At 35.0% G+C, this 72,089-nt stretch overlaps 4 protein-coding genes across 7 annotated transcripts; 2 read left to right on the top strand and 2 right to left on the bottom strand.

Moving 5' to 3' along the window:
* Positions 1–6,176: 6,176 nt before the first annotated feature.
* On the bottom strand, positions 6,177–17,518 carry LOC140149010 (uncharacterized). Its single transcript, XM_072171146.1, has 5 exons — positions 17,503–17,518; positions 13,172–13,443; positions 11,942–12,314; positions 9,956–11,378; positions 6,177–8,473 (listed from the first exon to the last, which is right to left on the bottom strand). Exons 2-5 carry the CDS (start codon positions 13,370–13,372, stop codon positions 7,693–7,695), a joined length of 2,778 nt encoding a protein of 925 aa, XP_072027247.1. The 5' UTR covers positions 13,373–13,443; positions 17,503–17,518; the 3' UTR covers positions 6,177–7,692.
* Positions 17,519–28,830: 11,312 nt separating this feature from the next.
* Positions 28,831–35,203, top strand: LOC140149006 (RING finger protein 24-like). 2 transcript variants are annotated; one of them, XM_072171141.1, is made up of 6 exons: positions 28,831–28,974; positions 31,952–32,083; positions 32,633–32,681; positions 32,941–32,973; positions 33,956–34,035; positions 35,067–35,203. In XM_072171141.1, the coding sequence occupies exons 2-6, from the start codon at positions 31,974–31,976 to the stop codon at positions 35,179–35,181; spliced, it is 387 nt and encodes a 128-aa protein (XP_072027242.1). In that variant the 5' UTR covers positions 28,831–28,974; positions 31,952–31,973; the 3' UTR covers positions 35,182–35,203. The 2 variants fall into 2 exon arrangements, with proteins under 2 accessions (XP_072027242.1, XP_072027241.1); XM_072171140.1 differs by having other exon boundaries at positions 31,948–32,083.
* Positions 35,204–35,271: 68 nt separating this feature from the next.
* Positions 35,272–43,845, top strand: LOC140149007 (RING finger protein 122-like). 2 transcript variants are annotated; one of them, XM_072171142.1, is made up of 6 exons: positions 35,272–35,386; positions 36,141–36,195; positions 37,025–37,068; positions 38,096–38,128; positions 38,506–38,585; positions 39,258–43,845. In XM_072171142.1, the coding sequence occupies exons 2-6, from the start codon at positions 36,147–36,149 to the stop codon at positions 39,382–39,384; spliced, it is 333 nt and encodes a 110-aa protein (XP_072027243.1). In that variant the 5' UTR covers positions 35,272–35,386; positions 36,141–36,146; the 3' UTR covers positions 39,385–43,845. The 2 variants fall into 2 exon arrangements, with proteins under 2 accessions (XP_072027243.1, XP_072027244.1); XM_072171143.1 differs by having other exon boundaries at positions 35,304–35,390.
* A 210-nt stretch (positions 43,846–44,055) lies between these two features.
* LOC140149009 (V-type proton ATPase subunit e 2-like) lies at positions 44,056–55,257 on the bottom strand. Of its 2 annotated transcripts, XM_072171144.1 has the most exons (5): positions 55,104–55,257; positions 53,133–53,180; positions 51,969–52,059; positions 50,319–50,356; positions 44,056–47,315 (listed from the first exon to the last, which is right to left on the bottom strand). In XM_072171144.1, the coding sequence occupies exons 1-4, from the start codon at positions 55,199–55,201 to the stop codon at positions 50,324–50,326; spliced, it is 270 nt and encodes an 89-aa protein (XP_072027245.1). In that variant the 5' UTR covers positions 55,202–55,257; the 3' UTR covers positions 44,056–47,315; positions 50,319–50,323. The 2 variants fall into 2 exon arrangements, with proteins under 2 accessions (XP_072027245.1, XP_072027246.1); XM_072171145.1 differs by lacking the exon at positions 50,319–50,356 and having other exon boundaries at positions 55,104–55,256.
* Positions 55,258–72,089: the final 16,832 nt, after the last annotated feature.

Genomic DNA, 72,089 nt, shown 5'->3' with positions numbered 1-72,089 from the left:
AAAAATTTGGTCCACCTGGGGCTATTTAGTAAATACAATACTGTACAATAAATACAAAAGATATGACTATAGAAGCACTTCTATAACCTATTTTGGTTATGATTTTCTTAAGTTACAAATACCAAAATATCTCTATCCAAATACAATATTAACACAGTATGTCATATGACATTATTTTCTCATCTAAAACCTGGTACAATAAATCATGCAAATGAAGAGAAATTTAATTGGAATAAAATATGACGATCAACAAGGAGAGATCACTGTACTGCATGTTACCTATATGTATCTCAATTACATTAAGGGGTGGGGTGGGGGTGTTTATGTTGACAAGCAAGAACACTATTTTCTTCACCATGTATAATATAAAGCTGTCTAGTGTCTAGAGCACCTGCAGAAAATGAACATTTAAAAAGTATTTGTAAACTCTCAGGGCTACTTTTTTACCTGTTGTATTCCAAAATATACCTTAGGTCAGCCTGCCAAGTTCTGCGAAATAGACAAACTATAACTTATAAGCTTGGCTAGTTATAAATATATCTTACAATGTACATACAACTTCAAACCAAACCTGCAATTTTCAAAAGCAAGGTATAATAATTGCTCGCATTGGCTCTTTCTACAAATTAGTAAATCTCACTTTTTTGAAAAATATACTTAAGGTATAGTTCACTGAAACAGGTCATTTAGTAGAAGAAAACCCTTCACAATAAAACAAAACTTAATATATGTATACTTGTAAAGGTACTTGTAGTTCATCAACATTTACCAAAACAATAGGCAACATTTACAGTAAAAGACATTCTGTATTGTTCCTGAATCCTGATAAATGCCCAGGGTTGTATAATTTCTCGAGAGAAGATCTATCATGAACATACAATTATGTCTTTCTCTAGTGATCTTCTTTCACCTTCCACAAAATAGGCCTACAATACAAGTTACAACACTGGTTTTCTCCTGACATCAAAAATCCAAGTGGGTAAATGTGACAATACCAATGAGGTAGAACCAAAGATTACCGACTCCCCATGTTTGCATGTCGCTCATAGAGGACAAAAATAGTGAACCTCCAGATAATTTTGCTATGTGCCCAACAAACTTGCCGACAATCCAAAATGGCATAATTTAACATCGCATTACACAATGGGCAATTTTGAGTCGGTACTCTTGGGTATATTCTTTTTGGACAATATAGAAATACAAAGTAATTTAGATGCACAAATAGATGTAAATTTTAGACATTTAATGACAAGTTTGAAATTAAAAAATGAATTTTGAACTATTTAAAGAGTAGTCTATAGTTTTAGAGCCTCCAAAATTAAGTTGACTAAAATACTGAACACAAAAGTAAAATATTGATTTGACACAGTGATTTCAAACTTTTTCATAAAGATATAAAAATGTCAAAAATTAATATTTCATAGAAATGGTACAATAATACAGCACATGTTCTCAATGCCTTTAAAAGCTTGAACAATATTTTGATACAGTAATATTCTGTGACTGTTACAATAAAGGTCATCTCATAATATCACAATGTTTTTGTAAGATGCAATTAATATGGCATACTCCAACAACAAATTAATATTTGGTGTACCCAGGGAAGAAAGCAATTTATTCACTTACAATCAAATGAACATGAATTTTGTGTAACATTAACCAGTTAAATATTCAAATTATAGCACCTCCTACATGTATAGACGTGTAACCTTCAGCTATTCCATGTAACACTCCCAGCATTATGTGATCCCATCAAGGAGAATACATAAGATGTAGTGATAAACAATATGCATGTATATATATGGTCAAAATAAGAATATTTTTTACGAAAAGAAAATACGTCCATTGAATAAATTATATAAATAAGTTCAAATTCAAGACAGACAATATTAAAGTAATTCTGTTTGATTGCATCATGCATAACCAACCATTCCATTTCTAACCCGATGACATGTTAAATATGGCTATTTTCCATTCCCTTGAAATACAATACCGGCACTCCAGAAAAAGAAATACATTCATGGGCTATTTCATTATAAATGACAACATTGAGTCCCAAAAGGGGTCAAAATTCAAACTGATTTATTTCATGCAAATTCATTATCATTTCAAAGTTCAGATGGTGTGTCAATAATTCTCAAAATATTAGAGCGTCAAACCCTCAGGAACCATTAAAAAAATTAAATTGAATTTTTGCTGTGTAAAACATAGCTGCCGTCTGGAGGGACATTTTTTAAACAATTTAATACACAACTTTGAAAGAGTATATGTAACCAACATTGGGTTCATACTTATTCATATTTAGTCTGTAATAATTGTTGTATGTTCCTTTACACTTCAGTGTCTTAAATATGCCAGTTTCAATATAAAACAATTAGTAAATTGATACTAATCCAGATAAATGGTGCAAAATTACTACATATTTTAAGGATAAACTTTATCTTCACATGAAAAATTCATGAAATAGTCATTTTGTCCTGCCCAATAGCTACACTGATGCATAAGTGAGTATTCTCGTCAATCTGTTGTACTAGTCATGGAAAACCTAAAATAAAAGACCCTCCTGTGTCATTTGTTCTGGATAGGACACATTTTTTAACACATAATAAAGCATACTTTAACTTTAGAAATAGCTGCATCAATATTATTGCATCAATATTATTGCATAAAAGATCCCCAGCATTTAAAATCCACTACAAACAGGGTTAATATTCTGGTTAAATTAGGAATATTGCAATTTTTAGCTAACCGAAGTTCAATGCAGAATAATATCATATGTGTTCTCAACAACTGGACAATAATTTGAACACTAAAGTGGTTTGTAAGCATAATTTGCAATAAAATGCAAAAATTTCTTGTGGGTTTGGCTCTTTGAAATTTTTATTTTTTAGTTTGTTTACCAATTCATGGAAATGACATAATTGTGCTGGAGAGGACATTTGTTAAATTGCAAACAGAATCGTGGATACAGGCTTGCAAAAATGCAACAAATACCAAATCATGTGCCACCTTGGTAGAAGGAAGACCACTCTTCCTCTACAAATTTCACATTCTATGATATAATCCTTCTTATTTCAACAATTAGTAATTAACTTCAGTTCTGGAGAGGACAAATTTTTAACGTGGAACTGTGGTATCAAGAACAAGTGGTCTACTGTATGTAAAATAAATGAATTCCTCAATCAGTGCCCTGTCCCATCAATTGGTAATATAACACAGATTATACAGGTAGGGTAAGGGTTTATATTTCCTCTTTAATGTTAACAAAATGGAGGCATGAATTGAGAGGACACTCATTTTTTTTATTTAATGCAAAATGCCAATTTTGAAATAATCTACAGAATTTTAACATTTTTGCACCAATTTTCACCATTCAACTTGCATGATGTTCCACACATATCATATTTTCATTGCAACAAGCACATTGCCATAGAATGTACCTAATTTTTCAAAGAATTAATTCAGAATACATGGGCAAAATGAAATGGGACTCCAAAATTGGGTTAAAAATGTACCTTTTGGCAATTTTTTACAAAAAATAGACAGAATTCTGTAAAAATGCTCATGTAGCTTGTAGTTTGTGGCATACTTAGAATTAAGTTAATAACACTGCATTATCACCCTAATTATATCAACCAGATATGATAAAAGCCATTTTTGTGAACGTGTCATTTATAATGAAATAGCCCTCATATTCGCCATACATGTAGAAGTGATAATGTAACAGGATTAACTACCATAGCAATAGATGAATACAATTTTTAATATATTGCCCGGCACTACAAGCACCGTGCACTCATCACCTGTGTACACCACATTTCGCCATACTGCATTCTAGAAACGATTGCTGTTAGAATAAGAAAAATTTTAATGCTAATTTATTGCACATTCTAGGGAAGCGTGGTAACCTTTTTAAAATAACCGAGTGAGAGGGTTTTCAAGAAAATATTTTTCCTGTCAAAACTGAAGCATCCTCTGTATAAAAGAAAATATGAATATTAAGGGATCCAAAATGAGCGTTTATTGTGTTTCGACAGTATTTTTTTGTGGGACATGAGAGCACCTCAGACCTATCGAATTGCATTCTGAATACGAAGCATGTCTTTCTGATATCAAATAATTTTCTTTTTTTTTAAATCACAATATAATACAAATTTTATGACAAATTATAAAAATTTGATATTTTTCAAATTTTTGATATATAACAGTCCTCGAAGTAAATTATATAAATCTAATGATAGATTCTTAAAGTGTATGTAGCTGGGAGGAAAAGCCGACGGTCAATTGAAAATGTTGACCTTTCATATTGAAGATATGGATTTTTTTCCCAAAAGACCTTTTTTGGTGTTTTGGGAAAAAAATCCATATCTTCAATATCTGAAAGGTCAAAATTTTCAATTGATCGTCAAACTTTTCATCCCACCTACATGCACTTTAAGTATAAATCATCAGATTTATAAAGTTTACTTCAAGTACTGTTAAATATCAAAAATATCAATTTTAATGATTTGCCATAAAATGTGTATTAAATTGCTAATTTCAAAAATCAAAATTATTTGATATCAGAATGACATTCTTCATATTCAGAATGCAATTCGATATTTCTGATGTGCTCTAATGTCTCAAAATAAATACTGTCCAAACGTTCATACCCCACCCCTTAACTGCACATCATATATAACGATTCGTGATACCCAATTGTAGCACATTTGATGTCGTTTAAGAGGCAGAGAATTTTATTTCAATTTTATATACGCCAAAATATTTTTTTAATTGAGCAAGAATAAGGATAGAAAAAGCGTTGAAAATTCTATGTGAATATTACATTAGACCCAACCAAAGATTACTGTTTCGTTTTTATGGTAATCTAATCTTTTATTTCCTGAAAAAACATTAAGGGTCTAATGTCGATTATTCACATACTTGATCAAAACATCGAACGTTTATACAAGAAAAATGGTAGGTTCCTCTATAGTATTTTACTGACCATGGAAATGTACTGACACACGAGCATGTGTCAAAATCGATATAATGTATTGTCCATATAGACGCCCATTTATCATGTTTATTGTTGGATTTTTTTGTATATGCCTTTTTGAAGATACTAATCATTCTATAGAATTATGAAACATGTCTTTATCCTTGTTCTTTGACATCTGACAATGTATAGGTACCATAAGAACGTTGAAGCGCAGAGGCGATATATTCAATTAATATGTTATATGTTTTAATGAATCCAAGTGTGTGAAAATATTGGATCCAAGATAAAATTGGATGCTTTGCGCCCAATATTTACTGGTCTCGCTTGTCCAATATTTTAAAACTCATAGCTCGAACAATAAACATGGGCTCAATCGATCCAATTTTATATCAAATTTGTATTCATCTATTGCTATATGGTAGTTAATCCGATCGTTACAATATTACATCAATTCTACGGCGAATAGTGCATACTGAAAAAATGAGATACCACCATGATACATATATTGACATACTTTAGGAGAGCACAAAGAGTGGTTTAAAACATGTCATGAAGACAAGACGATTAATTTAAAGTGTATATTTCAGACAATTAGCAAAATTTTGACACAGGGCATTGACACAGGGCATATTCATACAGTACATACAAATATAAGTTTCACTTGTGAACTTGTGACAAAATATTTCTATTAATGCTGTAGTTAGATATTTTGAGTATGTGATTTAATAAACAAATCAATCAATCAAATGTAAGTAAAATCTGAACAATTAACAATGCCATATTATATAATATGACTTTAAATTTGTCAAATGTACTGACTCAATATAAAAAGAATCTTATAAAAAAGTCAAAATGTAAAGTATTAAGGTTTTTGAATTTGCTTCTATTTTTTCTGTGTTGTTAGAGCATTAAAGATTCCTAGTAACTATTAAAACTGATAACATTTGAAGCTCAGAAATTGAATCCTTTCAGTAGCCTAACGTCACAACTTGTCTCCGATACCATGTAATTTGTGCTCAGCAATAAATTTGCTTGTGGTTATATAAAATACCTCCTACTACATGTACATGAAGTTAGCAACCTGTGTCCAACTATACTCTGATTAAGCAATTGTGAAAATGGCCTTTCCAAAGTCTGGTATTAGGCTATCCAATAACATACGAAAGTGCCTGCTGAATTATGAAATATATGGATTTCTTGGAGGGCCCTTTATGCTTCATACATTTGTAAGACCAGGAGGGCCCACAACAATTTTGCTTATTTTGAAGCCTGCACATCACAAACCTTGTGTATAATTTGAAACATCACATGAAACTTTTTGTGCACAAGCAACCATGAAAAGTTAAGTAATTTTCATAATAAAAAGAAACAATCAACAACAATAAAGGCATTATTGATAATAACTCTACCACAATCAGATGGACAGGTTAACTTTAAACCAACATGTACATGTTATACCCAGAAAACGCACCACTAGCTATAATCAGCAATGGATCTGTCAAGTTGTGAAATACAATTTGTCTTGATTTAATGTCAAATTCAAAAGCTCATCCACAGCAATCATCTAATAAATTATAATATTTAATCACACCCACTCCTCCATGTCCGACCAAGTTTAGCATACATTGTACACATGTACCTATTACATGTGATTATACCATACCGTAAACGTTCGCCTAATGGCGCACCTGGGCTCCTTTGCCTTGGGGTAAATTTCATGTGCAAATAGCGAGCTCCCTCCTCTGAAATTTAAGGTTCTGTACCCTTGTTTGCTGGTGGGAATTTTACAGGAGGGCACTTTTAGGTTGTGCCTAAAATTTCACTTATGTCAAGGGAGCCCATAGCGCCATTAGGAGAACATTTACGGTAGAACTATCAGAGGATGAGGCATGAATTAGCAAAGATAAAACTGCAACACTCATTCTGCATCTGGCAATGCATTTGTTTCCAACACCCAATCATATACGGATACCACTAACTGGTTAAAAGCATGAGCAATAGGAATATTTTATGCATTAACACAGCTTCATTGAAACCATCACAAATTCATATTTCATGATTTTTTTTATTTAGAAAACTTAATTTATATCAAATCAGATGACAAACATGATTGTAGATTTCACCACAGTTAGATAGCTAAATTTCATATTCACCTATAAAACAAGTCGTCAAGACTTTACATTCAGCAGAAAATGTCAATATTGCTTGAAAACACAATAAAAGCCAGGATTTGTGAACGCAATAGCACCAAACAACTCTATCCTGTGCCTTGTGTTGCTTTGAGTTTGGTAATGACATCAAAATGTGCCTCTGTATGTGAGAGTGTTCTGATTGTCCTGCCTTTACATGCAAGCGCATTATGCTCCAATTCCGAGAATAGCACATACGTTTCAAGGTTATGCAACCAAAACATGCTATAACGTCAAGTGCTACCAAACTCAAAGCAACACAAGGTGTCATTCTATTAGGTCTGAAGGACAAAGGTTCATTGTTTTTAAGACCACCAATTCATATAAGACTGCATTAATTGCAAAATAAAAGCAGTAATTCTTGAGCCAACTACATATTTCAAAATAGAAGCTGTCAATACAATATAAATTGATAGCGCTGTCATGGATATAGTCACCTGTTATGATATTGACAGCCATTCCTCATACAATTTTGTATAATCATTGCATGCAAGCAAAAGACCTTCAGCTTGACTCTCCTACCTACATAGACATAAATGTCACTGCATGATGATCTTGTACTTGGGTGGTAGTAATTCCTTGTGGTGCTGGCGACTGCACCTGAAGGTTCTGAGGAAGAGGTGACCCAACATGGATAGGTTGAACCAATCCTGATCCCAAATGAGCTGGTGGGGGTGATGTGTAGTGGACTCTTTGTGTTGTTATAGCAAGCGGTTGGCTTGATACAGTTCCATCTGGGTTAGGGTAAATTTGTACCTGCAACTGATGTAAAGGTATTTTAATTTCATTTCTCTGTTGCAAGTGTTGAGCTGTCATGATTGGGGCAGGTGTTGTTTGATGGGGTGGAGGTGTATCTGCTCCTGCTAATGTTACTGACACAGGAATTGCCTGTTGTTGATTTGCCAAACCTTGAAGCCCCATTAGGGCTGAAGCCATGTGAGCTGGTGGTGGAACTGGAGATGCCATGTGTGTCCTTCCCTGTGGCGAGTCTTCTGGATGTTGGGATGTTGGCACTGTGTTTGTATCTGAATTAGGGTAGATCTTCACTTGGATTGGGTGCAATGGGACTTGAATGAGATCTCTCTGTGCTTGTTGCATTGTCATTACTGGTGTTGGTGTGGATGTGTTGATGGGAAGAGATGTTGCTGTACCAGCTATTGTAACTGCTGCAGCCAGACTTGCCTGCTGTTGTGGTGTGCCCAAGCCTTGGAGACCCATTAGAGCTGCAATATGCTGCAAGGTTGGTGTTGGATCATGAGTAGCTACATTGGCTGCTGTCACTGTGTCTTGACTCGTACGATCACTACTGTACACAAGAATAAAACAAACATTCATAGGAACTTATTGTGCTGTAATATAGGCTGCAATAATTTACTAAAACTGATTTTGAAATGATTGATCAAGTTTTGCTTGCCAATTAGTCACAAATATTTGTTACCACCTGTCAAAAGTATCTACTTTACTTTATTCAGCTAATAATTACTGAAGCTTATTCGGTTTTGTTGTTACTGTGTGCATCAATAAAGTCCCAACTTACACTTGCGTAAATTCGCTTAACTGCCGAGTGCAACTACAATGTGGCGTTGGTGCTGCGCTCAACTCTGTGATTCTATCTAAAGTCTGCACAAAAAGAAACTCAGCTGTTATAAATACGCCTATAGCTTCAGAACTAATAATTGTTTTCACAATATTTCAATATAGAGAGAATGATGGGTTATTTACACATTTTGATACCCCATTTGTCAATGCCGTTCAATATTGACAACACAGCAGAGCTTTTAAAGAAAAATACCCGAATTTTAAAGTTGCAGTTTACAGCCATCAATGGTTATTACACAAGCATTGTGGCACGTAAAACCAGCCATTATCTTCGCGCTGACTTCAAATCAATACAAATAGCTGTAACTTTTAAATTCGGGTATTTTTCTTTCAAAACACTGCTGTGTTGTTAATATTGAACCAAATTGAACAAATGGGGTATCAAAATGCGCCGTAAATAAATCCTCCTCCTTTTATGTTGAAATATTGTGAAAACAATTATTAGTTCTGAAGCTATAGGCGTATTTATAACAGCTGAGTTTCTTTTTGTGCAGACTTTATATTATTACACAATGTTATGAGTCTCATTTTTTGCCAATTATAAGCCGAACAAAGTACAGAACAGGGGTTCTCAACAGGCCCGCCAACCACTGATATTCAGCCCTTGCTGACCAACTCCTAAAGTGTAAACTAAAGGAAAACGTAAGAAAACTTTGGTGTATTTGGCCATCACGCATGTATGTTTTAAATGTGTTTAGCCCTCTTGTTGCGTTTAAACAATTTAAGTTGAAAACTCCTGTGCTTAATCTCGATCAAACTGTCATAAAATACAAACAATGTGTACAACCTGCAAATGTGCATTTTCTTTTGCTCTAAATTTCTGACAAAGCAATGTTTGTCCTTTCCTTTTACCTACAGGATGAAAGTGGCCAAAATATGACACTGGAAGATGAGTCACACAGGCATGAAATGAAAGAAGTATTGGTTATTCCTTCATGTAATTTTACACAAAATTAGGGATAGGGTTAGGGCTAAGGTTAGGGTTAGAATTAGGGTTAGGATTAGGGTTATGATTAGGATTAGGCTTAGCCTTAGGGTTAGGATTAGCTTACACAAAATAATAACATGAAGGATCGATAAGTATTCCTTTCCATCTCTTTCATATCCCATGATTCTCTCGTATATATTTGAAGTAGGTACTGGTAAACAATGGTGTGGAAAACTTAGTCTTATCTTTTACACTCACCTCCAGTGATTCTTTTCATGCATCTTGAGACTGCTAAGATGTCTGAATGATGCCCCACAAACATTACATTTGTACGGTTGTTCCCCACTGTGAATCCTCTGGTGACTGCGTAAGTTTTCTTTACGATTAAACTGTGCCCCACAAGTCTCGCACTGAAATGGTTTGGCATTCGTATGAATCATCATGTGTCTGTTCAAGTGTCCGGTACGCTTGAATGCTGCACCGCATTTGTCACATGTGTGGGGTTTACGGTCGTTGTGAATTAGTGTGTGTGTTTTCAAGTCATTTGGAGATTTAAAGTTTGCCTGGCAGAGTTCACACGTAAACGGTTTCTCTGTACTATGGACCCTGTTGTGACTTCTCAAATCACTCTTGCGTTTAAACATGGCACCACATGCTTCACATTGGAATGGCCTGTGGTCTGAGTGTGTGATTTCATGGGATTTGAGATACACGAAAACTGAAAATTTCTTGCTGCAGAATTTGCACTGATAAGGAGTTTCTTTGCTATGATTGGTTAGCACATGTCTCTTCAGATTGATGGACTGGATGAAGCGTTGGTCGCATAAATCACACTTATATGGCTTTTCTCCAGTGTGCGTTCTAACATGAATCTTGAGGGCGCTGCTGTACCCACATTGCTTCCCACAATAGGTGCACTGATATCGTTTAGGTCCTTTCTGCTGTAAATTACGGTTCTGATGCACTATCTGGTGGCTTTCTAATTCATGTGGTAGCCTAAAATATCTATTACATTTGGTACACTTGTGATGTTGCTCGGTTGTGTGATTCCTCAGATCTCGTAATTTTGCAAATGGTATCTCACATATCTTACAGAAATAGTCCTTTTTCATTTTAGGGATAGCAAGTGCTCCCTTTTTTATACGTAGAGCTCTTTGAATTTTTAAATTCCTTCTTGGGCGAAGATTCAACTCTGAAGTTTTAGGTCGACCCCTTGTTGGTCTGCCCCTCAATCTTGTGACAATTGGGCTCTTAAGAGCTGCTTTTGTCTCTACTTTTAGTGTTCTATCACCACTTCCCATGCTTGTTATTGGGCTGCCTTTATTTTGCAGTCTAAGAACAGGTTTAGGAAGAGTGGATGCGGGTGGAAGCTGGGTAAAGAGAGCTTTCTCCTCAGCCTCTGGTTCTTCCTCAGAACTATCTGAATCAGGACCGCCAAGATCATCATCATCATCTGTTCCTGTGCTTGCTGACTGCTCTTCAAGTTTTGCAGCAACTGAGACATCTAATTTAGCTGCTGCAGCTGCTACATCCATCTTAGTTGTAGCTTCCAGAATGGCTTGTGCCTGAGCTGCAACCAAAGACTGCTGAGAGGGCATGAGAGGAGCAGCCATCTGTGCTGCTGATGCCATTGGTAACTGAGCTTGTTGAGCTGTCTGTGCTGCAAACCTGGCTGTCAATGCTGAAAAGATAAAGTCAAGTTTCTTTTTAATACTGTAACAGTTTTAAGAAATTACACCTCAACATTTTTGCACTGTTTGATTTTTGTTCCTTTCATGATGTGTATTTGAAGAACCGATTACCTCTTGGACTTGAATCTAATCTTCTTATGAATTGTAATTTTGAAGCCTGATAAAAGGATACCAAGCAATGAGAGATATATGCAGTATTAAATACTTTTGTTTTTACATATGTGACATGATCAAGGGGAATGAGTCACATGTCGACCCTGGTCGAAAGTAAGTTTTACATACGTTTTTAAAGAGGACATTTAGAGCTTTCAGAAACTGAAATTCCCATGTTGATATGACTTTTCTTTGCGAAGTTACATCAATTTATCAATCACTGAAAACAATATAAACCAAAAGAATTTTAACACTTTCTTTGCCAATATCTCAAAATCAATATTAGCGACATCCGACTCATTTCCCTTGATCGTGTCACATATATGCTATTTGGAAGATTCTGTAGAATTGTCTGTATAATCAGTCAAGAACAACACAAGTATTTAACAATTTTACATACCTTCAAAATCCTCCTTGCCATCAGGCATAAACTGTCCTCCTTTCTTGTAGGTCTGTGACAATTCAATCAGTCTCTCACACATCAAGCGATTAGCTTGCCGTTTGATTTCAGTCAGGTTATAAGCCTCGGCTATAGAGATAATATCCACACAATTATCACCGGTCAGCTGTGATTTCAAGAACTCGCAGCAAGCCTCAAGCATAGTGGCACTTTTCAGTATGACGGCCGTGTTGAGCACTGTATCCACATCTTGCATGGTGATGGCCATACGAGCCATGTATGCAAATTCAATGAAGAGCTGGAAACCAGGAACCTTGATGTTGATGAGGTCTATGCTTTGCCTAGCATTAACCTGTTGTGTAGTAAAGATTTCCTGAAATGAACAAATGGGAAAATAAATAAACAATTTAATAATAACAATTTGTTTATAACTGTATAAATCTGAGACGGTCATATTTTTGCAAACTACACGAATAGCGATTATATCGCAAAATCAACAACACGCGAACATGAAATTTCATCATTTAGTAAGGCATGAACAGGCCCGTACATAGGATTTCATTTGGGCTGGTGCTGATTTTGAAAAAGTGGACTTTTTTCCAAGGGGGGGGGGCGATTATGTGAAAAGTGGACTTTCTTCCCAAAATTTAGACCTTTTTTGTCCCAAAAAGCGTAAAAAACCTGCTACGCTCGCAAATTCTAAAATTTTGGGGACTACAAAACACGATGCCTTGTTGCGCGCGTGTACCTCAATGGTACAACAAAGATTTTCTTTCCTTTTAAATTGCGGAAACGAGTGAAATAAAATCCATAAATAGAGCAGTTGGAGTTAACAAATCTGGATTTTCTTTCCTTGTATAATTATAAAAAACATAACAAGGTAAATATATTTCAAAAAAGCTCAATTTCGCGAAAGAAACAATGTCTTGAGCACACAGCCACGTTAAGGTGTGTAAATAACAAAGGTTTGTAAATACAAATAATACGCAAATAAGCTCATTAATATTCATAAATATGCAAATTACATGACACAAAACTATACAGCACATCAGGCCAGCATAATTATACTATCACAAGTTTGAAGTTGATCAATGATTGCGTTTAAGCTGCAGTTTCAAAGCCACTATAAAAGGCCTTTTATAGTGGCTTTGAAACTGAGTGCACCTCCTAAGTTAATTTTTTGTGGCCTATATAGGCCCTGTAACGTGTTCTACATCGCATTTTTTTTACCTTGAAGTAGTCGCTGCATGACACCAACACCCCTTTGTGCGCATAGAACACCTGTCCTTCAACCACCACCGAGCAGTCACACAGATTAGCAAACTGACGACACTCATTGAGGGTGAAGAGCACCTGCTGGCTGTGATTGACAAAGTCAAATAAATAGCTGCCATCTTCACGGCGAGTCATCTGCAGGGAGCTGGCAGCCATTGTGAAGCTGAGCCGCTGGCTACGGCTGCCACATTGATATATTTATTATGATGCCATGTCAAGTAATGCACCTGTTCAAACAAATTTAAAAACCTGAATAGTTATAAAAGTATACATAAAGTTGCGTTTCTTCTTTCATTAAAAAGAGTGCTCGATCCTGTGAAGGAGAGCGTGTACATAACATTAAAAGAAACAAATTATAAAAATAGTTATAAAAGTATATATTTAGTAATTTTATGACTATGATGAGGCCTATAATATTATTATACCGTTTTCATTCCAATAAGCGCCCAGGGCGCTTAACAAAGTCATTTTGGGTAGGCACTTATTTTTTACCTGGTTTACCTTTAGAATATTTCATGAGGGGCGTTTATAAATTGGAGATGAATTTACGTATGTTATAAAAGGGTCCTGAGACGTTCTAGTAGCTTTTCTGATGTAGAAAATGTATTGCAAGTTTACACAGAATGTGTTAGTCCTCCAGCTATTTCACTGTATCAACATCTATCTGTCACTTCAACATTAATGGTACCCTTTAACAAATTGAATATAGGCCTACCCTGGGTGCTTACTGGAATGAATACGGTACAAAATGTACAACATTTCACCCCCTCCCTGTTTGAAAATTTGACCATCAGCCTCAAAAAACAAAAGTTATACAACATTGATTGTGAAAATGAGTCCCAGGGCAGGGGTAGCGCTAACTTGCGCATGGGGTCATAGGCGCAATCTTGTAGCTTTTGGCGCACAAAATTAACATTTAGAGGTTGCAAAAGGGTCATTTGAACCCTATATTTCTATTGTTTTGGATCCATAGTTTCAAAAAATTTCAAATTTTTGACCCCTTGATTGAAAACCTAGCACTACCCCTGTCCCAGGGTTTGATTTACAAAAAAAATTGTGGTATAATTTATGGCCACCATCAGTCCATCACAGACAAACAGCGATTTAGTCAGGAAGCAGGGGGATTGGAAGTTCCTTGGACATTTACTGTTTCAGCACTTAAGCATCTCATTGAACACTTAAAAAAAGCTTTTAGAAGGTTAAAAAACTTTGAAAATTTGCCTGAATATATACTGCTCATGGGGGATCTGGTAGAATCTATTGGTCCCGAGGTGACCTGGAGACCATAGGCTTACTATTTTCCCCCAGACTGTAGGTCCAGGTGGGCCCATGGTCTCAGACTCCAGTTCACAAAGGGGACCAATAAATTCTCACCAGATCCTGAATTTACAGCAGTAAAAATTTGTTTTATATTCTTATAAATATATTCTTTGTTCATTGTTTGGTTTATAGAATATTAAAAAACATACATAAGACCTTTAACATAGACATAGGCATAGCCCTAGGCATACAGATAGGCTAGGCCTAGTCAAGTCTAGGCTGGCCTTGCTCATCAATTTAATTTTAAGGTTTAGTTAGGTATGCCCAACATTGCTTATTATAGAGGGCCTCATTCAACTCCTACAAGTTTTTGTGACCACAGAAATGGCTTAACTGTGTAATTCCCATAAGAAAATACAACAATTTGAAATTTGGACACCAGAAACTTTACGTAGAAAGTCAAAAAGTGTTGTTTGGTATACCTTGATACAGAAGTTATCATACATTACAGCGGTGATAGTAATTTTTTTCATATAAAAAAACTCTTTTCTGTAAAATGGATCGCTGCGCTGTGCTGAAAAATGTTGCATGTACTTGCTTTTTTGTATAGTAATTCAATGTAAGCAATGTACCGTGAATGATGGTCACAGAATTTGGAAAAATACATTTGCCCATAACTTCGCAAGATGACCTGAACACGTTGTCCATGTGGCAGGACATGTGGCAGATGAGCTTCAATGCTGACAAGTGTTTGGTTCTTAACCTCACATATGCAAAAAACCCTAAACAACATCAATATAGTATACATTACATGTAGGTAACAAAATCTTACAAAATACATCATCTCACTCATATCTCGTGTAGAAATAACATCTGTTCTCAAGTGGGAGAATCATAGCCAATCCAAAGTGGCTAAGGCCAATAGGGCCCTGGGATTTATTAGGCGTAACCTATATTCTTGTCCAAAGGACCTGAAAGCTACAGCGTACCAGACCTTAGTCCGACCACACTTGGAATACTCTTCTACCATATGGGATCCCCATACCCAAGATCTGAAAGACCAAAAGATACAAAGAAGGGCAGCGAGATTTGTTACAATGACTTCAAGACGCACAAGTAGTGTTACAGCCATGTTGGACGCCCTTCAATGGGATACACTTGAAAACAGAAGAAAAGCAGCGCGACTATCAATGTTCCACAAAATCATGGTCAGGCTGCCATTCCGGCAGGAAAATTCTTACAACCGGTCACACACCTATCCAGAAACAACCACAGCCAAGCATACATTGTACAAGCTGAAGACATCTAATAAGGACTGCCATAAATTCTCCTTTTTCCCGCAGACCATAAAGGATTGGAACTCTCTACCAGCAACCAAATCATAAAAGACATAAGCAGTTCAAAGAAGCAACAATAACACTACGCAAGCAACAAAAGGACTAAAATACCCTCGCGCACATCACAGATTCTTCTCGCTTGGCTCTTAGGGATCTAAATTGAGCGTTTATTGCGTTTCGACAGTATTTTTTGTGGGACATGAGAGCACCTCATACCTATCGAATTGCATTCTGAATACTGAAACATGTCTTTCTGATATCAAATAATTTTCATTTTTGAAAATCACAATATAATACAAATTTTATGACAAATTATAAAAATTTGATATTTTTCAAATTTTGATATATAACAGTCCTCGAAGTAAATTATATAAATCTAATGATATATTCTTAAAGTGTATGTAGCAGGGAGGAAAAGCCGACGATCAATTGAAAATTTTGACCTTTCATATGAAGATATGGATTTTTTCCCAAAAAAATCCATATCTTCAATACGAAAGGTCAAAATTTTCAATTGATCGTCGGCTTTTCATCCCACCTACATACACTTTAAGTATAAATCATCAGATTTATAAAGTTTACTTCAGTACTGTTAAATATCAAAAATATCAATTTTAATGATTTGCCATAAAGCGTGTAATACATTGCGTAATTTCAAAAATCAAAATTATTTGATATCAGAATAACATTCTTCGTATTCAGAATGCAATTCGATATGTCTGATGTGCTCCAATGTCCCAAAATAAATACTGTCCAAACGTTCATACCCCACCCCTTAAGAGCGTTGAGAATATTGTTCCAGATCCAGATCCTTCGCTAATTTTTGTCCTACAGACATGGTTGACCCCTTATTTTTTAAGTTAAATAATCACCTTTCTTTAGAAACAAAATAATTTCAATGTGAAATATCCTACATGTACTTGAAAATTTGATGATCATACCTAGCTTTAATAGTATCACCGACCCGTATTTGATCAGAGACGTCCGTCACTACTACGACTACGAGTGCCCCCAAACTGATACGGCATCATACGCACATGACATGCATGACACATCATGATAATTAAATTTTTAAATTATTGCACCTTCTTTGCAAGCCACCTTTACAACCATGCAACTACAAGTAAGCTTATTTTTCTCTGCATCATCATTCCACTTTGCAAAACTACATTTCATGATACAGACAAATTAAATGCAGCAAATTGCCAGCTAGATGATGGGAATCATCATCATCATCAATCATAAACAATAAAACATTTTGATCATTCAATCATGATCATGGAAATGGGCCAAAATTTTGTAACTTTATCAATTATTTTAGGCAGCGTATAAACCCACTGTTTTTGTATGACAATAAATACCATCTGACATGACAGGTAAATCTGATCTAAACACAACCATAGCTAAATCAAGCATGAACCTGCTGCACCCAGTGTAACTCATGCAAGTAGTACCCTGGATTCGCAGGGACGCACTGGGTTTTTAACCCCCAATGTGGACTTACCCGACGAAACTTGCCGTCTTTGATTCACAATTGCTACTTAATTACAACATGAAATCGCTTCATCTTTTGTCAAAAGTGTCACTAATATACCACTGATGGAATTGTGATAACAGAATTACATAAGGATAAACATAAATACGCAAAATTGATAGAAATCGACGGCGTCAAATATGACACTCACTCACCAGATTCCAACGAGATCCCTGGACTAAGCAATAAAATGAAAATATTTAGATTATTTTTCAATAATATGAGATAAAATTCGATGAATTTTGCTTTAATAATATTATATACATACCAATGTTTATTATTTTCACAATATGAATATTTTAGAATTACTTTTTACTTATTATTTTCAGTGTGAAATAACTTATATGAACAAGGATAATTGAAAGGTCAAATATGGACTATAATAAAATAAAGTTCTGTTGTGCACATACTTTTCCCGTTCGTACTCCTTAATTCAGTAGCATTTTTATTTAACCCTAAAGTAAAAGAAAACTGTAATTATGAGCCTCCGGGGGTTAAAATCAAATCTCCAAACGGCATGCCAAAAAATACTTGCCCCTCCCGGTCTGCCAAAAATTGCCCGTAGGCGTAGATCCGGGGGGCGGGGGCCGGGGGGGGGTAAATCCAGGTGGTGGCCGCATTGCATTCTCTAAATTCAGTAAATTTTAATCGTCAACCGTGTAATTGAATGGGATTATTTTGAAATATCACAAACAAATAGGCCTATGTTGATACAAGCTAAAACCGTTGGGGTTCGATAATGAACCCCACAAAACTAACCGAGTATATTGGAAAATGCCATCGGCCGGGCGGTTTCACAAGTTGCCGGCTCGATCATGTCATCCGCCGCCTGGGTAAATCCATGATATGGTCTATGCAATCATCCCCCCAAATGTTGACGGCTGTATGTGGGTTTCTGATCAAATTTACCTCATATTTGCATAGGGCCTGCACTTTGGCTCGTTTTTTGCAGGTTTACATGGTCCAATAATCACAAGATGACTGACATGTGGTAACAAAGGAAGCAGTCACTGCAATTTGATTATGTCCCATATGATTGGCCATTCAAGACACCCCTGTGAATATACTATAGCGGCCTTTTCAAAATATAATACCTGTTTGCTTGACTGTATTGACAATACCCGGGAACAATACACACAGTATATGCATTGGACAAACTTTTTACAATAAGCATGATAAGTGATGATGTGACCTCCAGATAAATACATCGTTCGTCTCGCACACTGACAACATTTGATTGAATGGACTGTAGGCTACTGCGCCGTGATTACGGTGAAGGACACCGGTTCAAATCCTTTGTTTGGAGCCAATCGATAAAAGCATGCAGGGCTTCTATACCCATGTACAGTTTATCCCTACATAACCTATGTCTTGAATACGCTGGCAAAGTTATGTAATAATCGGATTAATACTATATAGCAGTAGGTAAAAACAAGTTTTGAATAATCCGCGCTATAAAGTCCCATTCAGTGATCCCAGCGAAAGTGAAAAAAAATCAAATTGTTACGTTTATAAATTTTTTGATGAAAACAAATGGCAAAAAAAACAAAACAGGAAAACGACAGTATTGACGAAGTTGAAGCCCCATTCAAATACATGTAGCTAATTTATATACTGTCAGTACCGGTATATAAATTACAGACTCACGTAAATGCATTATTTTTTGTCTTAGACACACGGTTTTTGGCTGAACCACTGCACTAGCAAGCTATGTTAGCACATCTATGACAATGACGAAAGGTACAAAATCAGCCATAGGCCTTTAGATAGCAGAAGACACAAAAGTGGTGTTTTATGACCTTTGACATTCTTTTGTGGCGAGTGACATGGTCTTTCAATTCACGCCGAGTGTCCTTGACAGGTTTGACTATGCTTCAGTGGTCATGAAAGAATTCAAAAGATAACCTCTGCCCCAATAATCCCAAGCAATTGTCTGAAACTGCTCCTCGGATCATAAGAACTCAGTCCTCAAATGACAGTCATAATAATGTCCAAAATTTTGATGATTTTTACGATCGTCGGGATGAAAAAAAATCAAAAAATCACTGAATGGGCCTTCATTTGAATTTGGATTTGGAAGATACCTTCTCTTAAATAACAGTATTGCGAACCACCAGCATACATAACTCGATGTAGAGAGTCTTTCCTATTCAGAGGAAATATTGCAATTACACACCTTATTGCCTTTTAACAATAACCATTGACACTAGCACATATCAGAGAAGATGTAAGAAAAGGATGGAGAACAGAATTATATCCTTGAGATAATCCTGTAGGTAATCCTGTTGCACCTATCATAGTCCTTTATTCTCAAGTGGTGGGTTAACCAACAGTTAACAATGAGAGGAAATTCCTGAACCTAGTTCAGTTGGGGATGATTTGAAGTGACCGCCAATTATGACCATTTGATATTTAATACCAGCAATGTGAAAAAAAAAAGAAATAATGTAGTGCCAAAATAATGTACCCTTTTACGGAAGGAGCAAAGTTTAACAAGTTATAACTCCGCTACTGAAGTACGAATGTCAGCGGCGAATGTCAGGTTATTATTTCCCAGTCTTTAAAAAAATTGCAGGCAGAGGTGGGAATCGATCTCGGTACCTCCCGGTTAAACAGCACTGTGAAAGACCACTAGACCAACTAAATATCTGTTGTGAGATGTGTGACAGTAATCTTTGATATTGCTTAATGGAACAAATCGCGGAATTAAGTCAGTAATAAAAGAAATAGATTCTTATATAGCGGTCAAATTAGATAAAAGGGGAAATATTTGTCCCTGCTCGAAAGAAAATATAGGTTAGAAAATTATCAAATAAATTTAAATTACAAATTGAGATTTTATATTTCTTTCTTTCACGAGGCGACATTATCACAGACAAACACTGTATAAGCTAAAAACTCGACGCTCATCACTAGATGCTGTCATTTAGCTCAATGGTAGAGCATCAGACTGCTGATATCAATATCGTTGGTTCGAGTCCTCCTGCCAGCAATGGTTATATTTATGATTTTAATGCTACGCTAAAATTTGTTCAATTTTTTTCGTTTATTTATTTATTTATTTATTTATTTATTTATTTATTTATTTATTTATTTATTTATTTATTTATTTGTTTTTGTTTATTTATGTAAATAATTTGATATATTTGAAAGAGGTATTTGAGCAATTTTATAATCCTATGGGGTCATTTTGAACCCCCACCCTCCCAACTTGCCAAACGCACAACACCTATGAGTTTGCATCATACATGTCATCATTAGTCACGATTATGCACTTTCAGTTTCCCACGCGTTTGAACGGGAATTGGATTGCGTACTTTTTCGATGTCTAGTGAGCAAATGTTTTCATTATTTTGAGAAAATGATGTCAAATTTTCTATTCTATATTGTTTGGTAATAATGTCTTTTGCCAATAGTATGTTTAAAGTTGTAATTTTGTGTTTTTGATCGCAAAGATCGGATATTTTCGTTCCCGATTCGAATTCTGAACCCTTCGCAAGGGTGCCGATTTCGGCAGAACTTTGACGATAATTTTGCCTTTTTGGACACTTAAATGCTTTCGATCCTTAATTTTGTTTCAACGGGGGTTAGGGTTAGGGTTAGGGTTAGGGTTAGGGTTAGGGTTAGGGTAAGGGTTAGGGTTAGGGATTAGGGTTAGGGTTAGGATTATATTCGTATTTATTATACTAGTAATAGTATATTGTGTGTATGCAGTTTATTCCGTAATCAATAAGTATCATAAACAAACAACTTTCTGGCACAACGAATCATAGCACAGTCGTGTAGGCATTAGACTATGGATACAAAGGTTGTGGGTTCGAACCCCAGGTAAACCGTTATAGAATTTTAATTCTATCGATTTCTTTTTATTTTATTAAGTAAGAGGAAATAATAATGGTAATAAACTCGTGTTATATCTAGCCTCATAGGCCTATTAATTACATGTATGTACTATGTGTTATCGCATTGTGGCCCATTATGGTTGCAGAAAGAAATAACGCACGCCGGCAACTAGACTACTATACAAAAAAATAGTATCAAATCTTTCCTGCTCAATCAATATAATACTTGCAAATAGATCATAGTTTACTAATCTAATCCTGTAATATAGACCTGTTATATCACCTGTATTTGCATGTAGAGTCTATACATGGTTTGTTATGGTAGGGATTAGTGTCCGATCTCTGTAATGTAATGTAAATGAAGCATATTGATATGCAGGAAGAATCGATCAGGGCGCTATCTATTAGGGAAAGATAAACACTATTCAAAATATCAATAGACAAGAAGAAAGGGATGTAGAGATTTGTAATTGAGTCATGCATGATTTATCAGAAGGTTCTTTCCAATTCCCAAACGTAATGTTCAGTTCCCTCTCCTTACCCTGGCAATATAAATCAAAGAACAATAAAGAAAGAAAACAAGAAAAGAAAATTAACCAAATTAAAGGATCTGGAATGAGCGTTTTGAGCGTTTCGATAGTATTTTTGTGGGACATGAGAGCACATCAGACATATCGAATTGCATTCTGAATACGAAGAATGTCTTTCTGATATCAAATAAATTTCATTGTTTGAAATTCACGATATAATACAAATTTTATGACAAATTATTAAAATTTGATATTTTTCACATTTTTGATAAATAACAGTCCTCGAAGTAAATATCATCAATCTAATGTTATATTCTTAAACAGTCCCTGGCATGATACCATACATGTATAGGCCTATGTATAGTAAATTTGTCTGCTTTATCTGTTTTGTGCTGTTTAAGCAAATAGTTAAACATAATTTCCATAAAATGTAAGCTTTTACTGTCAGCTAGATATGTCCCCTTTTAATTTTGAGCAGAACAAGTGAGGTAAAGCAAAAAAAATTGAAATTTACTACTACTAGCGCCAATGAATGTTATACGATTGTAAAACGGTACGATCCTCTGGGTGTGTGTGTGCGTATGTGTGTCCTGCACGCGTATTTTTTTTCTGCAACTATAACGGGACGCAATACGATACCGGTACCGGTATGTTATAAGAATCAAACTTACAAGAAAGATGGCTCTTGTCAAATCCTACAATTCTGTCAGAGAAAATATGCATATTTGCATTAAATTTTTAATTAATTGACATAATTGATTAATTAATAAATATTTTATTTAATGATTTACCATAATTCCAAATATGTCAAATTAAAGCTAATGAAATGCTTTATAAATTGGTCAGAGCGCATTTTGCAGAATGCATTTAGTACTTTTAGTTACATGATTCCAAACATTCTATTCCAATTTTTTGCTATACACGCATAGGAGCTGTACTTTTAAAATCCGCGCCTAATCAATAATAATAGTCTTTCACTCCATTGTCAAAGTACTGTGCTCCCTGTAGCTGTAGCATTATGGAGTGACCAGGTCCTAGAGTGTGATGGTTGTGTAGCAGATGACAGTGCTCATTCAAGCCTGTCAAGGTCAGTTAGTAGCCACTTGCTGAATGGATGGCCATGATCAGCTATCAAAGAGATGCCTTGTGCAGCTGCCAATCACAGTAGAGGTTTGATAACATTTTGTTAAAAACCCAAATGTGATATAAGGACAAAGCTGTGCATGTTGGTACTTAATTGTTTGGATTCTTACGTTGAAATTCCCTTGTATTAGTACACTATGTGTAGTGTATAGTGGTCATAAATTATATAGCTCTTAAATTTTGGGCATTTTTGCTCTGTTGCACTGTACCATTATGGAATTTGAGCAAATCAATTACCGACACAAGCAGGTATACAGTGTATTATTTTATTTTTATTTCGTATCTCAGGAGCACAGCTCACTTGGTAAGGCATCAGAATTTGGTACACTAGCGCTTCGAACTTTAAATCGGAAGGTGGTGAGTTCGAGCCTTATCACGGTCACATTAATTTTATAAACCAAATATTGTTCGAACTTTTCATATTTGTTTTTCTTTTATTGTTTCTTTTCTTTGTCTTTTTTTTTATTTTTCTTTATTTTTCTTTGATCCATATTGCCAGTGTAAGGAGAGGAGGGAACTAACGGCCCATTCAGTGATTTTTTTTCATCCGGACGATCGTAAAAATCATCAAAATTCAGATTTTGTACAAGACTGCGGAACTCAGTCTTCAATGATATAGTCAGTAATAATCTTTTATGTGACTATCATCATTTGACGACTGAGTTCTTATGATACATCATCCGAAGAACAGTTTCAGACAATTGCTTGGGATTGTTGGGGCAGAGGTTATCTTTTGAATTCTTTCATGACCACCGAAGCAGAGTTAAACCTGTCAAGGACACTCGGCGTGAATTGAACTGACCATGTCACTCGCCACAAAAGAATGTCAAAGGTCATAAAACATCAACTTGGTGTCTTCTGCTAGTGGTTCAGCCCTAAGCCGTGTAGGCCTATTTAAGACAAAAATAATGCATTTACGTGAATCTGTAATTGATATACTGACAGTATATATAAATTAGCTACATGTATTTGAATGGGGCTTCAACTTCGTCAATACTGCCGTTTTCTTGGGTTTTGTGCCAATTTTTTTCATTAAATTTTTTTATAAAAGTAACAATTTGATGTTTTTATCACTTTCGCTGGGATCACTGAATGGGGCTTTGCAACGCGATATATTCAAAACTTGTATTCACCTACTGTTATAGCATTAATCCGATTATTACACAACCTCGCCAGCGTATTCAAGACATCCAATGCAAATAATCACCTAGATTATGACGTATCATACCGTAAATATGGCGGAGTACTCAAATTCATTCAACAAAAGCATGATTACAAGCTATTGCAATCTACCGCGACAGCTCGTCTCACACACATAACAAATGCACAAATACGATCAAATAGGTTGACGACAACGTTTGATTGAATGCACTGCATTGTGCCATGATTACGGTGAAGGACACCGGTTCAATTCCTTTGTATGGAGCCAATCAATAATTTCACGCACATCCTCTATTATTGCCCAATTATTGCCCGGGATGATTGCACACTGTAAAAGAGCTATTGTTATAATGTTTGATGAAATCGTGTTTAACTACCGTATTTGCTTAAGAACGGCACAATACAGATAAAGCAGACAGATTGACTACATGTGGTACATGTATATACATATTAATATAGGGAATGTGTGTGAGTCGAGTATTACCTAATTATAATAGGGGCGTATCCAAAAATGAATTCACGCCCCTTTCAAATGTCGAGCCAAAGTGCAGGCCCTATGTGGCCATATTGCGGCGTAGCCAAGGGGGGGCGGGGGAAACTGCTCCCACTGAGAAGTCTTTTCCCCTCTTTCCCCCTGTAGGTTGCTTTTTTGCACTTTTTAGCCCACAGACCATTTTAGTAAAGTTGCCAGTGAACATGGTGAAAGTTGCCCTGCTCCCCCTTTGCCCACCCTTTGAAAAAGTGCTGGGAGTACAGCAACGCCACTAGCTACGGGACGCCCTTTTTAGGGTATAGCCTATATGGTAATACTGTGCCAAAAATCGCTTCCCCCCCTTTCGACCTGCCAAAATTGCTTGATCCCCCCCTTTTGACCTGCCAAAAAATGCTTGCCCCACACCCCTTTTGGCCTGCCAAAAAATCTTCCCCCTCCTATAATTTACCACCCTGGGGGTAGGCCTACACATTGCACCACCACCACCCCTAAAAAGGAATTTTTTAGCCAGCCAAAAGGAGAGGGGCAATTCTTGGCGGTAACTGGACATTTCATCCCCTCGCATTTTCAACCCCTGGACATTTCATCCCCTGGACATTTCATCCCCTCATGTTAAAACGCTATTGTAGCGTTATTTGAGCGTGACAGTAAAAAGATTGCATATGAATATAATAATTGTTTAGGATCTTTAGAAGGAAATAATAGAAGGAAATTAATCTTTATTTAAAATTAGTCTTATTTATCCAATGTATGCACCGTGTTCTGTATGAGCTATCACCAGCTGATCACACATATAAAAATCGATCGATGTTGAATGGCAATAGTGCAATGAATTTACCTATTGAACAGTGCGTGTAGGCCCTCTACACGGATGATTCTATTTAAATTCAGTATTACACCTATTATTATTATTAAAAGTATTATTATTTTGTTATTTTAACGGGTAGGCCTATCGTCATCATTATATTATTATTAATATTTTTATTATTATTATTTATATTATTATACTTTTTTTGGCTGTTGTTGATATTAGCCTGGACTATTTAACTTAGCTAAAGTGTATTTCTTCTCTTTCTTCCTGTTATTTATGTATTTATTGTGTATTGTTTATGTATCTATAGGCTGTTTATTTATTTATAATTATTATAATTTATGTATTTATTATTTATTTTGTTTGTTTATTTATTTATTATTATTTACTTAGTTGTTCATCTAACAAAATTAGTAGGCCTACATTTTTATGGGAACCATGTATCTGTTAATGTTATGCCATGATGATTATTAATAAGATAGTGATAAAAGATAATAGCATCAAATATGTCTGCATATAGGCCCAAGGGAAGGTTCATGGCAATATTTTTGTATTGTCCACTTGATGAGGTGATTAGATTTAGTGAAATGTCATGTTATACAATAGGAACAATAGCCGTCAGCCGAATGGTTACAGGAAGTTGAACTCTTTCATTCAGTGGAATCTATACATATAACTATATTGCCAGTTTTAGTTGCCCAATTGGGCGACTTTTGACTTTCGTCCCGCGACAAACAAAGTGCTCCCGCGATTTCGCGACATTTTGGCTACTTTGAAAATCTCACCCGCGAAATCCATTAAATATTGGGCGATTTTTGAAAAGCCGACTTCATAATTGTTAAATTGGATATTCTGTCATAGTCAATGGTTCTTCAATGGTCCTTCAAAAGAAAACCTCCAAACAACTAATTCAAATAACAAGAAAACATTCTGTGGTCAGTGTGCATCCAAGTATGACAATGGGAAACAAATTAAAGTCGATACACTGATATAAGGGCTTAATCCCCATGATTATCCTTAGAATATTCCCATATCAATTCTCACAAGTGGCTTAAGACGACAAAAGTGCCAAGCGGGGGGCCAAGTTTCTCTTTTCTTGTAGGTTCACTTGGGTTTATTAAAAATAACATAACAACATGTCGTTCCATGGCTCTTGGGAGTGGGGCAGTGGCTGAAAATAGGTTAGTCTACATTACCAGTCGTTATCTTTTTTTTGTTTGAAAATCCAACTAATTTTACAAAAATGCATGATGTAGGCCTACGAAAGAGGTTGTTTTGGGGTTAATCAAAAATATCACTAATAGAAAATAGCTTAGACTACATTACCAGTCGTTATCCACGGACCCGGGAGGGTGTTCTGGGTTGATTGATTGAAAGTTGACTGAACTTAAAACTCATGGTTATAAAAAAATTGTATAGAAAGGAATGGTAGGCCTATACTATTTTTGATTTTGATCAGCAAGAAAGTATACAAAGTGCTCCTGCGATTTCGCGACATTTTCGCTACTTTAAAAATCTTACCATGATCTGAGTTGCGCTTTTCTAGCTTTTTCTAACCGCGCGTTTACGAGTATTATGCTGATACTGTGTATAGAACCTCCGGGCATGGAATTGCAGCTCGGTGATATAGGGTCTTTTGGTGAAGTTTTCAATAGTCCTTCCCCGGTAGTTCCTCATTCTTAAGTTTCTCTTGCTTTCTTCTCTCTTTCAATATGACTAGTGTGCAGAAAGCTGAATGTCAAGAGGCGGGGTCAAGAGCTGGAGACAAGGTCATAATGTATATAGGCCTACGATTGTATTTCAGTAGGGCCTACTTTTTCAACCCTGATCATGCTGATATTTTGGCATATTATTTGCAATGTTTAAACATGTCTAAGCTTACATTGGAATCACTCAAATTCAGTTTGTAAGACATTGGAGCTACCTATAAGTAAAAGGTAAATGGAACAATTTTGTATAATAATATGTTTAGTAGCCCTAGGCCTATGTCACTTGATCGATAATGCAAAGTATCCTTTTAAAAAAATGGTCTTGGGAGCAAAAAATGGCTTTTTGGGTGAAAACAAGAATAAATTGGATCTTTGGAGGTGGTGAAGGGGATCTTTGGAGGAAAGCAAGAAAAATAAATGGGCAAAAACAGGAGGAAAAGAAAAAATATAATGCAGATATTCATTATCAGTTGAACTGATGGAATTCCAGTATTTTGCGTATAGTACTCCTTAGTCTTTACCGTTTAGTATTAATTTAATTCTCCTACAAGTATAAGTTCTAACTATCCTTGTACTTTACTACTTTTAGAACCTTTTAATCGCACCTTATCAGTGGTTATATTACAGATTCCCGAATGATAGTTATGTAGATTCCATTGATTAATCAACTTCCTGTAACCATTCGGCTATTGTTCCTATTGTATAACATGACATTGCGCTAATCACCTCATCAAGTGGACAATACAAAAATATTGCCATGATCCTTCCATATGCAAACATATTTTTGATATAAAATAAACAGATAAATAGTATTTAAAATGTACTAATTTTGTTAGATGAACAACTTTAAGTAAATAATAAATAAATAAATAAATAAATAAATAAATAAATAAATAAATAAATAAATAAATAAATAAATAAATAAATAAATAAATAAATAAATAAATAAATAAATAAATAAATAAATAAATTAATTAATTAATTAATTAACAAACAAACAATAATAAATACATAAATAACAGGAAAAAAGAGAATACACTTAACATAACATAACAATAATAAATAGTCTGAACTATCAACAAAAAAACCCACAGTAAATAATAATAATAATAATGATAATAATAATAATATGCCTAATAATATTAACAATAATAGTAATATAATGATATCAATACTCACAGTAATAACAAAAGATATGCGCGTATGCACTGTTCAATTTAGGTAAATTCATTGAATGTATAAACTATTATTCAACTATTAGTATTAGTCCATTATAGGCCCTGCTGCCATTCAACATTGATTGATTATTTATACGTGTGATCAGCTGGTGATAGCTCATACAGAAGACGGTGCATATTAAATAAGATGATTAATTTCCTTATAATTATTAGTTCCTTCTAAGTTCAAGATTCTAAACAATTATTATATTCATATGCATTCTTGATTCACTGTCATGACTGTCACGCTCAAAGAAGGGGATGAAATGTCCAGGGGATGAAGTGTCCAGGGGTTGAAGTGTCCAGGGGATGAAGTGTCCAGGGGATGAAGTGTCCAGTATTCCTTTTGGCAAGCCGAGAACGGGGCAATCGATTTTTTTTGTTTTGTTTTGTTTTGTTTTGTTATTGTTTTTTTATCTTGTTTTGTTTTGCTATGTTGTTTTTTATGAGAGTTGGGTTTTTTGATTTTTCGGTGTTTTTTTGGGGTTTTTTGGGGGAAAAATTCATCTTTTTTTCTACCGGCAACAAACAATTTTATCTGTCTTGAACTTTGACCTCGGACCCTGACCTCCTCAAAAGTTCAATACCAGTATTTTGTAAACACGGCCTGCATGAAGTTTACATAAAAATCAGTCATTGCATAAAAGTGATATTTCGCAGTAGATTTTTATTTTGACGACAAATGTATATTTCTAATCTTACAACCAACAATTTATGTAGGGTGAGTATTTGGGAGTTTTATCCGATTTGATGGCACCTTTACTTTGGCTCGAACCTATAAAAAAAAAAAAAAATGATGATCATTAAATTATTTGGACTAAGAGTTAATTTTCAGCCTCACTGACTTTTGTCACGTCATGCGTGTCACACGGTGTCATCGCCCCGATATCTCCATGGTAGAAATCGCCATGGTAGGTTGAATCCACAGCCACGAAAGGTCATTTTATTCCGACCTTATGAGACACATATATAATATATATACTGTAATTAAATTATGACCTGAGTGACCTGACTAAGCCTAGGCTACTGACAATAGCCGGGGTAATTGATTTCTCGCTGTGTGAGTAAGCTTGTATACGACATTGCGGTCAATGGTCATACATACTGCCTCCACTCTGAGACGAATATACCTATGCGCGCTGTAGTCACTCCATACAGGACCAACGCAATATAAAATTAGCGATTTTGGTCAGATTTTGAGTTCAAGACTCACGGCCGTTTCTCAAAGCGCAAACTAGCGACTATCATATCTGTTCAACACATATTTTCAAGTGTATGAGACCAGATCTGGTTTCTTGAGACGAAATCATTTACGGGAGATATTCATCATTTTCTAACCCGATATCCGAAGATTTTCGTCTGATATCAAAATCGTGCATAGCAATTCATGTGTATCGATCCCGTGTATTCATTTTAGTGTCTCTGCTGCACCAAATAATTATTAGCCAGGCGATGTCGGTGTGCGTCAGTCATTTTCAAGTTTTTGTTGTTTCATTTTAATTATATCTGGTCCAGGGTACACATAAAATACCACTTTTTCTCATAAATACCACTTCCTACCATTTCTCACGTGAAGATAGACTTAAACAAAACATATTAAATTTGGTGCATGTTCATAAATTTTGAGCACATTTGAGGATGTAAAAGACCAGACTTGTGACTGTTATCGTCGCCGTGTTTTGAATTCTTCCTATAAATAGATGCCGTCAGTGTGACATCATCACATGATGTGAGTTCACGGTGCCCGTGTAACGTGAGGAAGGAACAACTAGGGCCATGATGTTTCGGGCTAGGCTGTAGGCACAATGTCATTGCATATGATATGAATAAAAACTTCTTCCTGAAGTTTATTATTGTCTCAAAAATATGAGGAAATAGATAGTACATGTAAGGTAGATTTGTCGATCAACCTAGTAATAATAATAAATGGCTTAGCCTATTAATTACTTACAAAAAAGGGCATTTCGTGATCCACAGCATCATCCCCTCCCCCCCACTTTTCTCGAAAAAAGTTGAGATTTTTATATCACTGGAAACCTCTGGCTGCATAATGTTCATGTACAAAAATTTCTTGCAGATTAATTCGTTTCTAAAGCAAAGATATTGTGAAATTTGAATTTCGTTCTGGTATACCAGAACGAAATTACATCACTGTCTATGGAGCAGTGTAATACACATAATCATGTATAACTCGCAAACGCAAAATCAGAATCAACTGAAATTTTGGGAATAAGTATTTTTCTCTACTGACAAAAGAGATGTATTCCACAAGTTAATGAAAAATGCGGCTGGAAATTTGATTAATTATGGGTTTATTACTCAGAAAATCAAAATTGCAAATGAGAACCATGTAAAAATGACTTGGGCAATTAGCGTAGCAGGCTGACGATATATATTCCGACAAAGATCCAGAGAGAATCAGTCATGTTCTTCGTGATAATTTGGAGAGCTGCAATAAATAAATGGCTTGTAGAAAATAATCTCTCTCTGAACACGGGCAAAGCTGAATTGATTCTCTTTGGATCAAAGCACAAGGTTAATAATGTTTCTGATTTTTCTATCATCCTTATTAACAATGGTCAAAGAATTAAATCTAAGCATACTGTTGTTTATCTTGGTCTAGAATAGAACTTAATCAGTTTCTTGATGGTGAGGAAATTGAAATTCCTCTACAGACAAGCAAATGTTTTTAATCAGAAAGTGAAGAAAATGGTCTGTTCTGTTCTTTATTTGTTCCTGTTATACCTGCATGTTGGCTTTCCTCAACGCAAACTTTTAGACTAGGGTTTATTGATTTTATTTTCATAGGTGACTGCACACCCAGCACTCTTTGTATACTCATCTCCTGCAATCCACTCATAAACTATTGTCCAATGTCATCATAAACTTTTGTCCAATGTCATCATCCACTTCAGATACTTGACTGAAGTACCAAGTATAGCAATTACTTGCGTTGGAGTCACTCAACCGTGTCCCTCATTTGGAGATATTTGAGTAGATTCTATTCTAAATGTTTGCGTTGCTCAGAGCCAGCATGTGCATCATCCGCATGCGAAACATGGGCGGGTATATTATTATCCTGTGGTTTCTTCTCCTCCTTTTCCTTCTTTTCCGTCATCAAACACATCATTCTGTCAAGGCTAGCACTAAAATTACAAAGGCCCCAGGGCCCATATGTGGTATACATTGTACTTATGGGCCCTACCCCATAGATGTATCCTTTGCCCATCTTGGCCCCAGAGGTCAAAGGTCACGTTCCCCAGGGGCCCAAATGTAAAAATACAAAGCATGCCGTTTCTCATCATTTATGAAGCCGCCTCAGTGCCCTGAGTAGGTACACTGATAGCCCAGGGGTACTATATGAGCCCCATATGTCATATATTATGGGCCCCAGGGCAGACGGCTGTTTTTATTTGTTTTTAAGGTCAATATGAGTTTGTTTTAAATAAAACAACATGATTCGTACTTGATAATTATTTTTCTAACATATACATGTATGTATTGTAAGGCATAATGTTGTGATTGCCGGAGACTTCCTTTAACAAATATGCCAAAAAACAATTTTAAAAAAAAGTAATTTAAAAATATTGTACATCATGGACTTTCAGACAGGCAGATTATGGGTAGATAGCTATGGCACTGGAAAGAGTTTCAGTGATAAAAATTTTTGAAAGTTTTTCTTCTCTTCCTGCAGGCAGCACGATGTAAAGCAAACCGATAATGTCCGATCCTGAAGTACCCTACTTGACATTCTCACAAGTTGCACCATTTCTTATTGTGGCTGGGTTTATTTTCATCCTTAATCTCATCTTCTGCTGCTATCTATTAAGGTAACTTATTTGTAATAATAATGTAACAATACATGCAAGACCATGTCTGATTTGCTGGTAGGTACTAGGTATTTAAGGCTCAGTCTGGATTGTAAAATTTTAAGTGGCTCCACGACTTGCTTGGCACAGATTTTGTACATAGGCCTCTTTTAAATTGGTCCAAGTTAATGTCCCCTGTTGGAAAAGCCTAGAATCTTTTTTGTCATTTTTTACAAGTAGGATTTATTGTGGCGGGTAGGTTTGTGTATGACTTTATGTAAGTATGTGTGGCATGTGCGTAGTTATAACACACATTTAACATACTCGCCACCAAAATTTTAAAACAGTAATAATTAAATTTGAATTTATAAACACTAATTTATTTTATTGATTATCACCGTGCTAAGCTAAATTGATGGTTTATGATTCCATGCATGGTTGGTGAGGTTAGCATGTCAAAAGCCTTTTATCCTAAAAAGTAGAGCCAGTTTATAGGACTTAATGTTGAACACATTATTTTTTAAATGTTCAGGTGTCTAGAGATATAATTGCGGCTGTTCTTATTTTCAGATTACGTAGCCAAGGGAACAGTGAATGTGTGTTTGTAGGCTATAAAACGGTAAGTTTACAATGGTAGTGCTGACATATTCAGAGCTTGTGAAGTTTTTATTTTACATTTTAATGTCATTATTGTTCATAATTATACATTTATGGCAAAAGTGCAATTATTGAGGTTATGGTCATACTTGATCTTAGATAAACAAACCTCAAATATAAGAGGCAATTGATGCCAAATTTAATTTATTTCTTATCTCCTTCCAGCACAGGAAACTTTTCTAATTAAAACATTGTGTTTTCCTTTTATTTCCTATTTCCAGGAAAAATTTGATGCCAAGAAAATAACAAATGATGTAAGTTGATATTTGCAGAGCTTCTGCTATTTCAAAATATCTAATTCTCGATCATCTGAACTGACTTTACGCACAGATATTTGTGTCAAGCATACAAAACAATGACCATACGCTATGGAGTATGCATGTATGGCAATCCAAGTATTTGGTACAATGTAATTTGATAAAGAGCTTTTCAAAGATAAACCTAGTTTTTGAAACTGAAAAACTTAGTTTATCTCCTATAAACTTAACTTTGTTTTCCAGTTAAATTTTCACACATAAACTTGGTTTACCAACTGAAAACTACATGTATGTTCATGTTTGATCAAAATGGTATACAAAAACTAAGTATGTGTGTGATAAACTAAGTTTTTCAATTAGAAATATTTCAGTTTTCAACTTGGGTTTTGAAAAACTATGTTTATCACAGATAAACTCTGTTGATCAAGTTGAAAATTGGGTTTATCTGTGTGAGACACAAGGTATTTGATAATTTGTGTTTGAAATACTTAGATTAATGGAATTATTTAACACATGGCTTTCCAAATATGTGAGTGATTGAGAACTGACCAAAGATGGTTTTCTAATACGCTCATCAGTAGGCTAGGTCAAGGGTAGGTTGTAATTGATGTTATTCCATAAACAGTGTGCTTTAGACACTGTACATTGTAGGTACCTGATCTCATGATAGAGAATTAAATATTTTGATTATAATTGTAATTATTGTGCTTATGAAGGGGTAGGGATGCTGTACATGTACTAATAACTATTGTTATTAAATGATCTTAAAATTACTTTCCATAATGAATTGCTGCACTCTGACATCAGTAATTATATGCATTAACAATTTATCGCTAATGGATACAAGCTACTTCCGATACAGATAAAAAATAGTCTAATGTAATGCTAATGAGTATTTATCTCCACCTGTTTTGATGTTTAAACAGAAAGCAAATTTGATACTCTGTAAAATCTGCTCATAATGACTTGTAACTTTCAGATATGTGCAGTGTGTTTAGAAGAGTTTAAAGCAAAGGAGGAAATTGGTGTGTGTAAATGTCGCCACGGCTTCCATATTGCGTAAGTATGACTTCTGTACTCGCCAAAATGCAATTGTGCCTGACTCTATGAAAGTGACAAAATGAAAGATACATTTTCTGTGTTTTAAATGATATCAAATTGTGATAATTCCATTTACAGAGCAAAGATGACCCACAGCCAGCATAGTCCATATAAATACACTGCTCAAATTGACTATGACATAGTTGGGAGGTACAATTTAACTGGTTTGATAAATGAAGAATCATAAAATCTAATGTGAAAAAGATGTTCAAGGATGTTATGGTATGTGTGGGTAAGTAGGGGTGTGTGTGAATATTTTTGAGTGGGTGTGTGGGTACATCTTTGGTGTTTGCCAGCAAATGAGGACACACACTTGTACTTCACATTTAAACCATGAACCACTCTGCAATGAGGAACTATCTTCAGTTTCTGGAGGTCTGCAAACAACCGCAATTGCTTGTCTAATGTATTTGCGAAATACATCCTCTATCGTACATGAGATATAATGTCCGTATTTCCACACACACAAACAAAATGGCAGAAAACGTCCTTGGTATGTTGATTGAGTATGGATTCAGATGACCCACGTTTGGGGGCGATAACATTTTGGGGGTGGAGTGTGTGTGCTTAATGGGCTGTGTTTGTAATCATCTAGAAATGGGGACAAAATTGTGATACTCTACATTCATACCAGGCGACCTCTCGGGAAACGGGTGGCCATATCTCAATAATAAGTTTGTAGTGTACATAAAAAATTCAAAGAGTGCATCCCCTATCGGTTAATAGGTGATCAAAATATATATTCTGGGTTGATAGTATGTCATAAAAATTATGCATAGTTTTTTCAATGTCCCGAGTTAACCAGTGAAAGTTGGTAAATGCACCTGTTTGCTTAGTCCTAAACAGCGTGCCCATTTGGGGGTGGTATCACATAGGGTGGCTCTGTGAATGTGTATACATGTCTGTAGATGAGGGAGGCCTTCTAACCTTCACGCGATATTTGTTTTGTATGACTGAGTTAAGATATTGATTTTGTATTTTTGCAACAGATGCATTTCTAAGTGGCTTGAAGCAAAACGTACCTGTCCTATTTGTAACACACGAGTCAAACCGGAACCATCAGAAAGAACTTACTTAGTCCACCAGGCAACGGCATCAGTCTAGGAAGCAGAAACATTGCCAAAAGTAGAGCCTCAAGACTGGTGTCAAGACTAGACTAGACTTTGAGATCTTCCATTTTGAAGTTTTTAAGAAGCAGTACTGTTGTGCAGAGCTAATAACATTGAAAATAATAAGCTGAATTTATTTTTTCAACAAGAATAAGTGTAGTGAGAATTGCATTTGTCTTCTATTGGAACGGTATAAAAAAGTAAGTAAGTTGTTGCAAATGTTATTTACTTTGCTTTTTGATGTATTGTAGCCAAATTTGTAAAATTAAATAAAAAAATCTGGAAATGAAATACTGCAAAAATTGTGCAGATATATACTGCACACATAAAGTATCCATACACTAAGGAAACAAACCTAAAGATCAATGATGTCCTATAAACATAACTAGTTTCGTTTAGGGGAGAGGGGGTAAAAATACTAAATAGGACATCATCGATCTTTTGGTTTGTTCCCTAGCCAAAAGCAATATATTTAAAAGACACTAAACATAAATTACCATAGATGGAGAATTTTGATCTTTATTTTTTCAACTTATACAAATTTGAATGAAAAAGAGAGTATTTCAAAAGCTACAAAGGTTTACAGCCTTTCTCTCAAAACACACAGCAAGTAAGTGTCAAGCTGTAATTAACCTGTTACAAAAGCCTGTGGGAGTCACCTGAAGGAAGAAAGATATTGCTTTTTGTGAGCAATATATAAATAAATAGACAGGTGAAGTTGTTTTGACCCCCAAGTTGGTGTACATGTTACGTGGTTGTACTAAAACACAGACTGCTTATCAGAAAACATTGTTTTATGGTCTTCATCACAAGATCGTTGTCATATAAACATTTCCAATTAAGAAGTACTTATAGTGTATACATGCAATTGTGACACATGTAAACATATTGTTTTTTATAAAAGTATTGCATTCATTTTATTATTGTGTTTATTTATTGATATATATTTTTCAGATAATCATGTGCAGTTTGGTGTTGTTTCTCATTTTCTCTTGCTATGATCAATATGGTAAGTTTTTAACTTTATTCATGTTTTCAAATTTAAATTTGTATCCAAAGCATTAAAAAGACTTGAGCAGGAATTATTTGCAAAATGAAAACAATTGCATGCTATGCAACATTTAATATGGTAATTGAAACTACAGCTACACAATAAATCATGTGATGGTAGGAAGTTGATTGTAATCACTGCACTTGGTGAAGAGGTGGTGATTCCTATGCAAGTGCACTATTAAGGTTAGCAGAGTATATGATTTGTAAAATGAACTTTTTGCAAAACATCAAAGTGTTATTTTTCAATAATATATTGATTTAGATAATGAAAATCAATTTTTTTAGCTCCCTCGACCAACAATACCTTATGTACCCTTAACTACCTTGATCCAGGTTTTTACTCAAGTCCCATTAATTTGTATTTCGATTGTGGTATTGATACTGCATGTGCATTAGGCCAAAAAAATGTATGTTTAGTTGCCCTCTGCGATGGACCGAAAAAAAATTTGAATTTTGGGTCGTTTTTTTTTTTTTTAAAGAAACATTAAATTTTGACAGTATCAAGGACATAATTTTTGTTATTCACTCATCTTATTCTTAAATCATATTTGATTAAAACAAATTCAACCCCAAAACATGCAATGTTTTACCGTCAAATGTTCAAGTATTTGTCAATACTAGCTTTTTCAATGGAGGAAGAGCTCCCCTCCCCCCCAAATGACCTACTGACCCTCCAATTTTTTTTGTCTTGGAAGGGCAACCGAGCAATTTATTTTTTTGGCCTGCTAATGTGTAAGTTTGATGTTAAAATATTAATCTCTTAAATAATTGTTTTGATATAACAGAGAGAAGAAACAATGAATCTATCAAAAAAGATGCCTTCAAACAGGTAAGCTAATATTTATGATTAAACTTCAAATTAACATTTGTATTGTATGTAATTTTTGGTGGACCACATTAGCGGGACCACCCTGTAATAGTGTATGTTACTAGCTTACTTACTAAATGACAAACCTTTTGGTCTTAAATGGGCATATCTCGAAATGCCACGAAGGTGTAAGCCCACAAGTGGTCTCAAATGAAGGAGAAAAATGTAAGAAATACAATAAAAAACACTGGGGTCTCTACTCCTAATACTTTTAAAGTTCTTTCCCCTCCCATGCCAATAGATGTAAGTGACTAGTATATGGGGAAGTTAAGTCCTTCTGGTCCATATGCTTTGTATTTGAACTCGTGCCAACTACACATTGTATTACTGGTCTGTACTCTGTACTTGCTGTTGACTGACCAGTCTTTGCAGCCACAATCGTCACAGTACTGTGATATTTGATACCCAACTCTGGTTGGCAATTGAAATTTAATTCCAAGAGTTGCTGTTACCATGGTACCTGTTAGTTTGAACATTTCTTTTTTACAGTCTATGGTTTCAAGAATAATGTTAGGAAAAGGGTAAACATTTAATTTATATTAATTGATATTAATTCTGTTAATTAATCAATACTGATTAGTTCAATTTTAAAGTAATAATTAAAAAATAATACAATTAAATTTAAAATATAGCTCGGTCCACAGCTCGGTGCAATAACTGCTCTTGTTAATGTAATGAATGGTCTGTTTCAGAAATAAAATTTTATAATTATCAAAATTATTGTTATTTTTGATGCCTACTAGATTTGTCTTCATTATTTTAGAACCATTCCCTCTTTCACCCTTAGTGTTGACCAAGTATTGTACTGAATTCAAACAAACTTAAATTATCAATTAATTTCCAGGTTTCTAGCAAAAGTAATTGATATTTTTTATTTATGACATCTTTATAAAGCAATGGCAACATTGTATCTTCTGTTGATTGTTTTATTTGGCAAATTAGTGCTGAAAACGTATAATATGTGAATCCAATATGTTTCTCTTTCCAGATGAAGTATTCATCCAAGAAGGTTCACAATGATGTAAGTTCCATTACCATTTTATTTCTTATTCTGTTTGGTATTTCAATTTGATACAACATGTCACTACTGGCTTTTATTTTGCTGTGACCAAATTTAATTCTTAATTGACCAACAATTTTGAGAGGAGTAATTGCATACATATTGCATATACATACACATATCAGCATCCAGATATCAGTTCAACACATGTTTCAAAAAATCTATTGCTTCATAGTGTTCTTAAAGAGACAGAACATGACAATTTTTGTCAAGTGTGTAGTCATGGTGTTATGGAGAGTGATTTAATGATGAAAGACAAGGAACAAATCAAAGTATGTTTTAGTCATGGAATCAATTCAGTCATTGATAATGCTATCATATCTTATGATTCAATACAGACTTGTGCTGTTTGCTTGGAAGAATTTCATGCCAAGGAAAAAATTGGTGTGTGCAGATGTCATCATGGATTCCATGTAAAGTAAGTCAACAGAGCAATATTTGTTATGCTTTTTAAAGCAGACATTGCCTTTATCCTATCCCTAACCCTAAATCCTAACCCTAATCCTAACCCTAACTCTAATCCTATTAGTATTTTGTGCTCTCTTACACTAAGGATAATCCCTATCTATCTCTCAATCCTTCTCACATGCACAACACACCCCCACACACATCCCCACACATACAGTTTGTCCACTTTGAAGTACGAAGTAAGGTACGCACATTTTGCATTAAGCGTATCGTGCGTCGCGTATTAAGACACTCATGCATTTGTGTGTGCCTAGCAGTGTTTTAATTCCTTTTGACTTACAGCATGCAAAAACTGGGTACTTTACTTCGTACTTCGAAGTGGTCAAACTATAGTGGTGTTCAAGGTCATGCTGAGGTCAAAACTCATTTGAGGTCAACATAAATTGAAATTGAAAAAAAATGTCTATGAATATTTACTATGTGTGTTGATCACTTCCCATGTCTTCAAACAACCTATTTGGGACTGTAATTCCTATTCCTGCAAAAGCAGGCAGTCGCGAAAGCAGATGGGACTTGTGGTTGGAGAACCGCCATATATATATATTGTGGTTAAAATGCACATTTACATTATACCAGTAAGATATATTCCTTTTAAAGCATGTTGTTTCATTACTGTTAACAGGTGCATATCAACGTGGGTAGCAACCAAGTCAACCTGCCCAATATGCAAAGCCAGAGTAGTCAATAGACACAGGCATAATAATACAGCAGCCGCAGCACAACAGCCAGTCCCAACACCATCAGGATAAGAGAATAATTACATGAAATCTCTCACTTGTAAAATCACTATCAAAAACAATCTCACTGCCAACACATAGCATTTATATTATATCATGATGTTAGAAGTGTTGGGCATGTGATGTGATTATGCCAAATTGGCAAGTGTTTTATGCCTCAATCAAACTTATGTATTTATGCCTTTACATACTACAACAGCGAAAAGGTGCTAAATAATTCTGAGGCCATATAATTTGACTTACTCATTGTACAATGTACATGTATTAATGGGGTAATCTATTATATATAATTAGTAGTTTTATTGCTGTAATCTGGATCCATATATGGATTTACGGCCGAGGTATGTACTCATTGTACTCTATATTAGTGAATACTCAATCTGTTCAATGAACTTGTGCCTTGCAGGGATTAGGGTTGGGGATCAGGTATATACCGTAGAATTCTATCTTCAAGCATATGCCTCACAGTCAGAGGAACTGAACAACCTGGGCCTGCCACTTTCAATGTGCTGCGCACGCCACTGGTATCTTATTCATTATACCAAATAAAAATTATGATTAAGCATAGTGGAATTTAAGATATTCTTTCGTATACCTTTAAGTACCGAGTCGCTGAGTTATGTCTTTCTGGCACTGAAATCTATAATCTCTGAGTTATGGCTTATAACTTTCAATATTGTCAATGGTGGATGGACTGTGTTATGACCATGACCACAGACCATCATAATGTCTGTGAAACTAAGTGCATAAAGGCCAGTTAAAACCCTGGTGGGTTCTTGTTATTTAGGTGGGCACCCATGCTTGTGCTAGATTTTCCCATAGTGAACCTAAATGGGACCAAGAAATAGTGAGAATGTCCCCTTTGCTGGATCCAATGATGACACATTAAATGATTCCATTTTCCCATCTTTCTGAAGACCTCTACATCCTGGCTTGTTGTACCCATCATACCAAAGTATGATTTTGATAGCAATTTGGAGTAGAGATTTGTTCAATGTATACATAAAGAATTAGAAACTCTCGCTGGCATAGAGCATGGAAATATATTCTCTTATTTCCATGCATAGAGTGACATTGTGGATTGATACTTGACTTCATACAGTTCCTGTTTGTACAAGCATGGAAACTCAACCAAATTTCAATACACCTCCAGTGAAAGTGTATCGTAATATATTATTTAGTAAAAGCTGGAGTGTATAGCCAGTGAGCGATATTTCATAAACAGTACTCTTTTATTGATTGAAATCATATTCTACTTCAAATTCCAGAATTACAGAATGCCAGTTATGTTTTGTTGTTGTTGTTGTTTTTTCTTTAAAATAATATGATCCTGTTTTACCAAATGAAATTACTAAATTGTAATTCTTAAGGGATCTGGAATGAGCGTTTCGACATTATTTTTGTGGGACATGAGAGCACATAAGACATATCGAATTGCATTCTGAATACGAAGAATGTATTTCTGATATCGAATAATTTTCATTTTTTGAAATTCACAATATAAATAATACAAATTTTATGACAAATTATTAAAATTTGATATTTTTCACATTTTTGATATATAATAGTCCTCGAAGTAAATTTTATAAATCTAATGATATATTCTTAAAGTGTATGTAGCTGGGAGGAAAAGCCGTCGATCAACTGAAAATTAAAACCTTTCATATTGAAGATATGGACTTTTTCCCAAAAAGACCAATTTTTTTTTTGGTGTTTTGGGAAAAACAATCCATATCTTCAATACGAAAGGTCAAAATTTTTCATCCCACCTACATACACTTTAAGTATAAATCATCAGATTTATAAAGTTTACTTCGAGTACTGTTAAATATCTAAAATTTCAATTTTTAATCATTTGCAATAAAATGTGTATTACATTGCGAATTTCAAAAAATCCAAATTATTTGATATCAGGACATTTTGTATTCAGAATGCAATTCGATATGTCTGATGTGCTCTAATGTCCCACAATAAATACTGTCCAAACGTTCATACCCCATCCCTTAAGTTGGAACTAACAGGCAATAAAAGTTACATTTTTATATTATAAAAAAGGCAAAAACACAAGCATTCAGAATCTAGAGTATAGGCTAAGGTATTGCTCTTAATCTTACTATTTGAATTTGATTGCATAAATCATTGGATATAAAATAGAATAAAAAATGTGTTTGCTAAAAATTAAGAGTTCATAGATTGATATCCGATATTCTACAAGTCTTTAGGCTTGATTTCACAGCATACAAAAACACCCTAAAACAAATGCATGTTTTTGGCCCTTGATACCAAAATTAGCCACATATGTGACATGATCAAGGGAAATGAGTCACATGTTGACCCTGGTTGAAAGTGATTTTTACATATGTTCCTAAAGAGGACATTTAGAGCTTTCAGAAATTGCAAACCCCATGTTGATATGACTTTCCTTAGCGAAGTTACGTCAATTTATCAATCGCTGAAAACACTGTAAAACAAAAGAATTTGAACACTTTCTTTGCCAATATCTCAAAATCAATATTAGCGACATACAACTCATTTCCCTTGATCGTGTTACATACTACAATTTTATTTTTATTGCCAATTAGTTTCAACTAAAGGTTTAGGACTAAGCCATATTTTATTTGGCAAAACAGGGTATTTTTGAATAAAAAAATCATTGTTCTGGAATCGGGAGTAGACATGATCAAGAAAGAATAGCACATATTTATAAAGCTGAATTTGCAATTTGATGATTTTATATTTACAGCATTTTATTGTTCAAAGCTGTTCATTACATTTTGATTGTTAAAATAATATCTTCAAATGTAGATTTTTATGGTGCAAACCTTTATTAATAAATTTTCTATATTGATCTCTTTCAGAATATTTTATTATATGTGAATAGTAGCAACTCCTCACATTGTAAATATACAATTTGTATATTAATGTAATTGATAAAGTAAGTTATTTGTAATTGTGCATTATTTGTGGTGAAAGCATACAATGTAATTGATAAAAATATACATTTGAATATATAACCAGGGCCTTGGATTTTAGTTTTATGTTAACAGGAATATTTGTAAGACTTGAAATAAAACAAGTTTGTTTCCTGTAGACCACATGCATTCCGTTTTGGGGTGTAATTTGTTTGTTTTTTTTTATTTTGAGCAATCCAGAAAATTGACATTTTCAAGCAGAAAAGGATGACATTTTTATTTCAAAATATTTTTTCTCATACATTTTGATTACAAGCATTATGAAATCACAGAATATCTAATGAAAAATAATCTATAATTTTCAGAACTAACCAACTCTGATTTGACAATAAATATTAGTGATTTCTGAGCATATGTTACCATGCATCCCAATTCCTGAATCCTGACGATATAAATAATGCTTGGTACCTCAAAAACATTTTGTGTTATCAGGTTTAACTGGATCTTCACATTGCTTGTATAATATTACACCAGTCATGTAAAATTAATTCACCCTTAAATAATACACTTGACTTGGCTATAAATTTTGTACATAGGCCTGTAATTAATTAGGTGTAAGAGAGTGTAATTTTCCTGGATTTATTAAATCATGTAGTACCAGTACATCTAAATGGAACAGCCCAAAAATTTGATGATGTCTTATAAATGAAAGTGCTTTAGATAGGAGGCTGACCTAATATTAGTATTTGTGTATAATTTCGGGGGGGGGGGGGAATAATTGTTGAATGAATATATTTATTTTTGTATCAAATGGAGAAGTAACACTACTATGGCTGCTTGATAAGCCAACAAGATAAAATGAAGAAATGGTAACAGGCACCTTCCTGTCTTTATGTTTGCTGATGTAGCACACAGTGTGGGTAGTGCATCATAAGTGGAATTGTAAGTTTCAGAAATGGCTAACTTTGCAAGTTGAATGTTTTTATTTGTTCAATGGAAAGAAATCAGTGAAATATGAACTGTTCCATTCAACGAGGCTTTCCATTTTCACCTCATGAAAATATTCTTACCATTGAACTCATAAACATTCAATATTTGTATATTTCGTCATATTTGTGCCTTCAAATTAACATGTTCAAATGCACATGGAGCAAGCGGAAATTCGAAATTAAATACTAAAATTTGTCAAAATGGGGTTACATGAGTAACATGACCGATACGGTGGTACCACTTTAATGCATGGAGATGCAATTTTTCCATATTTTTGACAAGTCCTGTGACCCCTTTTAGAAGAGGCCCACAGTTTGTGAAGTACTGCATTAGTAAATCATTCTTTTTATGGTAACAACATTGTTTTTTGCTTTATGGAGGCGTCTTTTATTTGTATATCTTACATGTGTAGAAGTTGAGAGATTTTTAAGAGATTGACTGAATATTTGTATTTTTCTATGATAATCCAAAGTATAATTATTATTTGAATGCCCAACTTGTTCTTCCATTTATGTATAGGTATGCCATTAAAATGATTTGGTGGTGAAAAGTACACTACTCTATGTACAAATGCTGCTTACTTTTGTCTTTATTCTGTTTCTATGTGAGATGCTTATATAAGAACCACGACTCCAGTATATTACTTAGTTTAAGGCAATACATGTTTCCCTTTGAAGTGGACATTAAACACTCCTTTTATTCTTATCGTCCCTGATTTATTATGTATTGTTGTCACACGATACACTCTGCCACATCCATAGACATTCAAGCAAGACCAGTATTAAAGATTCCTCTATTCTTTAATTCTCAAAAATTTTGGTTTGAACATAATTCACAATTAGAACAGTATACAAATAGTACAGGGGATTAATAGTATAATAAAACATAACTATTAGACCTTGTACATGTTCATGAGAGAATGACACCAATTCATTAGTCAATTGCACAATCCAAGTAGATTGACCTATCCCCAACATGGCCTGTATATCTTACCAGTGACTAGTTTTCCCCGTATTACCATCGGCCTTAGAGATAGAAGTTTGTACTCGCTTTCGTAAGTGTGTTTTCATCCAAGGTTTTCGTATTACATAAGCTAGGACTTTTGGCAAGTGGGACTATTTCTAAAATGTGACTCCTCGCCACAACTGAGCCCGGATGTCGCCAATCATCATTTTTGAGATATTCAACCAAAATATTCTGCTTGAAATTAGCTTTAAAATGATGTATATCATGTCTATAGTACTTGACATTTAAGTAGTGAAAAATCAATAAAACAGTCAATAAATCCTTACTTTCCTATTGTTTATTGTTAAGTTCGATGGAGCATATCTCAATAGTGGCACTGGCGACATCCGGGCTCAGTTGTGGCGAGGAGTCACATATTGAATTGGTATCAATCATTCTCTCATTATTTCCCCTCGGTACTGGATACAGACATACCACTCTCTCCCATCGGGTTGGGTTCGGGTGGTAGGCTTGTAGCCAGTATCTCCAAGGGAAATAGTTCCCCTATGTCCCTTCAGACCATTTCATATTTGTATATTCTTAATATCTTAACTATTCAATACCCCTAGGAAAAAATTCCTTTTATGGTTAGTGCTTTTAGTTTCCTATTCATCCCAGAATGTGATACCCTCTGCTCTAGAAATGATCATTTGGAAATTATTTCTTGTCTGCATGCTATGGAATAGCGTTTTAACTTGAAAAAGAAACATTCATTTCACATAATTATATACTCATTATATTAAATCATACGATCACAAAGCACAGATAACCCATGGCTTACTAACCTGACTTGCAAAATGGACACTACTAATGCACTGCAAGCCTATGCCAGGTTGAGTCTGTAACTAAGCTCCCACAAAGATAAATAAAAGATAGGGTACATTTATTATCTTACATTCTATTTTGCAAAGTGTATACCAACTTGCATCCAATAATATACTTTGACAAAATGTGTACAATTAGGTTATCAACTGTGGATATTATTGGAAATAACATTTGTCAGTACTGGACAAGGATGGTCAAGGGCACCCAGGACACCAAGTGCTTCATAAATCATACGATCACAAAGCACAGATAACCCATGGCTTACTAACCTGACTTGCAAAATGGACACTACTAATGCACTGCAAGCCTATGCCAGGTTGAGTCTGTAACTAAGCTCCCACAATGATAAATAAAAGATAGGGTACATTTATTATCTTACATTCTATTTTGCAAAGTGTATACCAACTTGCATCCAATAATATACTTTGACAAAATGTGTACAATTAGGTTATCAACTGTGGATATTATTGGAAATAACATTTGTCAGTACTGGACAAGGATGGTCAAGGGCACCCAGGACACCAAGTGCTTCATCATGATGCTTTGAAATCTATTGGTACATAAAGCCCAAGCTGAAATGTGCAATACACCATAACCTTATGTGCCTCCTGATAATTTTACAGCTCAGCTTGTAAAAATATTGACAAATTTTTCTATGAAAATGTTCTATTAGTCTCTTGGTGGGTACATATAATAGACTACATGCATTTACAATTTGAAATTACCCTTCTTTAATCATGCCTGGAAAAATTGGAATCCATGAAGGTCATTCCAGGGACACTTTGGAATTTGGAGGAAAATGTTGTCATTATGAAAGAAAATTTGCTTATCAGTGTAAGAAATATATTTTAGATTATGGAAAGGTTTTCTTCTGTATTTTTCCAGGAAATTAACATTTTTCCAGCCCTGATTAATAATAATTATTCACTACCACACATTTAAAGGTATAACCAAATTGCAATACCCCCTTTCTGCCACACATGATCCTTAATTCCAGTACTGACATTCTATATTGTCATTTTTTCTTTTAATAAATATATACACTCTCTGCTACTATACATACATTTATTTGTATCTCTCCTCATGGTCAAAAGCCCTTAGACATCAAAGCTACATGCTACCGTTGTGCTTTTCACTTCCTTAAGACTGGGATATGTCTCTTTTTCCATGGTTGCAACACTAAATGGGGCTCAGCTTGTTGACATTATCACTTTAATATCTACACATAGAACATGCCCATAAATGTGGCACATATGGTACATGTATGTGTGATGAGGATGCAAGGAACTATTAGTATTACTGACAATATTGTCTTGAAGCATAAAATAAAGCACAACTAAAACAAAGTGCAAACGAATACTGTCAGTTAGATAATATCTCAAAAACAAAGCAGAACAATGAAGAGATTTTCACATCTCACCATTTATATAAGACATGGTTTTAAAGATGTCTATGATGCTTTGTTTTGTTTTTTAAGCTTTACACTGCTTGTATAAAATACAGCAGTAATCATTTTTGTTGTTCCTTAGCCTTGCTATGTCAGGATGTTAAAGGGAATTTGCCATGAATATTGCTTATACATTACTTCAATGCTTACCATAATTTCACTTTCACAAAGGATGCAATGACAATGTTTTACATTCAGATAGATTTTTTTTCTTACAAATTACAGTATCTACATGGAATGAGATGTAGGCAATGGAAATTTGTATAAAATTACATTAGTGGTTAATTCTTTAGCATTATTTATCACCCATTACTTCAACTAATATCTACAAATGTTAACAAATGTAGTTGTGTGGATCAAATGATGAGCAAATCATTCAATGCAACAACAGTGGATAAAGGAAGAAATACATGACATTTCAAAGAAAGTCTTGGTTTACCATACAAATTTGGTGTAAGAATGTTTAAGCTATTTCAAAGCTTCTGTAAACAGTTCTCAGATTGTAACTGATAAATCAAGGGTTGAGAACCAGAAAGCCTTTATTCACAATGAAATGTACTGTAAATTAAGACTTCCTGGGTCGCAACCCTTGAAATGTTTGTACAAGTTCTTTCACTCATTTCACAATTATACCACATATTTCATCACACTGTAATTCAGTTTGCTGCCATTACTGTAGTATCTGGTCCCTTCCAATTACTTCTTTTATATTGTGGATTAACTTGTGGTACTTCTGGCTGGATGAAAAATTAGGAGTCAACTCCCTGTCAAATTGAAAACAAAAGAAAAAACACAATATGAATAACAAAAAAAAAATTATAATTATGCAACATCTGTAATTAAATCCATTCACAGATAGAGACACACAGACATGTACAATATATGGAACTTGTACTTACTGACAACTGATGACAAAGAATGTCAAAATTATAATGAAAGCCAGAGATAAAAAGACTAGTTGGCGTCTGAAATTCTGACAACTAGACAGAAAATGCCGTACTGTGCAGGTCAGCAACCAATCACGGCGTGCCTTTGCCCTGATGTCAGACACAATTTAGTCTTTTTATCTCTGTCTTTCATTATATGACCTATAGAGGATTTTCTGCCAACCAAGTACCTGACCCTATAATGACTATCTTTTGTACATGTGTATAATTATATGTTCCTCACATTATGGAGGTGAGGTCAGATAATCATGGATGGTCAACAATTGAAATGTGTCTTATTATACTTTACATCCTGCTGTATACCTACTTATATGTGTCCTCAGAGGTCAAATTTCAAGTTAGCAAACAAAAACATGAACACATACATGAACACATACATACACACAACAATATTGAAATATTGACATGTAACCCTACTAGTAGCCTTACATGACAATGAGCTACCTAGTAATGAGCTACCTAGTAATTTAGTGTGTTACTTTGGTTAATGGTATGATCAAATGTCTTGAAGGCATATGCAGCTTAAACAGTTTTAACATGTTCATTTTATTGTATTTCTTGTCGATCTTCTATGTCATAGAAGAGTTTTATTTCATATTTCTTATCCTGTTTGTTTGGAATAGGTTTTCCCCACAAATGTGAAGAAAATGATTTCCAAAGATCACACAAACATGACTATTTAATCCACCCATCATGCAACTTTAGATAGCTACACACATTAACACACGTACGGTGTGATACCTTGCAAGCATGAGTCCATACCATTTCAACCTAAGCTAAAGAATATATAGATACTACTTTATCCAAGAAAATAGTCATAGAATACAAGTATGTAATTCTATATTTAGAAAAAATATTTTTACTACAAGTCAAGGGTTAAGTCTTGATTTTACTACTAATAGCTGAGAAAGTAAGAGTATAAACTTTATCATACATGTACATGTAGGCCTGTACCTACACATAGATCTAAAAACAAGAGCACAAATTGTGCATTAGCCTCACCTGAATTCAGATAAATGCATTATTTGCTCTGAACACATGATTGCAAATCCCATAATATGCCCCTGATATTCAAGGAAATATAAGAATTTCAAACCTGTATCAACTATCAAGTAAATCCTCCAGATACAGATCTGGGGCAAAAAGATTATTTTTAGCATTGTGTTCTCCTTAAGTTTATTTCCAGCAAGTTTCAGTTTACAATTTGACCTCTAGGTGACCTTTGACCTTGGAGGACTCTGGTTGACATTGTTTTTTGACATATCTCCCACAACATATATCCAGGGTTGAGAAATAAATTTTGCTGGTATATGGCCTGATTTACCTTTTGATGGCCCCTAGCCACTGCAACATAATTGCCACCTCTGGCTCTTCAGATAGAAGACACCCTCCCAAAAAACTGTAACCCTAGTTTTTTTCCCAAGCTATCCGAAGAATTCCTTTACTGTAACCCAAAAACTGTAACCCTAGTTTTTTTCTCAAGCTATCCCAAGAATTCCTTTACCGATATGAGAGACACATCTCATACTCTCACCCCCCTTCCACCTCTCCTCTCTCTCTTCCCCCCTTCTCTCCCCTTCTCCTTCTCTCTCCCCCCCCCCTCTCTCTCTCTCTCTCTCTCTTCCTTTCTCTTTTCCCTTTTTTAGGGATTGCTAGGGGGTGTCACACCCCACCCCCATGGTGACAGCCCTGCATACACAATCATACCCACATACACACCCCACACAAAAATAGTGATTGCATAGTCTCTTTCTGTACAAAGTTCAGGTGAGACAAAAATACAAACTAACTGTGATTTACCAAAATATTACAAGAAATACAATATATAACTCCTAATGTAACACAAATAGAATTTACTTTACACTACAAATTACAATTTAAAAACCTATGAACTTAGTATGGAGATACACAGATTATATTATACAGGAAGCTGAAAACTTTGAGCTAGGTTTTACAAATCCAGCCATCCACAAACTGCACTTTAAATGCATTTTAATAATCAGATGGTGTATGACAGTGGTGTACCAGATTCTAAAGTTGAGCCAAATTTTCTAATAAAGCTGTCTGGTAAGATATTTGCCATTGCTTAAAGGTTAGTATTGAAGCCAAATACTACAAGTCAGTTACATAAAACATATGGAACACTATAACTTAATGAAATACACAATGTATAGTAGGTACATGTATAGTTGCTAAAACTTACCATCAATATACTAGAAGATAAGATTAAAAACTTTGCAACTCAGTTTAACTGAATTAATTAACATACAAATGGGGCATGCATGAGAAAATTATCACCGGTAGATGGTTGGTGCTCTTCATGTACCATCTATAAATCATGCAAGAGACTCAAGAGGGGGCTGCTCACTGAATACTGATAATGTTGCATTATTGGGTGCAATATGATTAGAAGGAAAAGTGTCAATGGGTGATGGGGTTACAAAACCATACATTCAAAATGAGTATATAATGCCTTTCATGGTTACTAAGGCATTGATTGATTGGTAGGTCAAAATGGGTGATGACCAGTTAATACAAGATATTGTAGATAGGAGTGGGAGGGGTTGAACTGAGTTGAATATATTGAATGACTTCACTTTTCTTATCATCACACAACACACACAAAACATTGGTAAAAAAACAAAAGACGGGAAAATACTGGCAAATTTGCCATGTATGACTATACAAGTATTACTCTTACAGAGAAATATTTACTACTATTTATCAGGTTGGTCACCAAACAAACAAATATATAAAATCACTCAAGGGTACAAGTTACACTTGGACATATAAAAAAGAAACCTGATTTTTATTCCCTACCACTTTTAGCCAACTGGCTGTATGGGCTGTTTCTTAGGCTGTTGGGGAAAAAGATAGACCAGGACAAAATTGGTATGAATAAGGCTCGAAATATAAAGACAAACACTGCATGTACGACTTGGCTTTGCTGATACCCCGTCTCTACATGTATCTCTAATACACATTACATAGCCTAAATGTTTCATACATAATTAAATGAGCTTGCAACTTGATAACCAGTGTGTATTTCAATGTCAAACAAATTAAGAATGCAAATGGATTGACAAAATTTCCATCACTTCAAATAATTAGTCCATATCCAGATTTAAATCATGGTTAGAATTTCAGTAGAAATATGTGAATCACAGTTGATTCATTTTCCAAATCAAACATTTTTAGATACTTTTCACGCTTCAAATGATTCCTGCAATATTCCTTTACATTTTACAAGCATCAAAATTGATTTCTTGTACTGTGTAATAAATTTCCAGCTCCAAATGTATCATGATGGCAAATTGGCACATGATAAGTAACAGTACTGTTTCTAAAGAGTCAACTTGTCTACTTTATGTTGAACTTGTGAACATTATTTAATTTCAACAACAGAAATACCACATCATTAGCAAATTTTTGCTTGACCAAACCAGTAAGTTTGTACTTACCCCGGTATTAATATTTTGCCTATCTCAATTTCCCGGGAAACTGAATTCCGGTTGTGTGCAGTCTCCTTTCCACAGTCCAAAAGTGGGTCATATATATGTGACTTAGGATATATGTGCCTTCTTCTCCTTTCACGGTCTTTGTCCCCCTCTTTCAAGACATTTGGCAGGGGTATGTCAGAAAGTTTAGAGAAGTATGAAAGCAATTATTTCTTAAGTCATGTATAAGACATACTTTTGAAGTCTGAAAAGAGAGACTACACACAACCAGAAGTCAATTCCTGGGAAAGTGGATCAAATGCTCAGATCTGATCAAGTCCTCCGATGAGATGGATGAAAAATTAGTGAGTAAGGCAAAAAAACAAAAGGTTTGTCTCAAAGTTCACGAGTGGTTTGAAAAGAAATGCGAAATGCGATTATTTTTTTTAAATTATTATTCCTGACTTGGTATTTTTATGGTATTTTGAGAAAAAAAGTTAGATTTTCGCAGAATTTTTCCGGAAAAACTATAAAAAAAAAATTTTGAAATAAAAAAATGTTTGCATATAATTTCTTGTTTTTTCAAATTGTGCGATTTTACAATTGCACGCGCAAGCTTTGAGACAAACCTTTTTTCTTTTGGCCTAAAAACTTACGGGTTTTGTCAAGCAAAAATTATTATTTGATTTGAACTAACCTAAATAGAACTGCGATAATTTTAATAGGGATTGCCAAAAAGGACATGATGATCACTGGTTAAAGCTGGACTGGTTAAATTGAGCAACAGTTATGACAGCTAGCATAACCAATCGTTAACCAATCAACTAATCATCTTTAAATAATTTGTCGTTTGGGAACAATAACACAAGGTTAGGCTTGTTTGATGAAGTCAAGACCCATGAATATTTGATGGTTACTTAGAAATTCAAGCACAAGCATTGAGAATTATTATTATATTATAAATCTAAACTGCTGCTTGAAAACTCTCTCCACCCCTTTTAGTTTGAATTCTGAGTTCCATTTTAATACTTACATCCCACTCCCATTGTATTGCTTTAATAACATCTGTGTGTAGCACTGGTCCAAACAATGGGTTGAGTTGCATAATAAATGTACACATCCAACTGAAAAACAAACCAATGAAAACATTATTCATGAAGAGCTGATACATGTTACATAAAAGGAGATTTGCCGTTTAGCGATTGTGGCGCTTACGGGGTGACCTCCAGCTTCAAGAGATAGTGCACTGCATACATTGTATGTACCTCAGTGATGCTGATGCACATGTGAAAGTCAAGTGTCCTCATTGTATAAAACCTATTTTTGGCAATATTTGTGGCTGGATGTGTTTGTAGGCCATGTAACTTCAGAAGCCAACCTATATTTTTTCACCCAATATAAAAACATGTATTTAAGCCCCCTGGTCAATTCCAGATTCCCAAGTTCAATGTTTATACAGAGGTCAAAATTATAAACTATTCCAATTTTGTCCAAACCTATGTCAAATTATTCCTTTCGTGAAAGGATTCAGAAAATATTTTCATATATCTTTGCAGAGTAATGAGCAAAAAGGTTAAAATAGAAAAATGCTCCAATTTCGATGAAAATGGTCTGAAATATTCAAATGGTTCATTCTGTGATAAAAACTCTTACAAAGAATAGTCTGAACCTGAACCACCTCTAGAATCACTTGTTGCCTAGGTAACACAGCTAAATAGGCCAAAGCCAATTCAGTCTTATTGATGTTGACCAACTGTAAATTCCCTAGGTAACAAGCCATTAATTACTGGTAGTTAAAAATATTCTTTATTAGATTGAGAAAACAGTGCCAAAAATTTGAGACCATTTTGTACCAACTACAGAACAATAATCAGCACAGAAAAGTTTACAAAACCATCTAACCTGATACATGTAAAACAATAACTTGCAGCTGGACTATATTATTGGTTCTGAACCTTGAAAGCCCTGAACTCGGCAAAAGAGTGGAATAGGCCGGGGTTTTTCTTTTGAACCCCTTCTTAGTTACCACAACATCTACTTGTGACTTTCCACAAAATATTACATTGTTGTTTTCCCAAAATTTGACTTCCCCAGAAAGGAGTCCTTGACACAATGAATTTAACCTATGAAACTCTGCAGCATACACATGTGATACAAGTACGGCTTACCCAATTAGCATCTTCCCTAACATACTTACAAAGAATAACAACATACTGCTGTCAGCACTAACATGGTCTGTATAATTCTGAAAAGATAAAAGTTATAAATAATAATAATAATTTATAATTTCAGCAGACCTACAAATTGTTGTATATAAAGCCATAACATACAATTTTGACATCATGATTTTTTATTCTTTGCCAAAAAAAATGGGACCTACATATGTACAATGTATGTTTAATTCATAATTTGTGCAATTTGAAATGATAATTAGTTGTACTGTCAATACTTTTCATTGTGGGTTGCGAACATCAGCATGGCATATATCAATTCCACTTGGTGGTAGAATTGTTTCTACTTCCGAGTTCGTACAGTTTTCTGTGAGCACCCCCTTGGATGAAATACTTCCGATGATAGTACAAACTTCACACTATGTTGAAAAAAAAACAGCAACACAAGGGCATGCAGCGCAGCTGCAAATAAGCCCAATCGGCATTGGAAGTTTGCAATGCATTGTAGGACAGTTTTTGCAGTTTTAGGACACTTTGTCCTTTGACCTTTCAGAACATTAAGAAATATTGGGGTTTTGTACGTACAAAATATAATCTAAAATGTTTTACAATATTTAAAACAAATATGAAAAATATTAGTATTTTATAAATTAATTACCGGTATTTGGTATTTTTAATGATCAAAATTAGGTGGTGCAATAATTATGTGTACCCTCGGGGTGAATTCTCAAAATGGTCTGCCAAAAATCGCCCCCCCTTTGCCCGTGCCTAAAAACCTTTGCCCCCCCTTTCGGCGTGCCAAAAAACCTTTGCCCCCCCCCTTTTGATGTGCCAAAAAATCTTTGCCCCCCCCCTTACACATGCAAGATTTTGGGGAACCCAAATTTAAAACCTTAAATTGTCTTAACATATAATGCGAAGCGCATGCGAAACAGGAAATTTTGCATATTTGAGCGTGTTAAGTAACGTTTTCCTACGCCTTTTTAGGGCGTAATATAACGGTGCCCAAAATATCTGTGCCAAAATTGCTTGCCCCCCCTTTCGACCTGCCAAAAATCGCTTGACCCCCCTTTCGACCTGCCAAAAATGCTTGCCCCCCCTTTTGGCCTGCCAAAAATCTTTGCCCCCTATAATTCACCCCGGGTACACATAATTATTGCACCACCCCTTATGACAATAATAAGAAAATTAATAATAATTACGTCAATTTTCCCGATATGTCAAAGGTCAAAGTGTCCCAAAACTGCTCTCAAAATCCGGAAGTTAGAATGGCGATTGGGCTTATTTTCAGAACTGACCGATCGCATTTGAATTTTGATGTATTGTACCGTATACACTGTGACATGTCCCCCAATCGATTGAAAAAATTAGAAAATTCCATAGGAAAATTGACGTAGAATGTGTTTTGTGTGTCATCGTATGTGTACGCAGAGCGAGGGAAAGCCATTCATGCATTTGATATTCCATGATTGATTTGCCTACTACGGTCTGTGATAGGTCATAAAACACAAATTCTGTCTATTTTATCAAATTTTGTATATTTCTGTGACTAGGAATTGTCTTTTCGGTTACATCTGTGTTAATATTTTAAATGATGATCATGACATCATCATGTTCACTGTTCAGTGAGTTCATTGATTTAATACTCATGACCAGCCGGGCCCAGGGCCAGGCATAATATCCATGATATCATTATCATTCATTCATTTGTCATTCATTATTTATGTTTTAAAAGACACTGATCTGGTCTTAAATTACAACAACTTGTTACCAATGTTAACAATGTGTAAATACATGCAAACTTGTAGTTTTGGACATAGGCTCTGACGGGAAAATAAAACTGATTTTGTCTTTAAAAAAATTACAAACGTTGCCAAATTCGACAGGTTGTTTTGATCATATTATATTACTGCAGGTGTAGTCGTACGAAACCATGTTTTACCTCATAGCATCGGCACTAAAATACAGTCTATGCATTGCTGACTATTTACACTTACCCCCTATCAGGTCTTTTTGGTACTACAAATGGCAAAATGATTCCTATTACGCCCCAAAAGGCAGTCACTATTATCACTATAAGCGCCGTACTCGCCATTTTGTCAGTCAGTCACTTAATGTTTAGCTGATTCCCACAAATAGGCGACCATTTATGTGGCTAGGATCAGCAGTAATAAACTACCGGGAATTTACTCTTTTGGGCGGTCATGTGACGACCGACCGATCGATCGATCACTTCCCTGTATGAATGTTTGTACCGGGGTACAATCGCAACCATCCACACCGCTTTTCTGTCCCGGTTTTCTGTTTACAAACACATTTTTATTGACAATCAAAAGTTATAAACGCATTTAAATCGTTTCAAAAACATTACATTTAAATGTCCGGTTATATAAAGGTCATGAAAAAGTCTGTTTAAAACGTCAATTCCTACAACATTTTATAGGCCTAAATGTCAACTTGAAATGATTGCAAATTGGCAATTTCATGATTTGCAATGCTGTAGTTTTGCAGCCGCAAGTTTTTGAAACGTTTTGTGTTTGTTGCATTGGGCATAAGGCCTACTCGAAGGTGCGATTTTCATAATAAAATAAAGTTTTCACTATCAGATAAGGGAGTGTTCAGAAATACTTTGGTGGGTGGCTGAATATAATATTTTCATGTTTACACCTTTACCCCACCCCCAACATGAGACCAAAATCCGGGACCAAAATACCTAGTATTTTCGTCTCAGCCCCCACACGCTTAATGGACCTCATATTACAGGTACAAAACTATCTGCCCCCCCTATAGCATAATTCTACATCAAAGGGAAACATGTTAATGATACTAAAACTTGTATATAAATTTCGATGTGGAAATGTTTGTCATTTTGTAGCTCGTAGGCCTAAGTATATGGTCGAATCCAACCAAAAGTGTCCACGGGCCAAAAATAAAAGTCCGAAATAAAAATGTCTCCACAATTTTTTCCTTTTGCCCATTGATTGATGACATATTGGCCTTATAGGAACCAAAAGTGCCATTACTAATCTTGAAAAATAAATCCAGGACGTGTGATAGTAAATGTGATATCAAAACCCAATGTTACCTACGAATACCACTAGGATGCTTTCACTATCGCAATACTAATCAACCTAAAACAAATGGAATATTCCCATTAACGCTTTTTTTCGTGTAATGTAGACCACAGGGTGTCAGGAAAATGCTAACTCAACCAGAAAATATTTGTTTTATTTTTATAACGCGATCAATATGATCTTAGTCAATTTATGCTAGTTTATTTTGAAAATGAAGTTTAGGTCAGTTTCTGTTTTTTATTTATCAAATGAGTATGAATCAATTTACACATTGTATAAGAACGAGTATGATATATGTTTTCAAGAATATTAGGAATTATACGCATACACCTAACGCTTTATACAATGAAAAGGTAAAGAAACCCGGGTATTCGTAGGTAACATGAGCGATTTAACAATATCTATATTGAGTTTATAGGTTTAAATTTTGCTATTAAGGTAATGAATTAATAAAATGGTAGTTTTTAGATCCCTTTCAGATGGTACGTCCAAATGAATAAATGCTATTACCTTAGATCAAACATTTTTGATGCTTTTAGCAAGATTTTGACCACTTCATTTTGATATACAAGTAGTTAATCAGCAATTTTACATAATAAATAATTGTTGAATGAATCCGTATTTGGGTAATAATAGTGTCCTGGGGTACCGCTTAAAGTTTTTGACAATTAATTTCCATTGGTAGGGACACTTCATTACACATGTCATGTATTATGCTGTATTCGTAAGTAACATTTCAGTATTTGTAGGTAAGAATTAGACTTTTGGTGGATATCGCAATCAAAACTTCATTTTATAAAGCACTTTGAATGTATTATTTTCTTTATGTGCGTTTATTGATACTTTAGACCCTATCATGTATTAATAATGTCGGTTCACAACGGTTGAAAGAGGATTGAAGTAAGAAACAAAGGCACTAAAGTGACTTTAATTTTCGTAATTGCACACAAATCGCTTAAAACCGTTATTGCAGACTTGTGAAGTCCATCTTGGAGTCAGTTACGTCTTGTGGCCTTTCGTTTGAGGGCAACTACAATTAGCTTTATACCAGGGTCCATCAATGTGTTGTCTAGATCATGAGACAATGAGAACAGTCGTTTTTTCCATGGTATTCGTAGGTAACCTTAGCGAAAACGTCAAAAGTTACCTTCGAATAAATCAATTTGGACACAAATTACTAAGAAACCAGAAGGTCGGTAAACATTTAAAATGAAGCACACATGACAGTTGACAAATACAAGTATTTATCCCTTCTAATCTTCTTTGAATCTGATTTTTCATTCAAATGAGCAGACCGTCGTCTATTTCAGTACATATTTTTCACCAATTAAGCCGTATTCAGTTTTGCATGGTGGGCATGTATGTGAATTCACAACTTTCATTGACATATGATTTGATAGCAAACATACAGGCCTTCGTTATGTACCAATATGGGCATTGGCATGAATGGCGGTGTTTCACAATACTGTCATGATGTCAAAGTGTATTCGTAGGTAATATTCGGTTACCGAAATTTACCTACGAATACTTGCTTTTATTGTTGACATCTCAGACATATTTAAACGCAGGCTATTGAAACTTGGTAGAATTAAAGAGTGTATTACCCTGCACCTATTGCTTAACTATCGTTTACTATTCTCTCACTTTGTGGAAATGGCACAGCTTTCAACATGTATTCGGAGGTAATGCATATTTTTTACCAAACCTACCTTTGTGCCATTTAGAATTTCTGGCAGCTAAACACAATAATAAAGATGTCCGAATGCAATGCATTTCAGTATTGGACATATCAAAGCTTGTATCAATTGCGCATTTATTAGTGATTTCCATTTTTTAAAGATATATCTAGTGCTATGAAAAATTGTATTCGTAGGTAATGTAAAAAATACCACTCAAAAAATTATCACAAAAAATTCATAATTATGTACAAATATGTGAAAAATTTAACAGGCAATCTTTGAATACACACCTTTCAGGAAATCAATTTAGATTCAATCCAATGACTTCTTTTCATAACTGATTTAGATGTTTTTAAAAATACTTTAAGAAATATTTTGAAAAAATGGGTAAAAATAGCATGTTTTGGGGTCTCTGTGTCTAAGTTTTTCACAGAAGGGGTCTTATTATATATGGCGCGAAGCGTATGATCAAGGCGAATAAACACAATACAAAAACGAATGCCAATTGATTAATACTTTTAAGTTATGGCCCTGAACATGCCGTGTACACTTTCGTTGGATTCGACCATATAGGCCTATATATGTTTATGCAACCCAGTACGATCTATACAAGCTTATACATATAGGCCTACTAGTATTTATGATTGGAATCAGTGACATATAATTTCTCTTGGTTCGTTTCCCCGGTTCGTTTCCGTCTGTGCAAAATAATCATTGACATGGTGTTATGTTGACGGTGTGCCGTGCGCAGGTCTCCTGAAACGTGAGGTAGGCCTACAGGGTTCGATTCCCGGGCGGGATCACTTTTTCTTTTCCATGTTTTCCGATTCACTAATTTTGAGTCATTAATTATAATTGAATAGATTGGCCTTGTCATTTCGACAAGATTCTGTTATGTCCCCCTCGGAATAGTCATACTTGCATGTTAAATATTCGAATAGATTTTATTCATTTGTGAGGAGTTAAATTTAAGAGTGTAGGTGTGAGATTAGGCATGTGAAAACATTACAAATATGTCTATGCCAAAAAATCAGGTTGAAAATAATTTATCCAAATTCATTTTAAAATAGGCCTATCGTAGGCCTACATGTGGCTTTTTTTTTAAATGGCGAATGGGTAATAGCCTATCATTGGCGAACTTGAGGCAAAGTCAGACGAAGAAGTAAAAGACGAAGGTCACCAAGGATATGGTCACTGCACTGCACTGGTCACATTGAATTTTTTATGGATGCTGTTTAGAGGATCAGGAGTCCGGCCAAATTTTGCTTGCCATCCTAAGAGCGAAAATCATTGCCTTTTTCGAGGTCTTAGCTTTCTGCATGCAGATGTGAGGATTGAAAATAATATACAATTGTATTCCAAAATATGGCGAATTACTGGCAAATGGCATTTGAAATAAACTGGACTTTATTACTCAAATGGATGTGATAGTGCCCTCAACGGGCACACTCCATGGATATCCATCATGCCTTTTGCCCAAATTGGTGTTCATACGATGTAGATTCAACATTGGGGTACAGGATGTAATGCTCGTGACGTCTTCGCTACTCTTTTAAATTCATTTATAAAATATTTACCAGAACAAGGTGTTGCATGCACAGCATCATATAGTATCATCGCGTGCCAAGCAATATTCTACAGATACTGAAGTTAAAGCATACGGGATCCGGAAAGCATGACAAATTGACACGGTAAAAAGAGAGCTTGATTCATATCTGATCTGTAACGATCAAACGTGAATCTCATGTTCAGGCCGATCTCAAGGGAAATATACCCATATTCATGATGCCGGTCGCGGTACCTCGAGATTAATCATCAACACAAGTTTGCATAATTATGGTTAGGCGTACATGCGCGTATGGCGGAATCGAAATTCGTTTGAACGCTATGACGAGAAACTTTTGTCCAAAATGTCAAGATGTCTTTCAAGTAGAATGGTCACCACACGCTTTTATTGGCTGTTTCTGCAAAATATCAGGTAAATGGTTACGAGAAAATGGCAGTTAAGTGGTGTTCGGGAAGAAAATTACAGTCAAGGCGCTTCATATTGATTATTGTCGGGGCTATCTTCAGTAGATAGCATGGAAAGTCGTTCCCATTATACCTGAAATACCTGACATACGAGGCCGGTCATTCAAAAAGTTCTATCTCCACCCTCATATCTCAGCTTCTGCAAATATCAGCCCATTCATACTTTCCATGATGGTAGCCTATAATCTTGTCTTAACTGATAAAAAAAATAGTTTTAATATCTTTTTCCATTTGTTGTAAGCGAAGTAAAAATTAAACCAGGATTCAGGACCGCGGAAATATGTACATAATATAGACGTATCTACAATGAACACATTAGTCCCTTCAGATGGCTTAAATTGAAGCTGTTATAAGGAAAAATATATGGCAAAAAAAATCTGCACTACTCCAACAAAAACCTCTGTAACAAAATTCTGTGAAGATATGGATTTTTTTTCCCAAAAAGACCTCATTTTTGTTGGTGTTTTGGGAAAAAAATCCATATCTTCAATACGAAAGGTCAAAATTTTCAATTGATCGTCGGCTTTTCATCCCACCTACATACACTTTAAGTATAAATCATCAGATTTATAAAGTTTACTTCAAGTACTGTTAAATATCAAAAATATCAATTTTTAATGATTTGCCATAAAATGTGTATTAAATTGCGAATTTCAAAAAATCAAAATTATTTGATATCAGAATGGCATTCTTCGTATTCAGAATGCAATTCGATATGTCTGATGTGCTCTTATGTCCCACAATAAATACTGTCCAAACGTTCATACCCCAGCCCTTAAAGGGACACCTAAAACACAAAAAGGATTAGACAAATGGGTAAAAAAATATGGTGAGCTAATTGCGGTTTTGAATGAAGCCAATAAGTGTGGCACTCGGCAATTGACTCAGGTGTATGTGTGTGGGGGGGGGGGGTGTTATCTTCAGTAGATGGCATTTATAAAGTCATTCCCATTCAAAACGTGTATCATATCGTAGTGTTCAGTATAGATAGTATTGAAAATCTTTCCCATGCGTGCTTCACAAGTCGTTCCCATTCGATGCGTGCTTCATATCGCAGTTATCTAATGTGGGTGTTATCTTCAGCAGGTGCATTTATAAAGTCGTCCCCATTCGACAGATGCTATCATCCGTCCCCATTCAACGCGTGCTTCATATCGTAGTGTGGGTAGCATTTATAAAGTCGTCCCCATTCGACAGATGCTATATCCGTAGTGTATTGGTGTTACCTAAAATAATTATAGGTAGCATTGAACGCCGTTCCTATTCGACCGGGCATTCGACGCGTGCTTCATATCGTAGTGTGGGTGTTTATCTTCAGTAGATAGCATTAAAAGTCGTCCCTATGCGATGCGTGTTCATCGTAGTGTTGGTGCTTTCTTCAGTAGATAGCAGTAAAAGCATTTGAATCGTGCTTCATATCGTTAAGTATATGTGAAGGGTATATAACTATTATTTGTTTGAATGCGTAATTTAGGCCTACAATGCAATTTCTCAAAAAAATAATAGTTTTGGTCTTTTTAATATTGTGTATTTTAAAGATTTTTAATGTAATTCAGCCAGTTGGCTGCTATTTGAGTGTTTTGAATAGATATACCTGAAATATACTTGGTATATAATATCTTCAGTAAATAAGCAAATGCGTTCTTTTAATTTTAGTGTTGGTCCCAGCAAACACAAAAATATTTTAAAACGTTATTAAGGCGTTCATCTTGTTTTGATTTTAGTAAAAACGGTTTGATAACTTTTAAATCTCGGTTTATATAAAAGGTTATGACAAGTATTATGAAACAACATTGAAGAAACAACATACACGCTGCTATTTATGTTATTGTTAACATATTTTGGCAACCATTTTTGTCAACACATATAATGTTAGATTGTTTTGCAGCATGTTATGAAGTCATTCCCAAGCGATGCGTGCTTCATATCGTAGGGGGGGGTGTGGGGTGTGTGTGTGTTATCTTCGGTAGATAACATTTATGAAGTTGTTCAAATTCGACGGGTGCTTCAGTAGATAGCATTAAAAGTCTTTTCCATACGTACGTACTTCATAATCGTAGTGTTGGTGGTATATAGTATCCATAGATGATGGGATGGGTTTGGATACGCATAGGGGGTGGGGTGAGTAGGTGTGTGCGTGGTGTAGGGTGTGTGGAGTGGGGTTTGGGTATATTGGTTGGGTGTGTTGGGTGCAGAGGTGGGTGTGTGTTGATTTCTATTTGTAATCAGACATGAATTAACAATTTAATAACTCTACACAGCATCACATCATTTTAATGATACAAATTAAATTTAACTCATAGAAATCTACAAGGCCAAATTTCACTGAGATATCCAAAAATAACATTCAACTATATTAAAAATCCAATAATGATATGCTGTATAAATACAGTTAAGTTGAATGAAGTACAGAAGATGGGTAAATATTAAGTTATGACCACGAATCTATTCATTAATAATCACGGTTGGTTAACATAGAGTGCGTGGTCGTATTTATAGCTTTGAGAAACATTTATTTGTTTTGTTTTGGGGAAAAATTATTCTGTACGCGGTTTCTAATAAATGAGTAATCTATTCATTATATTTTATATAATACAACATTCATGAAGCGCCGGTTCCAACTTCTAAAATCGAGTCAGAATTTGTGAGAAATTGACAATTTTATGCGTTTTATACCGCAGTTTAACATAAATAAAACACATTATTTTGAATATTATAAACCAAATATTATGACATTTCCCTATAGTCAAATTTCAAAAACAACACAAAAAAAGAAAGCGACTGTGTTTTTTCAGATTTTTGGGTCGGTCGATAAGGGCAACTTATTGTTTTTAAGCCTTAGGCAAATGGGTAAAAAAAAAGATGGTGAGATAATTGCGGTTTTGAATGAAGCCAAAGTGTGGCACTCGACAATTGACTCAGTAAGATGATTCTAATCGGTGTGTGTGTTGTGTGTGTGTGTGGGGGGGGGGGTGTTATCTTCAGTAGATGGCATTTCTAAAGTCATTCCCACATTCAATACGTGTATCATATCGTAGTGTTCAGTAGATAGTATTGAAAATCTTTCCCATGCGTGCTTCACATGTTTATCAGTAGAGAGCATTTACAAAAGTCTTTAAGTCGTTCCCATTCGACGCGTGCTTCATATCGTAGTGTGGGTGTTATCTTCAGTAGATAGCATTAAAAGTCGTCCCCATTCGATGCGTGCTTCATATCGTAGTGTACGTGTTATCTTCAGTAGGTAGCATTATAAAGTCGTCCCCATTCGACATATGCTTCATGCCGTAGTGTATCATTGAAAATGATGTGTTGCTGTGCAGAGGGATCAATCACCGATTCATCGATCCTCAGATTTACACGGAGTGCCGAATAGATTTGTGTTGGCGAAGAGATGATGAAAAGTGGGACGATTTGGAAATTTTGCCCCTGGCTCGGTGACTCCGGTACATCCCGCCCCTTTGAATTTTGCTTTGAAATATCAAATTTTCGCGCGCTACGAGCCTACGCGAGCACTTTATCATCAAATTTTTATGCACTTTTCCTGGTGTGGGGACAGCTTGGAAAAAAACTTGGGTTACAGTTGTGGAGGAGGGGTGTCTTCTATTCGAAGAGCCAAATGTGGCAATCATGTTGCCGCGCCCAGGGGCCATAAGCAGATAAATCCGGTCATATACCAGTCAACATTATTTCTCGCCACCCCCCCCCCCCCTGAGAAAATGGTCCAGCGACGGCCCTGACATCGCCGGAGGTATTTCAAGAAATCTGTTGTTGAATACACATGTTCCGACGGTACGTATTGTCCTGTAGGCCTATATATTTGTACGTTATGTTATTCTTTTGTTTATATGTTGCAGGTCTTGGGAGGCTTCGCTGGTGCATTACTCTCGAACATAAGTGTCGATCATGGGGGGGGGCAGGTGGACACGTCTGAAGGGTGGTGTATCTAATATCAAATCCCCCCTCCAGTTTTAGTGACTGAAAACTAAAGTTGTACCCAATAATAGTGCCAAAATGGCCCATAAAATGGCCTCAATTGGACCTTCACTTTCCAAAAGTTTCATTTAAATTTTCAAATAGGATCGACGCCCTTGCATCATAGACGTCCAATATTGCATAAGTAATATCTTATTCTTGGACGTCTAAGATTGCATAAGTAAGATTGCATCTTGGACGTCCAAGGCTGCGTATAATCTTAGGCATCTTTTGCGTACTAGGCTTTTGATGCTGACAGCCATCCATACAAGATGTTGACCGGGGATGTTGATGGACGTCCCCCACACCGACCTTCCATAGCAGACGGTCATGGAACGGGTGTTTGATGGTATGTAAAACTACGTCATTTTAAAGAAAAAGTGAACATTGGTGGCGCTATTTATCTTGGTTTAGCTATCATATTTTAATTTTTACAAGGTGTAGACATTGGTATAGTGGCATTAAAACATCAGAAAAAGAGTAACAAATAGCAAAGAAATTTTCAAAAACTTTTTTTTATCATGATATGTAGTAGGGAATAACTTAAATTACTTGGCTAAATTAAATTTAAAGTATATGTAAATAACGCCCTCAGTTTGAACACAAATATACACATTATAGAATTACCACAAAAAGCAGGAAAAAATCAATAAGTTGATAAAGAAACGAAAATCTATGTTAAAAAATAGCTAAAAATATATGTATTATTAGTGTGATAGCTGTTGGTATTGTACAGGTCTAGAATTGGACGTTATTCTAAAGTTTTGTTAGAAAATTTGATCACATCAAACAACGCGTACATAAGGATCCCTTTTGAGGAAGTGGTCTACAGTATTAATGACTCTATCTTCTGGATGGAAGCTCGCATCAAGGTCCTTCTTCAAATTAAAAAACGCTGGCGGTCAGAGGGTGCCAAGTCACAAGAATTGGGTGAATGTTCGACCAGTTCTAATTCACATTACTGGATGGCAGCCACTTTGTACTTGTCATGCTTGTGGACATTGTCCAGGTGGACGAGCACCATCTTTGCCAACTTCCTTTCACCGCATTGGCTTTTCTGGGAGTTGGAGAACCTGGTTGTTTCAACTGCTTATTCTTTCGTCTCTGGTTGGAAGTGATTGATCCAGATCTCATCTATGGTCATGAATCGCTGGAAAACTCTCCCAGGATTCGCCTCAAGAAAGGCAATATTGTTACAGCTTTACGCACCAACACCCATATGGCATCTGACAAAACCATGGAAGAATTTTACGGTCAACTACAGGAAAATCTGCGGAAAATGTGATAATGTTAATTTAAGTAGTCAATATATTATCGACCGCATATTGCACTTAATTAGAGTTACATGTTTAAAGTATGGTAAATGTTACAATTTCAGTCACCAAGGCTCTGTTTTCATGGACATCCGAACCCCAAGTATATTCGGTAAACCAGAGCCTTTTGGTATTTTTGAATGCGTTTCATAATTCATAGGTATTTTTTATTTTGGTGATCAAGATAAAAAAAAACCCATAAAACAGCACCCCATTATTTCACTTTTTACATTTTATTGCAATAATAAGTGTTAAAAGCAAAAAAAGAAACAACAACAACAACAAAACAACCTTACATAATATTTGTTTACAGCTTACACCCCGGGGCTTGCACTTTGCAATGGCCTTGAACAATTACATATCATGGTTCATTAAAAATCTCAGTACAAATAGGACGACGGTCGACAGTTGTGTAATACTGGCAATAATTAATTAAAGGTACTCTCCTCATTCAACGCTGTGTTATTACTAAGGTCTCAGTTCGCTTGCTTTGTTTACTGCACTTTATCATGTTTAGCCCAATCTTCTTTGATGGAAATCTTAAGCAAAGTAGGCGAGCGAGTGAGCGCGGCACTGATTTAATGTACAACGAAGGTGTGCATTCAAAATTCTGTAGTAGGCCTAATGGCCAACGCTGATAGTGACAATTATTGCTTTTGTTCCTATACAAATTAGCAATCAGAAGCGGTGACCGGACTCGGGTTCTCACTTTTTACTATTTAATAAATATTCCATTATTGTAACCTCCAGATGCGGATGCTATTATTATATAGGCCTTGTATATATCTTAATGTAAAACGTGTGCTCAATATGTAATAATTGTTTATGTAACCTTCTCCCCGGGAGACTATAAGTGTATGTTATCACACGAGTTGGGCGCAGCCCAACGAGTGTGATCAACTTGTACCCCCTCATTATCACTGTAATTGATGTTATGTCTTGAAAATCATAACATTAGTTCACAGCTGGTCTGACAGTTCCGTGTGTTCCCTGTCGTGTGCACCCAACGATTATTGCTCTGGAGTGGATGTTATGCTTTAACTGACATACCATCATTTCATGGGTGCTGTTCCCTCTCGTGTGCTCCCAACGATTATCGCTATAGTGTGTGTATGTTCCCTCTCGTCTACTCCCTGCAACCATTATCATGTATCACTGGAGTGGATGTTATTCCATGAAAGACATAACATCATCTCATGGGTGAGAGTGGAAATAATAAAAATTCCCTTTAAAAGGGAAGGCCAGCCTCAATGCAGATGAGGTCTTGTAAATAGTTTGGGTCACCGTGAAAGGCATTTTTTAGGATCACGCTTACATCCATGTTACATGACAGTTCACCAAACCATCAATGGTGAGAACATGCACACTGAAACAGCAAAAAACATTAACTCCTATAACTCCTATAACTCCTGTCAACTCTTTAATTCATTACTCCAAATTGTTCTGTATTTTTGTCTTTACTGCTTTTTACCCATGCTTATTATTAAAATCAAGAAATACACTGCAGTTGTTAGTTAATTCGCTATGTTAACTCAACTTACATGCACATTTTATTTTAAAATAATTTTATATTATTTCGCAATGTATAGTTTACTATAAAGTAGATAGTGGCAAGCACATGATAAAGGACTGATCATTCACTACAATCTTCACTTTTAAACTGTATTTTTTGAATGTGTTGATTGTTAGTCCGAAACTCCTGCAAAGCTATGGACATGGCATCTTACCTACTCCATTCTGTAATAGTCTGCATTGTGTGTTTTCTCAGTCTTCAATCATTTTGTTGAATGTAATTTTATGAATCAAATAAAAAAAAGATAGAAATTGGCCTCACTTTAGTTATGTGTCATTTTACAGTATTTATAATTTATAAAGTAAGACAATAATTTATTTATTTTCTATAAGTGCATGTCAAAATATGGGATATATTGTTCAATATTATAGCTAGCCCCTAAAAACTTTATTTTCAATCGGATTTTTCCCGTTGAAAAGACAAAACTGATGTTAAAGATAGCAATAATATCATCAATAACATTTTGAGTCAATTTTATCCATAAAACGATACAGGATAGGATAGATAATTACTTTGACTTCAATGTGGTCCATATAATGAAGATTTTGATTCTACAACATTATTAGATCTGTTATCAACATATCAATTATGCACTCACAGGCAACCAAACATCATGCTATGCTCAGTAGTCCACTGATATGACCTCGTGATCATTCCCCGCTTTGACCATGTCATTTTTTTTGATATACTGATTGCTGAACAAGTTTATGTTTATATGTGTAGGCCTAACCTATGATAACTTTTTAATTCATAATTAATTCAAACATAACTTTGGCAATACTCAATCGTTTTCGTTCGTTGAAACGGCAAAACACACTTTCTTTTCCTTGCAAATCGAATTAGCAGACATCAAAAACATTTCCACCACGAGAAGTAAAAAAAATAATTCATACCAATAGAAGACGGCTATAAACTTAGCTAATCTTTAGTGTACACAAACCCCATCTCAGAATTAGGTACCAGCCCTATGGGCTGGCGAAAACACGATTACACTCCCATAATGGTGTTATTATTTGGACTAGTCTTGCTGAAGGATGATGTATTCATGGTATTAGGTAGACTTGAGCAGGGTTTGAGATTTAAAAAAAGGAGAATGAGATGAGGTAATGGGCAGTGATTGGTGGTGAAAACTAAAAGTAGTCCTAGTAGGCCTTCTCTGGGTAGCTATTGGTGGTGAATTACTACTGTCTGTCCAATTAACTTTAGACCCGGTTTTTATTAGTTATTTCAATAGTCATGAAAGAAAAGTTGTTAGTGACTTTCAGACCTAAGGGGTTTTTCTTAATTGTTACACAACATATTACAGTTAGCCCAAACACTTGCACTAGTAGTTCTCTAGCCCCGTCTGTGGTAGTTGTATGTTTTGGTTCTATTTCAAAACAAACTTGATATGCTGAAAGGCATAAATGATTGCAAAGGACATTGCCTTTCTTGTTTTACCAACAAAAACTTTGTTACATGCAGATACTTTGGCTAAAAGAATCCTTTCTTCAACCCCGAAATTCCTATCATTGCATCCTTATACATCTTTGGTGTAATCTGCACAGGCGGCATTAAAATATAGGATCTCCACCTGAAATCGCACCCTTATGTTTTGTAAATAACCCATATGCGGGTTCTGTTTTCATCCAGCAAATGTACTGAAAACGAATAAACACGTACAAATATGTTCCATGTTTTCCTGTTGAACCTGAATGCCAAGTAAATATTATAACCACCGAACAGCAACGTAGATTTCCACAATTCACATTAATATCGCTGTATAAACAATTCCTATTTAATAGTATTAGAAATATGAAGGCAATACAGCAGCTGTACCGCACTTTGATTCTTTTTTATTTGAAAATTCAATTCAAAATTTTGACCTTTCATATTAAAGATATGGATTTTTTTCCCAAAAGACCTAATTTTTTTTGGTGTTTTGGGAAAAAAATCCATATCTTCAATACGAAAGGTCAACATTTTCAATTGATCGTCGGCTTTTCATCCCAACTACATATACTTTAAGTATAAATCATCAGATTTATAAAGTTTACTTCGAGTACTGTTAAATATCAAAAATATCAATTTTTAATCATTTGCCATAAAATGTGTATTACATTGCGAATTTCAAAAATCAAAATTATTTGATATCAGAAGGACATTCTTCGTATTCAGAATGCAATTCGATATGTCTGATGTGCTCTAATGGCCCACAATAAATACTGTCCAAACGTTCATACCATACTGCAGTTACTGTCCGTTTTCCTATACACAATACACAGTGCTCTTTCCCATTGACGCGTGACCTTTACAAATAGCCCTACGTTAACAGTATAGGGATATGACTAGTTAACGTCGCTGTGTGAAAAATAACCGGCCAATATTAAAAGTACTCTTCTAAAGTTCTAGAAAATATAGTTTTTAACATGTCCTAAATTTTTAGCTAATTTAGATGTTTGGAAATATTCGTACTTTGGTGTTTTAGTTAATGTTATAGGTAATAGTACATTGCCTAGTTAACGTCGCTGTGTGAAAAATAACCGGCCAATATTAAAAGTACTCTTCTAAAATTCTAGACAATATAGTTTTGTAACATGTCCTAAATTTTTAGCAAATTTAGATGTTTGGAAATACTCGTACTTTGGTGTTTTAGGAAGGATATGTAAACGACAGATAACACCAAAAATATGAAGAAATTATTTCTAAACCGTGTTAAGTCAAAAATCATTATGTTGCTCATTTTCAAGAATGCTGGTTTACAAAAAGCACGACATTGTCTGATTTCGTGAACAAAGCCACACATAACATTGTTTCCTTTCGTTTCCTTTATAATCGGTTACCCAACTGAAGCTATGAATACCATCTTTATTGCGATATCGCACATGAAAACAGTCACTTGTGCACAACCAGAGAAGATCCGATTTAATCAGTTGAGCTGTTTCAATGAGTGTTATCTTGGTTTAATAGCTTTTAATGGGGTTAAGTCCTGCAAAGGTCGAGATGAATTCTACTGTAGACATGACTGCATCATGCCCCACCCCTTAAATCGTTTCAAAAACATTACATTTAAATGTCGGGTTATATTATATAAAGGTCATGAAAAAGTGTGTTTAAAACGTCAATTCGTACAACATTTTATAAATGTCAACTTGAAATGATTGCAAATTGGCAATTTCATGATTTGCAATGCTGTAGTTTTGCAGCCGCAAGTTCTTGAAACGTTTTGTGTTTGTTGCATTGGGCATATATGGTCAATTCCAGCGAAAGCGGGACAAAATTCTCTATGTTAACTTTCCACTTTAAAATGTCATTAATAAAGGAAATCACGTTATTGATGGAGCATATCATGTCACGTCCAATGTGCTCTCTTTGTGCATAATTATAGGCCTTTACTAGCAAGTCATACCAGGGGACAAGTTATGATAGCTTAAATGAATTGGCGTTACCCACGAATTCAAAGATAAAGCACCATATATGTCATTGAATGTCCTTCAATCAAAATGAAATTATTACCGTTAGAAAGACGTTTGCATGATCTCTCATCATATGTAAAACGATTGAATTCCACCAAAGTTTGTGGACTCTAGAGGCAATTAAGTCAATTTGGCTAATAATTTTGTTACCCGCGTATCAAAAATAAAATGATCGTTCTGAAAAATGTTAAGTGAATATGCCATAAATGACTATATCATGAAACGAAGTTTCGTTCTATAATTCTGAGGTCCAAGTGATTATTTTATGCAAATACGTTTTACCCATAAAATTCCATAAAATCAAATTTGACGTTACCCACGTATCAACTGTTACCCACGAGTCCAGCAAATATAATTGCCATAACTTAAATTAACATTTAATGACTTTGGACACTGAATTTAGTTTGACAAGCGCTTAAAATTGTAAATCAAAAATACGTTCACCGCTTTAAAAAAAGAATCTACGACGGTTTAAACTTTTGTTACCCACGAATCCCGAATAGATACTAACCTTGAAAAATAAGGAGATTGTTTATTTTAAGTTTAAATCAGCACATATTCAAGCCATGGGTATGCTATAATGTTGACAGTACTTACAGTTTATACACCTAAGAAACGCAAACCCCAAACGGTACTATAGTACTTATAGCTTTACCCACGAATTCGGCGTTACCCACGAATCCAAGGATTTACTTGTAAATTATATGTTTCTTATGCATCTTAACATTTTGAAAACATGCGAAATAGGTTCCAAAACAGTCCTGTTTAATAGCGTCCTCTTGAAGGTATACTGAAGCTGCATCATGAAGTTTTGATTGATTATCCTAAATTACCATTTTGGGGGTAAATGCAATTGGTTAGAGAAACGGGAATCATTGAAACACAATGGAGGAATAACCGCATGGTGGTTTCCAACCTTCTGTAATATTTTCTATTTTGCCGCTTACCAATACATACCTTCAAATATGTGTTACCCACGAACATTTTGGTTACCCACGAATCCCTACTTAAATTATAGTTAACAATGTATTGATAGTGTTTTAGTTCATAGGAACTGTCAAACACGAGTTAATAGAATATTGCTACATGAAAATATGGAATGATTTTACTAAAATAATAATATAAAACTGTTTGCTCTGTCTATTTGAATTTGGCAACTTCATTATTCTCAAAATTTTTATACCCAAAATGCCATAATGATCCATTCTAAATATTCCATGTAGTTAAAATTCATTTTAGTGCCATTGCAGCCTGAATTATTGACATACGGAAAAGTATTTTTATTTTTATTTTAAAAATTAATAGGAATTGCTATTTTCCAGACGCTGTTACCCACGAATCCATCCGAGATCCTCATCCTGCGACGAGATACAAAATCTAACTTTATATTTATATGAAGCATTTATTTTAATCTCTCGAAATAATACAGTAATGTTAAATGACAGCCACTTTGGAAAGAGTTCGAAGAATTGACACAATCTTAACTGTACACCTGGTTCTTTCTTAAAATTTGTAATAACCAAAATATTTCTTTGTAGATATATGTAATAAAATTCTATTTTACGTTCAAAGTCTTCACCGATTTCTAGTGTATATGAGTCACACATAAAATATTGAAAGATATTAAAGAAAGTGAAATTTTATGGCGTACAACAGGTGAAAAATGCTTGAATTCGTGGGTAACATGCATATGCGCATTTAACACTTTATTTGTCTAGCAAGAAAAGTTATTTTTCAATCCGATGGCACTTCCACCTGATGATTCACTAGACATGATCGTCTCATTTGATAAGTCTAGAATTGAAAAGGAAAACATTTTCAAAATGGCCCCCAGAGAGAATTTTGGCCCGCTTTGGCTGGAATTGACCATATACGGCCTACTCGAA

This window comes from Amphiura filiformis, chromosome 3 (genome assembly GCF_039555335.1).
Source record: "Amphiura filiformis chromosome 3, Afil_fr2py, whole genome shotgun sequence".
NCBI classification, from domain to species: domain Eukaryota; kingdom Metazoa; phylum Echinodermata; class Ophiuroidea; order Amphilepidida; family Amphiuridae; genus Amphiura; species Amphiura filiformis.
Note: the sequence above shows the minus strand (reverse complement) of the source record. Positions and strands in the feature narration are given on the sequence as shown.

Excerpts from the sequence above, each read along its gene's own strand:
- LOC140149010 (XM_072171146.1), bottom strand. The coding sequence starts at position 13,372 with ATGGCTGCCAGCTCCCTGCAGATGACTCGCCGTGAAGATGGCAGCTAT. Across the intron at positions 12,315-13,171 it reads CATGCAGCGACTACTTCAAG|GAAATCTTTACTACACAACA; the intron begins GTAAAAAAAATG and ends TGTTCATTTCAG. Across the intron at positions 11,379-11,941 it reads TGGCAAGGAGGATTTTGAAG|CATTGACAGCCAGGTTTGCA; the intron begins GTATGTAAAATT and ends TTATCTTTTCAG.
- LOC140149006 (XM_072171141.1), top strand. The coding sequence starts at position 31,974 with ATGTCCGATCCTGAAGTACCCTACTTGACATTCTCACAAGTTGCACCA. Across the intron at positions 32,682-32,940 it reads TGTTTGTAGGCTATAAAACG|GAAAAATTTGATGCCAAGAA; the intron begins GTAAGTTTACAA and ends TCCTATTTCCAG. Across the intron at positions 32,974-33,955 it reads CCAAGAAAATAACAAATGAT|ATATGTGCAGTGTGTTTAGA; the intron begins GTAAGTTGATAT and ends TGTAACTTTCAG.
- LOC140149007 (XM_072171142.1), top strand. The coding sequence starts at position 36,147 with ATGTGCAGTTTGGTGTTGTTTCTCATTTTCTCTTGCTATGATCAATAT. Across the intron at positions 36,196-37,024 it reads CTCTTGCTATGATCAATATG|AGAGAAGAAACAATGAATCT; the intron begins GTAAGTTTTTAA and ends TTGATATAACAG. Across the intron at positions 37,069-38,095 it reads AAAAAGATGCCTTCAAACAG|ATGAAGTATTCATCCAAGAA; the intron begins GTAAGCTAATAT and ends TTCTCTTTCCAG.
- LOC140149009 (XM_072171144.1), bottom strand. The coding sequence starts at position 55,201 with ATGGCGAGTACGGCGCTTATAGTGATAATAGTGACTGCCTTTTGGGGC. Across the intron at positions 52,060-53,132 it reads GCAGTATGTTGTTATTCTTT|TTGGATGTGTACATTTATTA; the intron begins GTAAGTATGTTA and ends TTTGTTTTTCAG. Across the intron at positions 50,357-51,968 it reads CAATACAATGGGAGTGGGAT|CCTAAGAAACAGCCCATACA; the intron begins GTAAGTATTAAA and ends TTTCCCCAACAG.